The sequence below is a fragment of the Oreochromis aureus genome, linkage group 4 (assembly GCF_013358895.1).
Source record: "Oreochromis aureus strain Israel breed Guangdong linkage group 4, ZZ_aureus, whole genome shotgun sequence".
In the NCBI taxonomy this organism is placed as follows: Eukaryota; Metazoa; Chordata; class Actinopteri; order Cichliformes; family Cichlidae; genus Oreochromis; species Oreochromis aureus.
In genome coordinates, this window is record NC_052945.1 from 5,102,650 (window position 1) to 5,174,738 (window position 72,089).

At 40.3% G+C, this 72,089-nt stretch overlaps 2 protein-coding genes across 3 annotated transcripts in view; both read left to right on the forward strand.

The window, feature by feature from the left end:
• The first annotated feature begins 801 nt into the window (after positions 1–801).
• Positions 802–43,900, forward strand: sstr3 (somatostatin receptor 3). 2 transcript variants are annotated; one of them, XM_039610620.1, is made up of 2 exons: positions 802–909; positions 40,230–43,900. In XM_039610620.1, the coding sequence occupies exon 2, from the start codon at positions 40,272–40,274 to the stop codon at positions 41,721–41,723; it is 1,452 nt and encodes a 483-aa protein (XP_039466554.1). In that variant the 5' UTR covers positions 802–909; positions 40,230–40,271; the 3' UTR covers positions 41,724–43,900. The 2 variants fall into 2 exon arrangements, with proteins under 2 accessions (XP_039466554.1, XP_039466555.1); XM_039610621.1 differs by having other exon boundaries at positions 809–909; positions 40,227–43,900.
• A 19,287-nt stretch (positions 43,901–63,187) lies between these two features.
• eif3d (eukaryotic translation initiation factor 3, subunit D) overlaps positions 63,188–72,089 on the forward strand; it is a 9,793-nt gene continuing 891 nt past the window's right edge. Inside the window, exons 1-15 of the mRNA XM_031732199.2 lie at positions 63,188–63,323; positions 65,014–65,139; positions 65,931–65,976; positions 66,326–66,462; positions 66,553–66,638; positions 66,728–66,800; positions 67,291–67,412; positions 67,494–67,626; positions 67,719–67,866; positions 68,351–68,481; positions 68,591–68,676; positions 68,816–68,945; positions 71,257–71,399; positions 71,589–71,781; positions 71,867–71,960. Coding sequence (XP_031588059.1) covers positions 65,017–65,139; positions 65,931–65,976; positions 66,326–66,462; positions 66,553–66,638; positions 66,728–66,800; positions 67,291–67,412; positions 67,494–67,626; positions 67,719–67,866; positions 68,351–68,481; positions 68,591–68,676; positions 68,816–68,945; positions 71,257–71,399; positions 71,589–71,781; positions 71,867–71,960 — 1,645 coding nt within the window. The 5' untranslated portion in view covers positions 63,188–63,323; positions 65,014–65,016. The remainder of the gene's footprint in view (positions 63,324–65,013; positions 65,140–65,930; positions 65,977–66,325; positions 66,463–66,552; positions 66,639–66,727; positions 66,801–67,290; positions 67,413–67,493; positions 67,627–67,718; positions 67,867–68,350; positions 68,482–68,590; positions 68,677–68,815; positions 68,946–71,256; positions 71,400–71,588; positions 71,782–71,866; positions 71,961–72,089) is intronic.

Below are 72,089 nucleotides of genomic sequence, written 5' to 3' on the forward strand. Positions count from 1 at the left end.
TGAACTAAAGTGGAAAGTCTGCACTTCATTTACATATGGGCTGTTGGAGTTAAAAGCTTTGGTGCTGTACAAAAGTAAACTACAAACGTCTTTGTCCAACCAATTCTGAACCCAGCTGAAGGCTATTTATAGTTTTGTTAGATTATGATGTTTATTCCTCTGGATTTTTGTAATTTTAATCTTTTTACTCTTTTTGATTTTGATTTTTTAAATCCGCTTTTCTGTTTCCCATCATTCTGTTTAGTTTTGTGTTGTACTTGTCATTTTTTTATGTTTTTTTCCTGCCTTCTTTTATGTTCTTTGTGATATTTTTGGGGATGATAAGGCATATCTCCCGTTATGTCATCTTTTCTGTAAGGTCCTCAATTTTCAGAGTGCAGGCTGACTGTTATTTAGAGTAGAGGGAGGTACTTATACATGCCTGCCAGGCAGCTTTCTAACTAAAGTGTTTAATTTAAAGTATCATAGACTACACCTGCGCTCTTTAATGGTTCTTTGGGCTTTGAAAGGATACCTGCGCTGCTACAGTCACATTCACAGACTGTGCACACACGGGGACGACACACACACGCACACACCAAAGGATTTTAACACCTCCTATTTGACTGTGTGCGGCAGCAGAGCTGTTACCTAGTTACAAGCTAGAGACCGTGCGACCTGCGCTGCTGATAATGTTGCGGTGGGGACTCTGAGTGCATCAGTCAGTCCGGAGCAGACGGAGGGAGAAGTGAGACGGAGGCGCACGGAGGAGCGCAGCGGGCTGCTTCTCTGCTGGAGATGACACTGGAACTCATCCCGACGGAAGACCGGCAAAGTGCAGCGGCTCTTCTCGCGTTGTTTCACCGATAAATCCAGCAAAGCCCCGGTAAAGGTCGGGTCCTGAAGGTGCGGAGAAGTCTCAGGTTTAAGGTAAGTTTGGGTATCTGTTGTAAACCTGACCGGTTCATACTAATGGATGTTTGCTGTGAATGAGTGCGGACAGCTGATGATGTCTGTTAGCTCACCTGTACATTCAGAGGATTTATGGTTAACGAGAGTTTCCGTTAAATGCATTTAAATAACCCTCCCAGACATGTTTAGGAACTTCTGAATGTGGAACACGGGCTCAGGAAATGACTTTTAATTGATTTCAAATTAAAGGCACAAATTCTTCACATAACAAACTGCACGTTTTTTAACATTAAGACCATTTTTTCACTGCAATAAATGCCAAATAAGCAACTTTAAAGATTCTACTACAGTCTGAAACCTTTCAATAAATAGCAGCTACAGCAGCCATGGGCAGATTGTGAGACAAAAGCACCCCCTCCGTACACACATGTAAAAGGTCCCCACCCCACTGAGAAGGCTGACCCCCCCAGACTGAATGAGTCACGGAGTGATTGTGAAGGCTGTGGCCATTTTCTTCTTCATCTGATGGGTTTAGTTCTCTTTGGTTTGTGTGTCTCTTTTAGTAATTTTTGCATCTCTTTAATTGTATTTTTGAGCTGTTTGTGAGTTATTTTTGCCTTCTATGATGATGATTTTTTTTTTTTTTTTGGCATTTCTTGTGCTCACTGTGGTATTTCTAGTCACATGCTTGTGGTCACTTTTTGTTTGTGTGGTCCTTATTGTGTTTTTAGTGTTTTATTTTTAGTTATTTTGCTTTTAGTAGTTTTATTTGTTTTTGTGGTCAATTTCTTTGATCCTGCAGTTCTTAATTCTTTTAGTCTCTTTCTGTGCTCTCTGTGGTAGCTTTATTTGTTTTTCTATAGTTTAGGTCATTAGTTTTAGGTTTTTGTGGTTTATTTTGTATTTTTAGCTATTCTGAGTTTTTGTTTGTAGTCTTTTTGTGCATCTTTGTGTCTTTTATGTGCTCAAAGGACTTTCTGCAATAAAGCTTCATTTAAACCTAATTTAAGCGTAGCCTACGCAGCTGACTCTCACCACTGCCAACAGCAACCAGTGAAAAAGTCATTTTTAAAAAAATGGTTTGATCAGGATGTATTTCAGTACACAGTACACAAGTAGTTCTTCCATTGTAGGTGAGATGGAAGAACTACTTGTGAGCGAAGTAGTACTTCACAAATACCTTGCATATTTAAGCTTATTTAGCATCATGAAAAGAAAAAATAGATTCAAATCTCTGTATCTTACAGCGATTCTTGGGATTCTGTGCTTTTCTGAGGTAGATCACATTCAGTGCAAACTGCTCCTCACTGTCAGATATAACTAAAAGGCATCCATATTTTACAATGAAACGAGGCAGAAACATATATTGAGTTACTTATTTCAGGCACTAGTAGCATATTTAGTCCAAAATTCCCTATATTTTACATTTTCTGTTATGGTCAGCTAAAGGTCATTTTCTACATCTAGTTTATCTCATTGAGAGTCCAGTCGTCACCTGTTGGGAGCATTTGGCTGCAGCCATTTCCATGCAATGGTCTTCTCTCCTGCAGGCAAATGCATTTTAATGAGCTACTCATTCTGTTTCCTGGGTTTTTCCATGATTTTGCACAGGTACTGTGTAACAAAAGGGCAGTCGGCTTCTGAATCCTTCAGGCAGCTTTAGTGACTTCTTTCAAAGGCACTTTGTTAGGAAACGCAGCTGTTATGAGAATCTCATCTGCATCTCTTTGCTTGTGCTGTACTCTCATTTACATACATATATTTTAGTCCTGCAGCTTGTGTGTTTTTCTGATTAACCGGCCAGTTATTTATGCTTTTGTTCAGCTAAAAAATAGATTAAAAATACATCACAATATGCATTTCTGTAGTTTAAGGGCAAACACAGAAGTTTTTACTATAATGGAAGAGCAAGAAAAAGGAAAGACAATATTGCATTCAAGAACTTTTTAGCATTTTTGGATTAAAAAAAAACAATAAAGAAAAGCTTGTAACTACTTATCTACACATCTAGTTATACTCACCATCATCTATGTTCCTGTGTGGTTACTGCTTTTAGAAGAACTCTACATAACACAATAACTAAACTCTAAATACAGTACAATAACTAAATGCAGCAGTTGGTATCCAAATGAACTTTTCTTAGACCTTGATGTACACAAGCCAAAAAATATACAATTTCTCCTTTTTTTTTTAATCTTTACAGTCCAGTCATTTTACTGTGTTTCACTCATTTTAATAAATACAATTAACTGTAATTAAAAATTATTATAAACAAGCTTAACAAAAACTCCCTGTTTTATTTTGTTTCAGCCACATTTTGGGAGTTTAGGGCTAAATATGGAGCTCCCATTTATGATATTGGTATCTTTGGTGATATCATTATCAGAGATGTATCTCAGTGAAGTGAAGTTGAGTGTTTGACAAGACGTTTGGGAGAAAACTATTTCCTTTTTTTTCCCTGTAAAAAAAAGTTCCCAACTGTGTTTATGACAGTCTGAGTGTGATTGCCAGCCGACTTGATTTCCGCCATTCATTGCGAAAGAGAAGAAAACACATCACGTCTCCATCATGTGAAACCACTCAAGATGTAAAATGCTTGATCTTTACCTGGCATTTGATTTTTTTCTTTTGCTTAGCATTTCAAATCTAAAGGAGTCAAACACTCATTTTATTGAAAATGTGATCCTTGAAGTTAATTGAGATGCATTTGCAAAATAATAGCAAACTGATGCCATCATCTGCCCACAAATGAGTCAAACACACACACACAGAGTCACCACAGGTGGGAAGCTAACAAGCACAATCCACAGCCTCATTTCAGGCAGAATTGCCTTTTAAGAGGAGAGTAAATTATCTCTGGTAACATTATGATATCGATATCTCACTACATTCAGACAGATTGTGGTGGGTTTTCTTTCCCCTTTCTTGTATTTACAGATAAAATATTTAACATCGCTGATTTACTCCAGACATGAAAAAAGGTTGGCATGGTTATGCATCTTTTAAGTAAAAGTTCAGTCATGAAGAAATATAGTACAATTGTAATGAACATATTTTAAAATAAACTCTTTACATAAGAAAATATAGTTGGACCGACTCTTCCAGGCTCCTTTCCCCCTGCTCCCAACTCTCACTACAGATCACAATGGCATCTGTCAGTCACTCTCCCCAGAGACTTCTGTCTGACCTCATCTGTCAACCTGTCCATCACAACAAGAAGGGGCTCAGAGCTGATACCTGATGTTATCCCACCCCCACCTTGAACCCATCTGTCACTCCTACCACCTACCTCACCGTTGTCTCTATGCCCTTATACATGTCCTTCACCACCCTCACATACTTCTCTGCCACTCCTGACTTCCTCATGCAGCACCACAGTTCCTCTTTTGGCACCTTATCAAATACTTTCTCTGGATCCTCAAAAATTCTCAGAAGGAGAGCCTCTCTCCTTCAACAACTCTTTCCCATATTCTCATGGTATAGCTCATCAGCTTTACTCCTCTGTAGGTACTACAGCTCTGCACTTCAACCCTGTTCTTAAACATCAGTATCATTACACTGATTGTTGTGGTCAAAAGGTCCACTGTCTTCTCTCCTAAACATCTACATATGTCCACAGCCATGTCATCTGGAGAAACCACCTTTCATATCTTCATCCACTCCAGCCCTCACGTCCTCCTTACTTATTGTCTGCACTTCCTGCTTCACTATCTTCATTCATCCTCCTCAGTCTCTTATTCTCTACGATCAGCTCCTCAAAGTACTCCACTTTGTCAGCACACTTTCTTTAGTTGTTAGTACATTTCCATCTCAATCCTTGATCATCCTGACCTGCTGCACATCCTTTCCAGCTTGATGTGTCTGCCTAGTGAATTGATTCAAGTCCTTTTCTCCTTCCTTAGTGTCCAGCTTAAATACAGTTTTGTTCATAAATATTTGGATAGAGGCCATTTTTTCTCATTTTGGTTCTTTACATTACCTAAATTAATGTTGAATGAAAATTCTGTGTTTCCTCCTTTTTAATCCTCTGCCAGGCCTTTACTGCAGCTGCTTTCAGTTGCTGTTTGTTTGTGGGCTTTTCTGTCTGAAGTTTTAGTCTTCAACAAGTGGCTTTCAGCCTCATGTTCAGTTGGGTTAAGATCAGGTGACTGACTTGGCCATTCAAGAATATTCCACTTCTTTGCTTTAATAAGTCCTGGGTTGCTTTGGCTGTATGTTTTGGGTCATTGTCCATCTGTATTAGTAAGTTATTTGCAACCAAATTGTAAGTTATTTGGTTGCTTCTGTCCCGTGTCACATCATCAATAAACAATAGTGTCCCTGTGCCACTGGCAGCGATGTATGTCCAAGCCATCACACTGACTCCGCCATGTTTCACAGATGATGCGGTATTCTTTGGATCATGAGCTGTTCCACACCTTCTCCAGACTTTTTTCTTGCCATCATGGTTGATCTTTTTTTCATCTTTCCAAAGAATGTTTTCCAGAACTATGCAGGCTTTTTTAGATGTTGGGTTTTTGTTCTTGTTGTTGTTGGGTTTTTTTTGTTTTTTAGCAAAGTCCAATCTAGCCTGTCTATTCTTGGGGCTTATTAGTGACTTACAGCATGCATTGAACCCTCCGTATTTATATGCAGTCTTCTCTTTATGGTAGACTTAAATATGGATATGCCTACTGTACATCCTGGAGAATGATGTTCACTGGGTTTGCTGCTGTGAAGGAGTTTGTCATTATCATAGAAATGATTCTGCGATCATCCACCACTGTTGTCTTTTGTGGACTTCCAGGTCTTTTTGCATTCCTCGGTTCACCAGTGGTTTCTTTCTTTCTCAGGATGTACCAAACTGTAAATGTTGCCACTCCAACTATTGTAGCCATTGCTCGGATGCTTTTTTTTCTGTTTTTGCAGCTTAAAGATGTCTTGTTTCACCTGCATGGAGAGCTTTGACTGCATATTGACTGTTCACAGCAAAATCTTCTAAGTGCAAGCATCACACCTGAAATCAAATCCAGGCCTTTTATCTGCATCATTGATAATGAGCCTATAGTCTGCCTATGTTCCTCCTTCTTGAGAGATCTGCTATGTTAGCTTAAACAAGTTAAATGGATTTGTCAAACAATCAGTAAAACATTCAGCTTGTTAAATGATCATCAGTCTCTTAAATAAGCAAACAAATTGTGCGCTTGATCGAAATTCAGGCTTTCATGTTGCACCCTTCCAGTTAATCCATGTGACTGCAAATCCAGACACGAGTCCAAGTTTTTAAATTGCCTCGAAATTTATGTAAAGAAGTACAAGTCTGGAAGCGGCGTCGATCATGTAGGTGAAAGATGTGAAAAACAAAATGTTTTTTTTTTCCTTCGGCTTCTGAGATTGACATCTACCTCATAAACAGGGCCAACACAAGAGAGAAAAAGGTCACCAGAGCATACAGTAAAAGTAAAGCCAGAATTGGCTCTCAGGCTGTGAGTGAATTGACTGAGTTTATTAAGTCCGTCTGACTCCCCGAGCCCTGAGGAGAAGCCTTCATAACCCCTCTTAAGCTTCAGAGAGGCGGCAGCAGCAGCACCCTTAGGGTATCAGACTTCCTACTGAGTTCTAAGGAAAGGAGGTACAAATAAAGATGTTAAATATTCATGTTGAGCCACGAGTCCCTGATTTATTCAAGTAATGTTGATTTCGTTCTGAACAGTGGCAGAAAAAGATTGCCAACACTTCTGATCCTCAGCTTTAAGCCCACACATGAACTGTATGAACAGCTTGAAGTGCACATTACTTTTTTCCCCATATGTCGACCAATGCGTCCCACACAGTTGTATAAGGTCACACTGGCAGACAATTAAAAAAAAACAAACAAAAAAAACGAAAACAAGAAAAAAAACATGTTTTAGTGACAAATGCAGTTGGTTTTACAGGGCTGATAAATATCTTATTTTTAAATAGCAGTAGTTATATTTATAAGAACGTACATGTGTTGTCTGTTCATAACATACACTGAAAATCTTTGAATGGCAGCTCTACTCTGACACAAAGTCTTCAGAGCTGTGAGTAGTAATGGACTTTTTTCATATTTTATGGACAAGATTACTTTCAGTTTAAATGAAAAAATAACTGGAAGATTAATAAAAAAATGGGATCGAATTATCAGACTCATTCCCGATGTTTGCTGGATTTTGCCAGGGCAGGCAGCAGCGGAGGAATGCGGAAGCTGATTTCAGTTTTGGTGATCTCGGGAACTTGTCTCCGTGGATGATTTGGTCCTGTTGTCTTCATTAACCAATGACCTCTATTTCGCTCGGGGCCGTAATAGAAGTCTTAATGGTAAGTGGAAGGGATGACAGAGTGACTGGTGAGAAGTGGGTGGATCATTCGATGTTATTCCTAATTTAGACTTCTGCGGGAAATCAACGCCGTAATTTACGATATAACCTTTTTTATGTTTTAGGAGTGCACGTCAGGTTATGTGGAAGGTTACGGCGTAGCGTTAAAAGGATTTCCAGTTATGCCGTAAGTTACAACGTGGATTTCACCCAGAAATGTAAATCAGGCTTTAAGCCTAGTTTTTTGTTACCACATTGGTTGTTGTGAACAGCAACAGAGACGTCCATTTATACAAGCAATTAAGGTGCACTGAACATTCATCTCCAGAATGATTGGTACTGGTATTGCAGCTCAGAAAAAAGAACTCAGCATCAGCGCTGGTTTACGATTAGAGGTCGTTAAAACAAGAAGCAGAGTTTTGGCTCACACCTCTGTTGATGAGGGGAACAACAACATGTGCGTAAACAGGCAGTTAGCAGTGTTCAAGGATCTTGGAGTCTTGTTCTTGAGTGGGGGCAGAGTGGGGACCGAGAAAGGGATCAGTGTAGTGTCTGCAGTGATGCAGATACTGTACAGGTCTTTTGCAGGTATTTGATTATGACAGCTGATCTGCATCATTACGCTCATCCATGGCAACAAACAGTGTGTAGTGACCAAGAGAAAATATCACAGAAACAAGCAGAGGATTGTACGTCCTCTGAACGGTGTCTGAGATCATCAGAATCAGAATCATGGATAACTGTTTACTATATACATGAGGAGTTGACAGTATAGATATATCACCATTATCAGTATCATTATCACTCTCAAAGGCTGAACCAGATGAGGGGGTTCAGGCATGCCTTTTGGACACTTCTGAGGTCAGGTGATTAAAGCATATGCACCCATGGAGACCCCCAGGGCAGGCCCAGGGCATGAGGAGAGTGAGTTGGAAAGGTTGGTGGTCCCCTTGAATTGCTGGAGGTGGTGGCTGGGGGAGAGGGAGGTCAACAATAGTTCCTCTACAATCTGACCTGATAGCGATAGAAAATGGATGGATGGCTTGATGGATCAATACTTGGATTGAGAATGTAAATACTATAATCAGTCTAACCAAAACCATAATAAAACTGCTAAATCCCAGATGTTCTGAAATGCTGCAGCTCTTCACCAAATCTTGGTATCTCAAAACAACTCTGACCTTTAAACAAAACACAGAATATTTTCTTTATTTTTTCAGCCTGAAGGTTCCTGCGTATTCTTGACCTTCCAGATGTTATTAGATTGAATGAGTCATTATGATTGCACAAAAACCACAGTGAATCCCTGAAGACACTAAAGGCCCTACTAGTGCCTTCTGTGGTCTTAAGAGGAAACTGAACTGCTTTTTTAACTGTAATAAGGAACAATAAGAGAAAATGCAAATACATATTTGCATGTAATTTCAGCCGGTACCGTTTTGTCTCTATAGTTTGACATTTTACAAAAATATTCTTCCTTGCTCTCTTATTGAGACTCAGATCGATACCACTGCAGGGAGCGCTGTCTGTGTTTTTCCTCTGCAGATTCTCTGAAGGCCACATTGCACATTTTGAAAGAAAAGCGAGCCCTTTCAACAAAAGAAAAGCATTTGTGACACTTCTGATCTTCTGAAATGGTGCTCATGATGCTTCTATTGTGACACACTGTGTGAGATTGAATACTACAGTTGTGAAGTAAATGGACAGTGAAATGAAATGACAGGCCTCTATATGGCTTTACGGCTGTGTGGCTGCACAATTCAAATATAGTGTTACTTTGTGTCTAATGGGAATTTCTCTACAGCACTGATACGGTAGAACCATAAAAGAACTGTGGAAACGTTTAAAATTGTATTCATTTTTTAAAAACTATTTAATGCCATCTTTAGTTGTTTAGAAATATACATAATAAATATTCTCCAGAAGTAAGATGCATAAAGCTGTAAACTCAGTTCAAACTGTGTTTATACACAAAAGCTTAGATGCTTTAGTGGTGTCAGAAATAAAGCTTTGTGTGTATGCACGGCCCTATTTTCTAGATCTCATTCACATTTACATGAGCCTGTAATCTTTAAATAGAGAGAGACAACTTTATAAGAAAGGTGCACAGATAAATGAAAAACAGGGCCAGGGTTTCAAACTCCCAAACTAAACGCTTTTCTGATGAAAACATCTTGTACAGTATTTAGCTGCCAACAACATTTCCAAAGTGCTGTGCAAAGTATGACTGTTGAGTTTTAATATATATGGCAAGTAAAATGTGATATTTAAGACACTCGGGAAGCAATCATAAATGTACCTGTAAACAGAGATGGGCAGTAACGTGTTACTTGTAACGCGTTACTGTAATCTGATTACTTTTTTCAAGTAACGAGTAATGTAAGGGATTACTATTGCAAAAACGGTAATTAGATTACCGTTATTTTCACGTAGGAACGCTGCGTTACTGCGTTACTAAAACCGTGATTTTTGCGAGAACGTCTCATGACAGTGACGTAAGCGAGTGCGCGTTCGTGACAACAGCTGTCTGCAGATCATAATATATCGAGTGCGGGACAGAGTGTAGCATGCAGCGTTTAAAGCGTGGAAGTACTGACCTTATTTTGAGTTTGATTCCATAAAAGTGACAAAAATATTAGTGTCCGTTGTGCGTGGGAAGAAAACTTCTTTTACAGCGAAAAAACCCTAAACTTCCAAGCAAGCACCGAGTGTACTACGACGTAATGTGAAATTCACAGAGAAACTCATGGATTCTTCCACTGACCGCTGCGGCACACCTGCACCAGGGTAAACCTCCGCCTACCCCAGTCCTGCTTTACAGGTGAAAATAGAGCAACAGGACCGCTGAGTCTTTGATTTTATTTATTTTCTGCTGTGTTTTACTTGCATCTATTTGAAAGAGTGAGTGTAAACACAAATAAATATTTTATTTTATGTGCTGGAATGTGCAGAAAATAGGTTTAAATGTTAAACAAATTTCTTCCAGTCAGAGAATGTTGCATATAATTTAATTTTTGCTTGATGCATAAAGTTAAAAGATTAAAACTAATAAAACAAGTTTTAAAAAGAGACTTTTCCATTTGATTACATTTTGTATGATGAATTATGCAGAAATAGTAGAATTGGGCTGAAAGATCTATCGCTTTATCACCTATTCAGGTTGTAAATCGTGTTTTTAAAAAGTAACTAAGTAACTAAGTAATTAATTACTTTTGAAAATAAGTAATCAGTAAAGTAACGGGATTACTTTTGGGGGGAAGTAATCAGTAATTAGTAACTGATTACTTTTTTCAAGTAACTTGACCAACACTGCCTGTAAAATGTTTCCTATGAATTGGTATATAAATATTAAATGAATGTTTTTTTATAAATGGATTTTCAAGGATTATATTTGGCTGGCGTAAAAACAGAAATGGAATCCTTTACAATAAAATATAACAAGGCCTCATTCAATTTAAATCAGCAAACACTAAAACCATAAGAAAAAGCCTGAACAGGACTGTCACATATTTAACAGGCAGAAAAATGAATAACAAATAAAGGCCCTCCATTCAGACAAGTGCCTTTTAAAGTTAATAGTTTCTTTTGGACTTCTTGCTTCAGACTGACAATCTGAAACATTTGCATGTGTTAAAACAAATGACAAATGTTCCCTACAGTTAACCAAGTATATCCATCCATTTCAACTCCTTATCAGAGTCTGGTTCACAGGGGCAGCACTTTAAGCTAAAATGCCTTCATCTCTATCTCTAAGGCCCCCACCTCCAGCTCCTTGAGAGGTGATGACATCAAGGCATTTCCAAGTCAGTTGAGATACAAAATCTCTTCAGTACGTCTGGAGTCTAGAAACACTTCATATAGGAAGCTTAGCAGCAGCTCTACTCTGAGACACCATGAATGACCAAACTGATGCTTATTTCTCCAGCCTGAATTCCTTTTCTTTTACCCACAGGTCGTGCCATGGGTGAATGTAGGATTGGTGATTAACTAGCAAATTAACAACTTTTCTTCATGCTTCGGCCACTCTGGTTTCTAATCAAAAAATCCAAACAACTACTGTTGGTTGCAGTGCATTTCAAACTAACAAATTTCTGTAATAATACTGTGTCTTTCAGTTACTGCACTACATTCAGTAATTACTTTGGAGTTGCAACTATGTTGTTACTTGCGTTGCAAAGTTTTTTCGGTTAACTGTATGATGGGTGGATAAAGAGGAAAAAAAACCCATCACCCATGCTTTTTTCTTTCATACATGTGCTACAATCAGCTGATTCTGGTCCATGTGCAGGAAAGAGGAAAAAGATGGAGTGGTTTACAACTTTTCAGGAATGCCGATATGGACATTTTCTGTAGGACAAAAGGACAAGAGCATATTGGTAACGTGCAAACCACAAAGAACCCAGAGTGACGTTAAAGCCAAACAACAAATAAATATTCCTCATTGACTAAGGTTTAGATTGTTGGTAACCATGTCTCATTTACACATTCATTCAATCACTTTTCTCTATATCTAGTGCTTAATATGCACGCTTAGATGAATTTATAGGGAGCAACTTGGGTTTCAGTATGTTGCTCAAGGAAAGTTGGATTGAAGCACCAACTTTCTGATTCCTAGATTACCTGCCCTACCTGTTACAGCTACCCCACAATGCATTTCAGTTTATGTTATGGAGTAAAGTGAAAATGATTTAATGAGTAGTGAACCAGTGAATGAACCCAAAGAAAAACTAAATCCAAAAACAGTGTGCATCTCTGTGATGCAAACAGTTTCTTGCAAACCTGCATGAGAACACGTTAACCAGTGAAACCTGTGAAATGTCCAGTATCACAATATCCCATCAAATCTACCCTTAAGTCTATTTGAACTGAGATTACATGTTGAATGCAAAACTGTGGGAATAGTTTCTAACCTGAGAGTCATACATGACCCTTATGGGGGGTGGTGGTGGTGGGTGTCAGTGTGCAGTTGAATATCAGCCGCTGGAGATGAAGCTTTTTATAGCCAGGGACGAACCTTGAACCTTTAGCTGCTGTGCTTTTAATGTGCTGTGCAAAGCTTTTGTAATGTTGCTATGGTTACCTCTTGATTAAGTTACCTTTCACATATATTAAAACTGTCATTCAACCCGATGACTCAAATTAGATGTACAGATATGTGATATTAAAGACTTTGTGTTTCTAAATACACCAACATTATGTTACAGGCTATGAAAACAGATATGGTAAATATCTTATTATAGCATCCAGCTTTTGATTATAATACAGTCTTTCTGTACTCTTCCCTACTGGGCAACTGATTGGTTCACTGCTTGGCAAGCTGCTCAAAGGTTCAGTCTGGGCTTTCAAGAGAAAAAAACAAAACAAAAGAAAACAAAGCAAATACACTCTTTAAACATGTCCTTAATGGTGTCCCCGAGCTGCTGCTCAGACCATAGCTGGACTGGCCATGCCCGGTATGCCCGATGGTGATTTTTCGTTTTTATGGGCCGACATTTTTTTTTGTTTGTTTGTTTTTTTGTAACGGTATAAACAATGAAAGGTGGTGGATTGGTCATGATCGACTCTGGGCTGGACCAATTACAGCCGATGAGGTCGAACTTTAGAGTTCCGTATTTAGGTGTAAAGGAACGCGATTTGTCCCGAACTTCAGCAAAAATTAAAAAAAAAAAAAAAAAAAGGCACAAAGCTGGAGTTATTCTGTGTCTTTACGCTGCATAGCTGCCTCTTCTTCTCTCATTCTCTCCCCCTCCATCTCCTGTTGCTACTTCAATCATGAAATTGATCAATGATCAGCTGATCGGCTTTGCTGTCCTAAGTCCCGTCTCATTTGTTTATCCCCCACTTTGCGCCAGAAAGACGAAACCAGCGGATGTCGCACACGTTTAAGCTTGATAAGCTGTTGTTATAATTTATTTAATATTACTTTCGAGTATCAGCTGCCGTTTGCTGGATACACACCCGTAAAGGTGCTGGTCAACACACAGTCAACACACAGTTTCCCTCTCACCAGATATCCAAACCGATATCTGGTGAGAGGGAAACCAGGAGATGTCCTTACTGAATCATCAGAGTTGAACAGGTGATGGAGAAACAGGTTTACCTTTTAGTTGACATGAATGAGTGGAAGGGAAGTTATTAACTGTTTCTGAGAGACAAATAACACCAGGATCCTCTTCTACGTAGCTGACAGCTGGTAACTGTGCAGGGGCGGATCTAGCAAAGTTTTGCCAGGGGACCAGGTAGGGCATTAACAATATTTACTATATTGTATATAGTAAATATTAAGTCTAGTATATGCCCTAATAAGCTATAGTACTTTTTCCTATGGGAAGGTTCCATGTGTGCAGTCTGCAATTCTGTTGCAGAAAGATGTTGAATCTATTTAATTACTGTAGAAAAATAATTGGTTTCTGTGCATTTGTTTTACCCTGGCAATAAATTTAAGTCGATTAAGCATTGTGAGGCGGAGGGTGGGGGGTGGTTTCCTATTTTTTTGCTGGGAGTTGGCAACCCTGCTAGTTAGGTATATGTAATTATTGATTAGGTTGTTTGATATTTCCAGTAAGTACTGTTTAAAATACCAGAATAGGGAGGATGGTGTAGGTTTAAGTTTATTAGATTGATACATATATACCAACAAGACAGTGTACATCACTGTCACAACAGCAATTGTTTTCATTCAAAGGCTTTATGGCTTTTCCTACAACACCTGGTGGGCCGTTCTCTAGTCAAAATGCCCGGGACGACTTTTTTTGTCCCAGTCCAGTCCTGGCTCAGACCTGAACCTTTCATGGCTTTGTGGAGACTAGAAGGCTCCGGGAGACTAACTTTGGACAAGAGTTTAACACCTTGACTGCTCTTTCACAGACCTCCCATATGCACTTCAGATAAGCAATAAAAAAGTGTTCTTACAGTAATTGACTTCGTTATACAGATTTAAACCGTAAATGGTCGGTTCTTCTGTTACCACCAACAATCAGACATGCAGCACTCAGTTGTTGTCAACATTTCAGAGCAGCCGCATGATTTAATTTCACTTTTATATAAAGTCTGGTGAAAAGAAACCACATGCTGAGGAATCAGAGGGAGACTGAAACACTGCAAATGAATCAAAGGGTTTTTCTTTTTCTCTTTTCCTAATAACAGGATCAGTTATCATTTCAACAGTAATATTTGTAAAAGTAGCTTCACTGATTACTTGAATGGCAAAAACTGAAGTGACCATTGTTACGACCCCCTCTGCTAGGCGACAGGTGGGGAGAAACATACACACGCCCTCTCACAAAATCAGAGTAAATAAGGGGATTTATTACAAACGTTAAACTGAAAACCGACGGGGCTGTTCAACAGACCACCGGGGAAACAATTAATACACAAAGAAAAGAACAGACAAGAATAAAAACTAAGGGTTAACTAAGGCAAGCCAGCATCACAAAACTCTAATGAAACTAAGTTCAGCTGTATACCAGGTTTAACAAACAAAGAACAACACAGTGAACAGGTTTAACAAACAAAGTTCAAATGCGCCACAGAAGAGGAGGCCACTGCATGTCCACTTCTGAACAGAAATCCCCATAGTGTGAAGACTCTTCAGCCTTTTTATACTCCCAGGTGCAGACAATCAGCCAGTCAATTGGTCTTAGAGTGTCATGGGAGCTCCAGGCAGCCAATCGTCCGCATGGTCTGGCACACTTGGATCTGCATAAAAGAAGGCTGGCACAGGACTCCCAGCAGCCAGTCATCCACGAGTCCTAGCACACTTGGATTTGCATAAACACAAAAGGGTAGTCTCACTCTCTCCAAGGCCCAGGGCCGTAACACCATTTAACTCATTTCTATGAAAAAGAACTCTGCCAAACACTAATATGACCGCTGTGGCTCCACCCACCTGCTGTTTAGTTTAGTTTATTTGGAAATTATATATAATGTTCATAAAGATTACATAGAAAATAAAGGTAAATAACAATGGCTGACCCATGGCAGCAACAGAAACAGATACTGACTTTTTCTACAGACTTTTTAAAAAGTAAAATTAAACAGTAATGAATTAAATATTGATTATAGTGATGTAGGTAAAGAGATGGCCCTCTGGATGTAAGTGTGTTTTGGTTAAGGGAGGCATGAAAAAAAGTGAAAACTGAAGTCTTAAAAATGTCTTGTGAAATGTGAGTTAATCCTGACCACTGGGACCACTGTTACCTTCACCCTCCACATCCTCTCGAGCTCTTCTCTGAGCCCTTGGTACTTCTGCAGCTTCTCGTGTTCCTTCTTCCTGATATTGCTGTCATTCGGAACCGCTACATTGATCACTACAGCCGTCTTCTTCTGTTTGTCTATCACCACGATGTCCGGTTGGTTAGCCACCACCATTTTGTCCATCTGTATCTGGAAGTCCCACAGGATCTTAGCTCGGTCATTCTCCACCACCCTTGGGGGCATCTCCCATTTTGACCTCGGGACTTCCAGGCCATACTCGGCACAGGTGTTTCTGTATACTACTAACTATGGTTATGGCGTTCCATGTATGCCCTGCCTGCTAGCATCTTGCACCCTGCTGTTATGTGCGGGATTGTCTCAGGGGCATCTTTACACAGGAGGTCTTGCCTGGTGTGATAGACCCCAACCTCTATGGATCTTGTGCTCAGAGCTTGTTCCTGTGCTGCCATGATTAGTGCGTCTGTGCTGTCTTTCAGTCCAGCTTTGTCCAGCCACTGGTAGGACTTCTGGATGTCAGCCACCTCCTGTATCTGCTGGTGGTACATACTGTGTACTGTACTTTCTTGGGTTTCTGCTGCCTGAGGTATTCACTGACTACACACTCGGCTGGGGCCATCTTCCTGATGTATTCGTGGGTGTTCGTTGTCTCATCCTGGGCTGTGGTACTGCCTGCACCCTGAGGTACCAGACTCAGGGTGCTGGACTTGGGGTGAAACTCTCCATGCATGGCCAGGAGCTTCTGGTCTTAATGCCAGTGGCTTCTATCTCCTCCTTTGGCCAGCTTATTATACCAGTAGGTTACCTGATCATGGGCAGGGTGTAGGTGTTGATAGCCCGGATCTTGTTTTTACCATTCAGCTGACTCCTCAGGACTTGCCTGACCCTCTGCAGGTACTTGGTAGTTGCAGCTTTCCTAGCGGCCTCTTCATGGTTCCCATTTGCTTGTGGGGTTTTGTCTCAACATTTAGCTCAATAAAATACTATTGAGCTAAGGGAGGCAAGTGACTGTCCATACAGTATAACAATAGATTATCTAATGATAAATTAACCTGCAATAAAACATTAAAATAAAAGATTTATTAATAAACAAAATACCAAAATCAAATCAAATCAAATCACTTTTATTGTCACGTCACATGTGCAGGTACACTGGTACAGTACATGCGAGTGAAATTCTTGTGTGCGAGCTTCTCAAGCAACAGAGTTGTGCAAAAATACAATAACGTAAAACAAGCAAAAATATAAAATGGCTAATCTAAAAAGTAATAAATATGTGTACAATATATAAAGGTATATACATTACTGAACGTGTGTACTAAATATGTTTTTCTACGTGTGTGTGTGTGTATATAGTGTGTATATACATGTTTTACAAATGAAATAAAGTAAACAATAAAATAAGATATATAAATATACAGAGGTTGGTATGTGCAAAACAGTGGCATTAATGTACAGTATGGAGTGCATAATGTTGAAGTTCCAGTAGTGAGGGTGAGGTGTCTATGACGTGTTCAGCAGTCTGATGGCTTGGTGGAAAAAGCTGTCTCTCAGTCTGCTGGTTCGGGACCGGATGCTGCAGAACCTCCTTCCTGATGGAAGTAGTCTGAACAGTTTGTGGCTGGGGTGACTGGAGTCCTTGATGATCCTCCCCGCTTTCCTCAGGCACCGCTTCCTGTAGATGTCTTGGAGGGAGGGAAGCTCACCTCCAATTATCCGTTCAGCACACCGCACTACTCTCTGGAGAGCTTTGCGGTTGTAGGCGGTGCTGTTGCCATACCAGGTGGTGATGCATCCAGTGAGGATGCTCTCAATGGCACAGCGATAGAAGGTCCTGAGGATGCGGGGCTCATGCCGAATCTTTTCAGTCTCCTGAGAAAGAAGAGGCGCTGCTGCGCCTTCTTCACTGTTTTGTCTATGTGTACTGACCACGTAAGATCCTCAGCCAGATGTACACCAAGGAAGCGGAAGCTGCTCACTCTCTCCACAGCGGCGCCGTTGATGGTGATGGGGGTGTGTACTCCTCTGCACCTCCGGAAGTCCACTATCAACTCCTTTGTCTTTGCGACGTTGAGGGTGAGATGGTTGTCTTGACACCAGTGGGTCAGGGCGCTGACCTCCTCCCTGTAGGCCGTCTCATCACCGTTGGTGATAAGACCCACCACTGTAGTGTCGTCCGCAAACTTCACAATGATGTTGGAGTTGTTAGTGGCCGTGCAGTCGTAGGTGTAGAGTGAGTACAGGAGAGGGCTCAGTACACACCCCTGTGGAGCACCAGTGTTCAGTGTGAGTACACAGCTGACCGTCTTCATACTCATATATACAAAATCAGTGCTTCCAAATGATGTTTTTTATCCACCATCACACCTAAGAATTAGATGTAATGAACTTTTGTCAATTTTTCATTTGCATATGTTTTTACCTTCAGCAAATCAGCAATGTAAATGAAACAAAGGGGATAAACTTGGTTTGAAGGGAGACTGTAGGCTGCGTTTCAGACTGTGCATGAGCTGAGAGGCAAAGCATGCAAAGCTTTTCTGGAAGAGTCCACGTTCTGCTGAAAATGAGCAGAACAAATTCAGTTTAATAAGAGAACCGTGGGTAATGGCTTAAATAAAGAAGACACTGGTGCCTCTAAAATTTTAAAAATACATTTCTTAATTATTTCAGTTATAAGTAGGACACTATACAGTCATATTTATTTAAAAACATTGGTTTGCTTCAATATTCTAAAATATAAATAATGAAACTCTCTATATCCTGGTTTCCACTCTTATTGTCTGCAAGTGACAGTGTAAAGATACACTATACACTTGATGATACTGACTTATGGTCTTATATTTGCATCTTAAATGTTACTAGAAGAACTTAAGAGCTGCATTGGCACAGTATTGTCAGGGTTCCTGGGTCGGTGACCCAGTGTTTTCAGTTTTGTCACATTTAGGTTATGTTGCCACATCAACGTTCTCATTTCCTGCTTTTCCTGTGTCAGCTCGTCTCTTGTGTTATTAGCCAGATTATGTTCAGCTGTGTACTCACCGGTCTCTCATTATCATCCTCATCAGTCTGTGTATTTAAGTCCTCTGTTTCCACTCGTTCACTGTCGTGTCATTGATGTTATGTTGTCGTTTCCCCCTGCGTTCAGTTCAGCCAGCCATTCAGTCTTTCAGCCAGCCAGTCCTTTCGTTCCTGCCCTGTTCATCCACGCTTCATAATGAACCATCTTCAGTTCTTCACTATCCACGAGTCCCGCGTTTGGGTCACTTCCTCGCCTCCACACGACACAAATCCTGACAAGTATAGGTTTGATTTTCCTGCAAACAAACTGTAGATGCAGGTGTCCCCACCACATGACACTGCAGAAATTGCACATACCTGATACAATATTTTAATTGTGTATTAGAATTTCTAATTATAGTAGTCAAGGATAAACAACATAATTCATGTTTCTGGCAAACAAAACTCAGAAATGATTTCCTGCTGTCATCTGGCTCTCACTCCACACAAATACAGATTTACTTGGTCTTAAAAGCATTCCCTTTCCCTGAGCTACACCTTTATGATTATTGATTTAGTTACACGTATAAAATGATTCAACAACAGTTCGCAGGTGGTGGCTTCAGAGTTTAAATGTCGATCTATATGATCGATTAGGTTTCACTTGGTAGGTTAATCTATAACCATATTTTCTTGTTTTTTTTAAATGCTCTTAAATGCATTTTGAACTGCAGTAAGAGTAGAAGTATGACATCATCAAAAGTAAAGTATAAGGGCATCTCATTGGCCTCTGTGGTGATCACCTGGTGATCTGTACTGCTACTCACCTGTCAGGATAACAAAGCTCCTCCCTGAAATGCTCCAAACCTTTAAAGCTGTGCGGCTGTCGGAGACTCTGACCTTTGCGATGAATGCTCGGCTCAGCCCAGCAGGTGCAGCAGCGTTTGACAGCTAAGATGTTGGCATTTCTGCTCCCACAGCGAGTTAAACCTGCCGCTGCAGTGAGATATGAAAAGAAAAACCCAAACTCTGCCAACTGTGTTTACCTTAAGTTCTGTAATGAGATCACTGTGCTGCTGTTGTGTAATGTGAATAAATTTAGTCATCTTGATCCCGTACCAAAAGAAGCCATTCCCAATGGTACAGTGCAAGAAAACAATCTATTTTAGACATCTTTTTTCTGAAATACCTTATTTATGACTGATCTTGAAGATAAAGAAAATTCAAACCAAATGAGATCTGATTGAAATTTGATTTCGTGTGGGGAGCTCGATGTTGAGCCTGTGCTCATTTGCATTAAAGGAGCCAGCTGAGATGGTCATGCTCATTAGGATTCCTTCTGAATGCCTTCCCTTTAGGTTTTTCAAGGCATGCCCCACTCGGACGAGACTTTCAGGTAGAACCAGAGCTTACTGCAGAGATTATGCATCTCGTCTGGTCTCAGAATGAGAACGTCCTGGGACAAAGGATCTCCGGATGCTGTGCTTAACCCACTGCCATCATGATATTAGCAGAAGAAAATGGATGATTTTGCAAAGTGAGGCATTCACTTTGGCTCAAACTGTGGACAAATGCATTATAAAATACTTACAGTCAAGTGCTTGACTACTATATGTAAGTAACAAAGCAACATGGGGCCAGCAGTGGCCTCCTCGTCACTGTGATATCAAATCATGTTGATTGTTTCAAATATTAAGTCAGTAGTTTGTCCAGAAGAACCAGTTCAATGGAGAGTCAGTGGTACTGGGCAGAAATTATTCAGAGAACTCCACAGGCTGAGCTATCGGCTCCATGGTATCCCATGTTTTAATGTCATTCATTCACCAAATAATAAATGTGCTGCAGCCTGGCGTTCCTCCCAGGGGATGCTGCGGAGCTCTCTTAACAAACCAGAAAGTAATGCCACCCTGCCTGCATGCTGCACTCATCCTTTTTTCCTTCTCATCCCTGTCTCACATTGTTGGATCAGTAAAGTTGCGACTGCAGTACTTAAGCATCTAGCTAGCTCTGCGGGGAGCAAGCAAACAGAGTTACTTTGTTTGAACTGACAGTCTTGCTAGCTGAAGTGAGTTAGGTGGAAAAAGTTTGATAACTTCACTCTCAGAGAAAGATGTAAGGAAAATTAGTTTTTCAAGTGTAAGTACTGCTCAGCAAGAGAGATCTTAAACACATATGTAACATCCTCATTTGTAGATGTATTTAATTCAGAGAGTAGATTTGTTCAGGATGTGTGGACGCTTTTTCTAGAAGGTACATTTCCGGAAGATCGGAAAATTTAATCTTAAAAATGGTTGGAACTGTATAAAATCCTGGATGTCAGACGATTTTATCCACTCGAATGGGAATGAAACTGAGATTATTATTTGTGCTTGGTCCCTCAGATTGTTGGAAATTTGTTTTCACTCTTCTCATTTTATGTTAATGAAACTATTAGAGACCTGGGTGTGACTTTTGATAAGGAATTGTCATTGGATTTGGAAGTTAAGGATCTGGTTAGTTATTTTATTAATCGGTTGAGGAATATCAGTAAATGTTGTCCTAATATATGTAAATCTGAGAATGAAATACTTTTTCATCTCGTCTGGACTGGATGCATTGTCTAAAGCTTGTAGAAAATGCTGCTGAAAACCATTTTAGCAAATCCTCCAAGTGCTCTCACATCACACCTCTGCTGATGTCACTGTACTGTCTCACCGTTAAACTAAGAATTCTGGCTTTCATCTCCAGGGTAGTGCATGCCGAAACACCTTCAATTCAGTTTAAATCAGTTTTATTTAAATATCACCAAGTCACAACAACATTTGCCTTAAGGCGCTTTATACTGTATGATAAAGACCCTAGAATAATGCAAAGAAACAGAAAAAAGTCCAACACTCATATGACCCCTATGAGCAATCAGTATGGCGACAGTGGGAAGGAAAAACTTCCTCTAACAGTAAAAGAGTTCCAGTAGAACCCGGCTCAGACAGGAGCGGCCATCTACCACGACCGGTTGGGGTGATTGGAGGAAGACGGGACGAAGACACGCTGTAGAAAAGAGCCAACAGTGGCAGATCTTTGCAGTCATGTGTCACCAGCACGACCCTTAAGACTTCTGATAGGCCTTGTGATCCATCCCTAAATCTAGACTAATAACATAACTAAAGATGACAGAGCCTTTGCAATCATAGTTCCCACTCCTTGGAGCTCTCTGGCCTCCAGTCTGTGATCAATGAGCTCAGGAGACTTTAAACTGGCATTCAGGTAGCTTTTTATTATTTGCCTTTTGAGGGTTTCATTTGATGTGAAGTACATGTGGGCACCTTTGTATCTTGAAAACCACTAGATAAATAAATTTGCTTCCTTCAGAAAAGCAGTTGGAAAGACATTTTGATAGCTTGCAAACCGTGTATATATTACAGAATACTACTGAGTAAATCAGTGTAAAGCAATAACCTTCAGAGCCTGCTACAGCACAGGTCAGCTGATCATGTCTGTCCACAAGAAAAGCAATCTGTTGGAGGTTTTCCCCACCTGGAAAATCTCACTTTGACCCCTGAGTATCCTGACTCATGCCTCCACAACTGCAGCATTTTTAAATGAAGTCTTAATGATGAATGAATGAAGATGACATTCAGAAATGGGCTCTGTGAAATCCTAGGTTTACGATTATTGTGGACATGCCCACAACTGCAAAATCCACAGAGAAGAAAGATGGTTAGGAATACAGAAACAAGTTCAGGAGGAGAAAACTGACAGGGGCAGATGGAAAGAGAAGGCTGAGCTGCCAAAACTGTCACTTTCTTTAAAAAAAACAACAGTGACGAGATGGCAGCATCAGTCTGTAGCAGCAGCAGAAGGCAAAGACAGACACTGGTGCTAATGTACCTCCAGCATCTTTCTGGAGATGGCAGAAGTGATTTACTAATATTGACCTGCACTTTTCTGGTTTTAATGCCTTTTGTATAGACGTGAAAAATGTTGTTAACACACGGATATCCATGTTATTTTGTACTGTTACTAATTATACTGTCATCTGTTATCCATTATGATGCTCTGACATTAGAGTTAGTCAGCTACAACCATACAGCCTGTTTCAAATATCAGCTCAGTCGTTTTAGTGCTGTACATTTCACCGTGGCTGGTTGTTTGAACGGTCTGAAATGATTTCTTTGAATGAGAGATTGAGAAGCTGCTGACCGCACAGGCCAGCCGGTGGCTAATCTGGCTTTAATCAGCACCTATCTCGAGAACCATTCATTTAATTTACTCTAGAGTTGGCAGTTGCAGTCTCGTGGATTGGAGTGAACCCAATGCTGCGCCACATAGCTGCTGTACAGTCCAGTGAAGTCACGCTACACACATTTAGAAGCCACTCTATTAGTTACGCCTTTTCAACTGCTTGTTAATGCAAATATCTGATTAGCCAATCACGTGTCAGCAAGCATTTAGGCATGTGGACATGGTGAAGGCAATGTCCTGAAATTCAAACCTGAATGGGGAAGAAAGGAGACTCATGCAACAACTGTGTGATGCTATCACGTCAATATGGTGAAGAGGGGGTCTGACCTGGTAGTAGCAAGGTGTGCCTAATAAAGTGGTTGATGAGTGTATGTATAGTATATGCTTATGTGTACTTAGCAGTCCCACAACACCTTGACACAAGTGTGTGTCTTTCTATGTTTTTCAACTAAACCTCTCCTGAGAATGTGTTTATATCTGCTTTCAACTGAAGAGCAGTTTCACGGCTACCACTGACAGTGTGTTACTGGCCTTGGTCTTTCATGCATATTTGAAAAATGCTTGAAGTCATTTGACTGAAAACACTAATGCGATGGTGGATGGTATTCAGAGGCGTGAGAGATCCAGAAGTCTGACTGACAAAAGTACAAATGGTTTTGAGTTGTGAGATTCAGATGAGAAGTGCATCAACACAATAGCAAATATCTATAGTAGTGAAGTATGTGTAGAAACCACAGCAGTGTGCACAGAAACAATGAGAAAGGCTAATGTAGGGGGGGGGAATGCATTACTGATTTCAGAACTGAATTAAGAGTATTGAGAATTATTTTTCTGTTGTGAGAAAAACTTTAAATACATTCTCACATTTAACCTTCCCTAGGTACAAAAGTAACTAAACCATCCCTTAACCAAAGGCTATTTTGAATTTAACCCTGAAAGAGGCATTTGAAGGGTGTGAGAAAGTAAAAGAAGGACAGAAAGTTCTTACTTTGATAAAATTGTATCTCTCTGGTGCTCTGAAAGTCAAAGTACTCACAGAGTCAAACAGAAACAGTCACTCATGTTGTTTGGATGAGCGGTTCCTGAGAAGGCTGCAACCCACAATCACACCCACACTCTCAGCAAGCCTCTCTTTTCAGCTGTAACTGTATGACTGCCTGCATGTGATGCGTTTAAGGAACTTCTGTAAATTCTATCTAACAAAACATCTCTGCAGTAGTGCGGAGGGCTCTGCATATACTGAGGGCTCAGTGGGGAATGACACAAAGCAGGAAGAAAATAGAAGTGGGACAGACATGAAAGTAATTACACGCAAGTGAAAACAATCAGGCCAATGCAGAAAGAAATGAACATGATAACGGAGAAGGTACAAGCACTAAGACAAGACAGAGGAAAGATGGAGAGGGAAACAGCGAGGAAAGTAAAAATACAAAAACAAGAAATAAAAGAAACTTCACCACTAAAAGTAAAAGTAAACCAAAGAGGCACCAACTAAAAAACAACTCTACAACCACGACAATGGCATAAGATACTAATTTACACCAAATAATTTATGTCTTTGTTAATATCAATCACTTTTATCTGACTTTGGCTGAAAGAAAATACCAGCGTATGGTCTCACATGGTGGTTAAAGCACATGGTGGTTCCTCTGTGGATTATTAAAACCATCTGCCAGAGGTCAGCAGATTGACCCAAAACTATCGATAATATTTATACCAACGCTGGTTTTGGTATCGGCTCGATAATAATGTGATAGGATCGATACCTCGTTTCTATCCTCAGTGTTCAGTGAGTAGACCACAAATAAATCTCATCAGCCGAAATAAATACATTTTTTGGAAATGAAAAAATGTACCTTACACATACTCTATGAAAAATGAAGCTTTTTTTGCATCTTACATCTATTTTGCTTTTTAAACAACAGAAGCTGACCCAAAGTGCTTTAGAGACAGTTCATTTCAATTCAGTTTTATTTATGTAAATTGAATTGAAATCACAACAATAATTGCCTCATGACACTTTATATTGTAAGGTAAAGACCCTACAATCGCACAAAGACCGGTACATTAACATTCCAGGTCTCCAAAAAAATGGTACCACAAATGCTACACTGTTTCTTCGGTCTATATCTCGATTGTGAGAAAGTATTTCACAGACTTCACATGTTCTGAAAAAAACAAAACTCAAAGGGTTTGTTTAAACAGTGAACCACTCTGTTGTTTGCATGATTTTCCAACAAAACCACAGCTCACAATAAAAACAACTACTTCCCATTCACAGTAATTGTAAGTTGTCCACTCACTTCCATAAAACCACAAATAGCAGTTGGACCTTCATGTCTGAGATAAGGCAGCTTTCACCTCCAGCAGCTCTGATAGCTGCAGGTTTGTTCAGCCACACAAAGGCACTTCTGCAACAAAAGCCACTTGTTCAAAGATTGTTTGAATAAACACGCTGGGGTGATTTTAAGACTGCTCAACATATATTAAAGCGGTCGGTTACCTTTAATACCGTTACATGTAAAATGTAACACTAAAACAGTGTGTTAGCTTGAACCATCAGAGCATGTGCAGACCTTTTTGATGCTGAAACTCCTGAAGTCTGTTATCTTTGTAACAGCCATCGGGGAAAAGGGCATTTATTACAGTTATGTAAGTGCGGGTGTGAAGCTGCAAGGGTTCATATCTGGGTGAAAGGCCAGTGAATTTCATAGTACGAATGGTGGCCACAAGGCTGTGAGATAACATCAGCCTGCCCTGTACATTTTTTGTTTTTGCGCTATAGAAAAAAGGCAACTATACTTTCAGGATGACTCCATGGAAACTTTTAAAAAATCTAATAAGCATTTCTCTGTAGTGTCCTCAAGGAGATATAAACTTAATTTTAAATTTAACCCTAAAATCAAGTCTTTACCCACAAGGGGTTAAAAGGAGAGCTGGACAAGAAGCTCTAACATTTAGAGATTTCATCAGAGATGGTCTAAAAATCAATCAAAGATTGCTGGACAGATTTTTTATTCGAACTTTTAGTCGTTTTGATGAGCGTTTCTTGAGAAAGTTTCACCCCACAACAGCCGACTCTGCCCAATCAGACACACTCACATTCAGTCAGTCTATGCTTAAACCTGTCCTCTTTTCAGGACAGCATCTTTTGTGACGCATTTAGGAGACATCTGCAAATTGTAGCCTGGTTTACACCACTGTATTAGATAAATAAATCTGTAAATCTGTCCGGAATGACTCAGTGAGACAACCAAAAATAAAGAAAAAATAAATGTGTCACCAGTGATCACAAGAGATGAGTTCCTGATACATCTCTAACCATCATCCAGTCAAAGGCTGCTGACATCAAACGGCTTAAATATAAATCATATTTTATTTTAGTCAGGTGTGCTGTTTTTTCCAAGTAATCTTCTTTTGCTATATGAAAGGTGCAGAATTGTAGTGACAGTAGAAAGCTGGTGAACAATAATCTAAAGAAAGCAAAGATGATGTTTGGGTCACAGGTTTGAAAACGTTCTTGTTTGGCAACTTTCGAAAGGCGTGAAGATTAATGAGACTGAATGGAACATTGCGAATAAAATGCAGTTAAAAGACAAGCGTCGAGGTGTTACAGACGTAGACAGAGAGCTTGATAAATTAATTCTGTGAGCCTCGTAAAAAAAATTAAATTGGTGTTATGGATGCACAGCAGAGTTTATTTTAAGATGAAGCTGCTAATTGTGTAATATTTGAACTTTCCTGCGGCTCATGAATATTTTCAGCAGGCGACAAAATGTTGGAAATCTATGAAAATATGCCATTCTCAACTCACAGAGCCCAAATTGACATATTTAAATGGCTTGTTTTATCCAAAAAACAACTTTATTCAGTTTATCTTCACACATGACAAAGAAAGCAGCAAATATTTGAGTTTTTTGGTCGAAAAAAGACCTGAATTTGTTGTGAAATACAAGCGACGGTATGCGCACAATGCCATACATGTAATTCAGCTGACAAACATATATTTAGCTGTTTAATAGTTTTTAAATTAGCTCACATAAGACACACAAATCAAGCTGCTCATGGCTCAAGCCAAGACAAATTAAATGAAATTTTTATGACCTGTTTAAATGACTTCTGTTTTTTTTGCAGCAAAAATCTGAAAAGAGTCACTAAAATTCACATTTATTGTCACAAGCCAGGCTTCCATAGAAAATTTAAATGAAGTTTCAGAAGAAATGTAAGCACTGGTCCTTGACTGTTATGTGAATGTTTGGAGGTACATCATTTAACCGATATCTTCCGATGTGGTGCCGAGGGGCCAATTTAAAACCATTAACTGCTAAGTCCAATATCAGAACCACTAACAGAACTAGATAGGAGGCCAGTATTTGGTGCCCTGAATTATCTGAACTTCTGCTTGTAGCAGTAGTTATGTGGCTTTCTTCCACAGACATGCAGTTAGTGGGTTTAGGTTATTTGGTGGTTCTAAATTGGCCGTAGACGTGAGTATGAATGGTTGTTTTCTCTCTGTTTGAGCCTTGCAATAAACTGGTGATCTGTGTACCCCGCCCTCTCAGTCTATAGCAGGCTCCTGCTCTCTTGTGAATTGGATAAGTGGAAGAAAATGGGTGGATGAAGAATCAGGTTAAAAAACGAATCAGTGAAAAGACAAACAAAGTTGTTGTTTTCCACTTCTGTGATGATCACAGTTATGGTGTTGATTATACGTTCCACCTGAGAGTCCTCTAGGGTCCTCTTGGGCCTGAGTTATATAAAGTTTGTCTGATTGTGAGGGGATCTGTGCAGATGTCAGGTCTGCCAGCTTTTTGGGGAACTTGGACCTCACATTGCAATGCACCATCTATGCATGCGCCCAGGTTGTGGAGTTTTCGTTGTCATCTCGTTGTCATCTCGTTGTCATCTCGTTGATGACTATGACGTCATCAACGAGAGACTGGTGACCAGCTTCGCGGAGCATGACGTCCGAGCGGCATTGAGGAGAGTGAACACAAGGAAAGCGGCGGGGCCAGACGGCATCACCGGCCGTCTGCTGCGCTGCTATGCTGACCAGCTAGCAGGTGTGTTCACTTACATCTTCAACGAGTCCCTGGCGAAGTCTGTGGTCCCCACATGCTTCAAAAGATCCACCATCATCCCGGTGCCCAAGAACAGCAAACCCTCATCCCTGAACGATTACCGGCTAGTTGCGCTGACCTCGGTAGTCATGAAGGTGTTTGAGAGGCTGCTGAAGAACATCATCTCCGCCTCCATCCCAGACTCCACAGATCCGCTCCAGTTCGCCTACCGACCCAACAGATCCACTGAAGACGCCATCGCCCATGTCCTGCACACCACCCTCAGCCACGTGGACAAGAAACAGGGTAACTATGTGAGAATGCTGTTTGTTGATTACAGTTCAGCGTTTAACACAATAGTGCCCAGCAGACTGTTCACAAAGCTGAGGGACCTGGGACTCAACAGCCGTCTGTGTGCATGGGTGTTGGACTTCCTCACCGGCAGAACTCAGGTGGTGAGGGTGGGTGGGTGTGTCTCCGACAGCATCACCATCAACACAGGAGCACCACAGGGTGTGTCCTCTCGCCACTGCTCTACTCCTCTACACTTCAGACTGTGTGGCCACCCACGGCTCCAACACCATTGTGAAGTTTGCTGACGACACAGTGGTGTTGGGTGCCATCTCCAACAGTGATGAGGCGGCCTACATGGACGAAGTGAAGAATTTGGCATCATGGTGCCAGGACAACCACCTCCAGCTGAACGTCAGCAAGACCAAGGAGCTGGTGGTGGACTTCAGAAGGAGTCAGCACAGAGACTACAAGCCCATTTTCATCAATGGAGCTCCAGTGGAGAGGGTGCAGTCCTTCAAATATCTTGGTGTCCACATCTCCTCAGACCTGACATGAGCTGCCCACATTCAGGTCCAGACCAAGAAGGCTAGGCAGCGCCAGTATCACCTCCGACAACTAAGGAAGTTCAGGGTCTCTCCAAAGATCCTCAGGATCTTCTATACAGGTGCTGTGGAGAGCATCCTCACACAGAACATGACAGCGTGGTTCGGGAACAGCTGTGTGAAGGACCAAAAAGCTCTCCAGAGAGTGATCCGTACAGCAGAACGCTGCTGCAGGATTGCTCTCCCCCACTTCAGGACACCTACACCAGGAGATGCCGGACTAGAGCAGCGCGCAGATACTGAAGGACCCGTCCCATCCTGGCAACAAACTGTTCCAACTTCTACAATCTGGTAGAAGGTTCCGCATCATCCGGCAAGGACAGAGAGACTCAAGAAGAGCTTCTATCCTCAAGCCATCCGGACCCTAAACCAACACCCCCCCCCCCCCCCACACACACACACACACACACACTATAATTGACTGAGACTCTCCTCCAGACACTCAATTCCTTTAACTTCCTTTAACTTTAAATATGTTTATAGTGTCCATTCTGTAAAATAGTCAGATGTCTATTCATATTAATGTACAGAATTCACCTGCTGCTGCTTCTACTGCACATTCACCCAATGTATATACTATATATATATATATATATATTTATAATGTTATTCCTCTACCCCCCACCCCATGTTTTTGCACATGTCGAGGATCGTGTCAGGATACATTTCACTGTGTGTTATACTTGTATAACTATGCATGTGACAAATAAAGAACCTTGAACTTGAACTTCAGTGTAAGTATAACAGGAACGACTACTCGACCATCTGCACATGTGTCGTAAAAAATAAAAGTCACCAGACTTTCTAAGTTGTTGTTATATATTCATGCAGGTTTGGCTATCCTGGTGACAAGTGAAACTGAAGTTGTAGCTTTCTTATTATTCATTCAAAGCACAGCACGGAAGAAATGTCAAATGATAGAAAGCCATTAGACACTAAAGAAGTTTTTCCTCAGTGACTTCAGTGAGAGTCGTCTCTGTTTACATCACAGTCATTATACTGAACTAAACTAAACAAATTAGAGCAGGTGCAAAAGATTTTTTAAGTGAAATAAACAATAAAATTAGAAAAAAAAAAGGAAAAAAGAAACAAAGTAACTGAAACTATTTTGTGTGCCTACAGAATAAAACACATTTTTCCTGTTAGTTAAATCCTGAACTTTCACTGAAACTAAGACAACAAACTGTCATCTTTTCCTAAACATAACCAAGCATTTTTTTTTCTGCCAACTTATTTTGATGGAAAATACAAGTCCCACTAAGGTCCATTAAAATAATAATTTCACATTAACTTTTGGTTCCTCGTGGGACACCAAACCTTCTTTTCATCCGCTATGACCTCATTTTCCTTTGGACGTTTTTTTTGCTCCAGCTCTGCAGTGATGGCTCTGGATCAACATTCATATGATGCTCGATGAGTATGTGAGCCAGATTAAAAGAAAAACAAGTTAAATAATGGATGAAAACGCAGCAGAGCTCCACTTTCAAAAATATATCAGGGTTGTTGATGGCTGATTTGAGCTGATTATGACCTCGGAATGATTTCGACAGTCTGACACAGACCGAGCTTTTAATTTCTGATTTATTTATTTTGCATGGAAAAAAAAAGTTTTAGGACTACTGTTGCTGTAAAGTCTGAAGACTTCTTGAGTGACAGAAAAATCCTCACCCCTACAGTTCAACCAGGGATCACATCACCGTTAAAACGCCTCTGTGCTCCTTCTACACCATCAGGGCGCCAATTCCGGCAGCGTCCTAAATCTCCTGCTGAGGTGCTTTGAAGAAACCAATTATAATTCTCTCTTTTGAATTCTTCTTGGATCCATTTAAACTTTTTTGTGATATGTGATCACTTTCCTATCTAAGTGCAAATTAGGTCACGTGAACTCTTCTTTATGGCTTTGTTCCTCAGGACAACATAAGTGCTGCAGAAATAAAAGGCTCTTTGTTCCTTGTGGCTTTTGAATAGAGCTAATGGTTTAAATGGCACTAATTTATTTTTTTTTAAGAGTAATACCCATTTTGGTGACACAGAAAAATCAAAAAGTAAATGAATTGTATTGTATATTTGATATATATTGTTTAACTGCAGTCAGGAAAAATCGACTAAAAACAACAACTTAACAAATATTGAACTGGTTCTCTTTGTGAGTTCAGATTAGTTTTCAAATGTATAAAACTGCTATTCCTGGAGTCTCTTTCTAGGTAAAAAACAGACAGTTTTGCTGTTGGTAGGAGCGAGGCGAATGGCGGCTAAAATGCCACAACAGTCACAGAGGAGGAGGGGAGCCGAATCCAGACGAACAGGAGGCAGAAGTAAAAGTCCAAAATCAAAGGCGAGCAGTGGAAGCAAACAAGCCCGGCCAGACAGTAGCTGTCCACTCAGCTTCACCTCCGCTGAACTGTGCACTGTGTTTGTTGTGTTGCTTCTGGCTGGAGCATTTTTAATGCCATTATCTGAAAACTAATAGGGCTTGCTGTGCGGTCAGTTTGCAGTCCAAGAAGTTTGTGCTTGAGTTTTGATGAGTGAAATTCTAGTATTTTCTGAATTTTGTACTAAACTCAAATTATCTGGCTTTGTGGGAGAGTAAAGGTGGTCATATCAAACAGACTTTCTGGCTCGTTAGAATTGTTTTGGCCTCGTATAACATGTTTGAACATTGTTTTTAAAAAAACCCCTCCACCTATTTCTTATTTTGGTTGCAAAGTATACTTTGGCACAGTACCATATGTGCCACAGTCAAATTAAAGAAGGGACGGTACAAGTAAAAATGGATAGATGGATGGCTCATTTAAAGACACAAAACTGGCCTGACAGTCAGACATATACCGGGTTACTTTTTATTAACTCTTTTTGTTTCTTTTTCTAAATAAATAACCAGTCAAAGACAAATCAGGACGGAAGTTATCCATTTGTGTAAATTCAGCAGAGTAAATAATCAGAAACTCTGGGAATATGAATCTGAAAATGATGCAGCATTTCTAAAGTTTTCTGATAGAGGACCCGTCACTCAGTGCTCAAACCAAACCTGCTCCCATGCATGCCATTGTCTTTGGTATCAAAGCTGATAAGAAGAACAGTTACATGGCGATAACATCAGGACACTTAGCCCTTTATATACTTTATACTATATTTGTTAACCCAACCAACTCCTATTGTCGTATTGTATTAAGGTTTCATTACAATTCTCTTTCCCAGGGAATAAATTAAAGAGCACTTATTTACAAAGCTTCTCAGTACTATGAAGTGTTTCTAGTGATAAAAGAAAATTCTAAGAAAACTGATAAGTGTTCAAATGTTCCCTTCATTATGATGTTTTCTGAGAAATCCGGCTTAGAGTTGAGACATATCACGAAAAAGAATGATCTTCACAAAGCATCGAGCCCTTAGAAGAGCTCCTCAGGTGAAAAACTATTAGGAGTGGAGGGGACTTTAAGAGGCTTAGGAGTATCTTAACGAGGGGAAGAAATGGAGGAAAGGCACTTCCCTATGACAAGTGGAAAACCTTAAAATCTATTGGTTATTGGTTATACCTGCAGTCTCAGCTGATGTCACAGCAAAGTGTGAAATTACCACGAAAAAACAATCTATATTTGTATACACAGGCACAAAACAAAAAGCGTGACTGTAATCAGTTTATTTCAGTAATTAGTGTCTTCAGCATGCATTGTGACAAAACTAGAGATGTGTTGCCATGGCAACCAAGAAGCCAAAGCTTTAAAAAACTGGTAACAGCTGCTGCAAATGTGATATTATCTTCAACCTAACCCTGTAGTTTAAAAACAAATCAGATGATAATAATAACAGATGAATAATTGAAATTAAGAGTAAAAATCCATCATGGTGTCTCTGGTGTGATAAGTAATTTGCTCCTCCACCAACTCCTCCAACTTACAGATGTGTCCCTTTTTTCTGCTGTTTTAAACTGGAAATCATGAATGTTGTGTACACAGACACAGAAGAGTACATGTGAGAGTAGACAGATGAAAAATCATGTGCAAGAACACAAAAAATAGTAAAATTATGTTTAGAAATGGGAATGGACAGATTAGAGATTGAGCGTCATGTAAGAAAATCTCCACTTTGTGCAGGGTTCACAGTACATCATTTGTCTCTGTTTGCATACTGTTTGGCTATGTAGAGTGAAGGATTCTGGGTATGCAACCTATGCAGATTTGCTTCAGTGGAGTCTATCATAGATGACACACATTAAACACATTAAAGATAGAATAAGAGGCATAGAAAGAACAGACCATGGCTGCATTGAAAAGCTTTCATTGTTTTTAACACTTTGTAGAATTCTGCTCTTCTCTGAAAAACCAACATCAGCGTATGCACATGACGGTAAACAGCTATGACACGTAGATGACGTAGATGTAGATGACGTAGATGTAGATGACGTAGATGTAGATGACGGCCTGTGAAGGTGTGTATAGGCTCTGCGTAGGTCCACCACAGCTGAGTCACATTATCTAGCTGGGTTGTGCACTAAAATGAATTTTCTTCTCTGCAGTCTGTGGAGTGACTGATGGAAACAAGTCATAAAGTGAAGTGTGTTGACGTTATGGGCCATTCACGCACTCTAAGGTTTGTGATTGTGTGCTTATAGTTGACAGCATAAGACCAGATTCCCTAACTGTAGCAGTGAACCACATGTACATGTCACTGAAGAAACACAAAGCAGACCTCCAAGATGGAGTGTTTTCTAAACACTGAATGGCAGAATTGTAATTGAACGCTGCAGGTTTGATGCTGCTGAGATGGGGGTTTTGTGGTGCATAATTGGATCCCTGACCTAACACCATATCACGCCCAGCAGGAATGAAAGCGATCATGACAACGTTGAGTATGGAAATCCTGGAGAAATGCCACAGTGATGACTGGGATGTGTCTAACCACAGCAGTGATCACACAAACAATTACAGCTCTTTCACAGCATCCTGTTGTGATGCAGTTTACATGATTTTTCACATCTAACAGCCAAACGAAAACCAGCAGTCGTCAGTGTTTAGCTGGTGTAATTTAAATATATATAATATATCTGTCTATTCAGATGATGGCTGTGGAATCTGTTCTTTAGTCAAAGCTTCTGGTGACTCAGAAATATCTACAAGAAATATGCACAAGGTGTCCTTTAGCATTTGTCCCATGATTCATATCTTAGCAGTGAGACTTGTAACTCGTCATATTAAAAAACAAACAGCAGCTGAAAGTAAACAAGTATTCTGTGATTTTATGTTTTTTGGTCTTGAAGTTATCCCACCCCCGCCCAGTCATTAAACATACTTCACTATTCCCTGTTGTTGTTGTCAGTTGCCATCTTCACGTTGCTTCCTCTAGTGAAGCTTTCTGTGTGTTTGCTCAGGTTTGCTCTTTGCTTCGTGTTCTTCTAGTTTACTTTGTGTATGACCTTTTCCAGGGTTTCCTTTGCCCTTTGCCAGCTCCTTGTGGAAGTTGTCTGCTTCGCTCACTGACCTCCTGCGTACGACCTCAGCCTTTTCATTAATGATTTAGATTTTTTTGTTTTTGTTTTGTACTCTGCCTTCTTTTGTCCTGCGGTCAAGTCCTCCCCTCTTCAGTGAATAAAACAGTGAAATTCTGACTACAGTGCCCAGGTTCACATCTACACCAGTGCCATCCCAACCGCTAACTCATATACGCTTTAAAATTTCTGTGTTAGTTTATAACAGACATCCAAATGATATTTATAGAAGCACTACAGATTTATTCTCATTTAGAAAGGGTTGGATGGTCGAACATCCTAAGCCTAAGGAGAACGAATGTTCTTAGGCTTAGACAAACATTTGTCTAACTCTAACTATAAAGTCACCTAGTGTATATGTAAAGTATAAATAATGTATTTGTAATACATATATAGTTAGCTGTTGTCTCATAAGAGTCTAATGTTGCTATTTGCCAGTTTAATCATTTAGAAGGAAATTTAAAAAGCTATAAAAAAATATACATTATAATGTAACATTTTAAAATGAAGGAATTTCGGCATTAAATTTATATGGATCTTCTGTATTTTTTAGCCAAAGATTGAATTTTAACACACACACACACACACACACACACACACACACACACACACACACACACACACACACACACACACACACACACACACACACACACACAAATACATAATGATGTGAGATGACTGATAAAGTCATAACAGCTGGATCAAGCTGAGAAAAACGTCTCTGGTTTCTATAATGGCATGAAATGTTTGAGGCATGGGCTTCACTTGATGAAGTCTTTCTCAAATAGCAGTGGACAGCTCAGATTTGCAGAGTGGAAGGTGTTAAAGCTGGTTTCTGCATGTGAATCTCTTCTTATTCAAGGAGCTTTTTAATCATTTTTTCACATACATTGTCTTATACTTTTGCTAATTTCCTTATGTTGTACTTTTTTATGTTTCTATTGAAGACATAGTGCTTTTCACAGTGTCCATCTGCCTGTACGCTTTCCTGTCATAACTATCCCATTTTGCTTGTACTAGCTCCATATTTTCATTAGACACAGCTGACTGAGAAACCAACGTCTTTTCCTACTCTCTGTGTGTGAAGGAGTTGTATAATTCCTCGCATTGTTTCAACTGAAAGATCTCTTGCTGCGATGCTTCCTTTCAATCAGCCAGGTGCAACAGCTCATTAAGGTCTGCAAACACTCTTTTAACTGCAGACTGTTGTTTCATATTTAGGTTTGTGCATATCTTTGTTTTAGAAATGCAAATTACAGGTGATTACATGTTTTTTCACCAACACTGAGTGATTGGATATTTTTTCCTTATACCTAAAAATACACCATTATGTTTTCTTTCTGAGGGACTGTTATTATGAAGTGTTACTCTTTCTAGAAAGACATTTGCTATCAACACGTTATGGACATACGGGCAAATCCAAACCAGTGTAGCAATATTAAAACTGTGTATCTTTCTCATTGGATAATGATAATCTAATGACTGCAGCTGATTTGGTAAACATGTTGACAGCTAACGAGACAACAGGGACACATTTAAACATAACCAGAGGACATAATTGTATTTGTTTTTTACAGTTTCTCTGTTATTTAATTGAAGAGCGATATGAATTCAGGCAGTGCAAAGCCACCATGTGCACAGGCCTTTATCAGCAGTACGACACACCAGGCCCAACTTGCTGGTATTTGTAATTTGTCCTTGTTCCTCGCCAAAGAAAAACGGTGTGTACTCGTTTTTTTCCTCTCTTTCAAACACTTCACCTCGAGAAGAGAAAAAAACTCATTCTTCTTTTATTTGGTTCAGTTTGATTTACGACCCTGATCTCTGGGCTTTGTCTCCCCCCTGTTTCCATGGTGCCCAAATTTAGGGAATGTAATGTGAAATGTGCGTAATCACGAGGAATTGGAGATATTGAAAAATGATTAATGTGACAAAACCAAGAAACTACTCGGCCTCATAAAGAGGTAAACAGAAGGCTGTTTTTGTTTTCATGTTTTGCACTTTGCATTTTTCCTCACGTGTCTTAAATTAAACTAAAGAGACTGAAATCCTTTTTTATTGAGTCTGCAGCTGCTGCCTTGGCACAACAATAAGCTTTCAGTCAGTTTGTTAGATGAACTCTTGGATGAGCTCAGGGCGCATCTCTGCTGTTCACACTGTAGATGCTCTGTAAGTAAAAAAAAGAACAAAGCAATTTTTGAGAAGGCTTTCTGTAAAATTCATCCTTTTATTCTGACACAGTATGACACTGACTACACTGAATAGGCTGTACTGCTGTGTACGTATTGAAGACTTAACTTAAAGTCTTTGTAGGTGAGCTACGTCATCTCCATTAGTCTACAGGATAGTGTTAAAAAATGTTACAAATATAAACTACCGTTTTCAATCATTTCAGAACAGAGGAAAAGCACGGAGTTTTTTAAATGGACTAACAATGAGGTGGAGTTGTTGCTGCAAGTAACACAAAAGTACAAAAGCGATTGAGAATTAAAGAATTTGAAGAAAAGACAAGCTGGAGCTTGTACAGACTGATATTAATCTTTAATAGGGCTGTGAAAATTGAGAGCAAACGAAACAACTGCTGTATGCCCTCCGCTATCTTAGTTTGATTGGTCACATGACTGCATCATATGACTAAAATGCGTCATCATTTTAAAAAGTCTCCTTTTACACAGTCTACACTGCGCCGCGAAAATGGCGTTTTCAAATATATCCACTTTGGAGAGCATTTTCAAAACGCTCCGTTTTCCTTGACCAAAAACACCGTTTCAGTGTCGACAGAAGGCTAAAACGGAGAGAAAAAGATGTGTTTTCAAATGAAAACATATTAGTGTAGACATGGCCTAAGACAGCTGGTTGATAGGCTCCAGCTCCGGGACCCTGACAAGGATAAGTGGAAGAGAATGGATGGATGTTTTAATGGCTTTCAAATAGCCCATGTTTTGGACAAAATTTATTTAATTTAGCAGGACACAGCTAGCCAGGCCAGGAAATCATCCAGGATAATGATGTGTCTATTTTACACATAGACTGTGGATTCAACATGACCAAATTCCAGTCTGCACACTCCACTATACACACTTTTCAAGGCAACTAACCCTAAGTGGAAGTGGGCTAAAAAGGTCATTCAAGACACAAAAATGAGGTCTGTGTGGTTATTTCAGAATAAAATGAAATGGCTTTCATTAAAACTTATACATGTTTTTGAAAAATTGCTTTTATTTTTGATGTTATAAATGCTAATAGCAAAAAAACCCCAAAAAAAACAATAAAATCCTGTTTCTGTCAATGACAGGCAAAGGCTGGAAATCCCTCATAAATACTAGCTATGACTTTTGTGACCCTCAAAACTTTTGAAGCCCAGTAAGGTTGTTTTCCACAGGTTTTTCTGTATTTGTTATTCCCACTTATCAGTTATTTTAGTAGACGAAAAATATTCTTCAGCCTTCTGTTTGTTGGTTTGTTACAGCTTAAAACAAAAGTTATCACTAAATACAGATTTTGTGTTGGTTTTTGCTGTGAGCGATCTCTAATTTCTAACTCTGATCAGGGTTTCTGCAGGTTTTTAAAAAGCCTTAATGTTTAAAAATCCTGTGATCTGAAGCTCAGGCGTAACATTAACACTAAAAGAAAATTAGGACTGTTATTTGTTTTCAAGTTAAAGCCGTTATTATTCACCATAACATGTACCATAAACTGTATATAAAAAATGTAGCTGAAAAGTGACACCAATGCGGTTGTACCTTAAATTGCTGTATTTATTTGCCACCAGGGGGCGATGTTTATGTTTACTATTGAAATCGTAGTGTTAAACTCTTTAGGAAAACGGACCTTTTCTTGCTCTGGCACCTCAGTACAGCTATCCTAGTTTCAGGTCACACTGAAAACAACAGAATGCTTCAACTGTTAACAGAAAAACGTCTTCTCAGTCTACAACTTGTACCACATTTTTGACAATATATCATTTCAGTTTGGACAGCAGTGACCAATAAGCAGAACAACACGACCTTCTCTAGCATCCCAGATACTCATTCTTTCCTTCATGCTTCATTTATAAATGAAAGAGATTGTGTGGGTGAGCGTAGCAGCTGTTATTTCCCTTCAGTGTTTGGTCAGCATGACACAGTCTCACCTCCCCAACGTCTTCCAGTCTGCTCTCCTCCATGCGTGTTCCCAGTTCACATTAACCAGAGTGCTGCTGGGTTGCTAATGAAATCTCAATTATCTGCTTTTTCCGCGTGTGAGAACATCCTGTGTTTAATTTACCTGCTTTATCAAAAGAACCAAATATAGATGGCATGGTGAAATCATGCTGCAAACAAGCATCTTTATCTGTTTGCTGTGTGAGTCATTATCTCATATCCATTTCTGTCCCATTTTCGTTATTTTATCTGCAGCCTTTCCTTTTTGCAGCTCACCCTCTGAGAAACATCTCTGCTAACTCTTCATGTAACAACCCAGCTCATTATGGCTAACAACACTTTTTGGGACTGAAAAAGTGACTTGCAAAGCTTGCATCTATAAAATACCCCAACTCTTAATTTACAAATGCATTGTAATACTATATCTAATAATCTGTGCTCAGAATACAGACACTTCATCTTACCACAAGTTTTATAATTACAGATAGATGTTTCCTAAATATGTTTTATTTCTCATTAGCAAAATTACAACATAACTACTATTTAAATGTATTGGAGAACTAAATTTGGGAGACTTTTTGTTGTAGACTTGAAAACCTTACAAGGATTGGGAAATTTGCTGGGTCGCTATTTTGCAAGACTATACCAAGATTTCTTCTTCTGAGATTATTTCTCACCATACTCCTGGTGGAGAGCTGCAAGAAAAACAAACAAACTAGTAGGTACACCTTAAAATTTTAAAACCCAAGGTGATTTTCTGGAAGCTTGACTTCTTACCTTGACCTTGAGTTCAAGGTCACTGAGATTCAAAGTCGTCCAAGATGTTTAGTAGCTGCACCAATGGTTTGAATTTTAAAATTCTAACTTCCTGACTTCCTTCTTGAGCTATCACATTCACAAGACTTTAAGAAAGACTTAGAGGTGAAGGAGTTTCAAACTTGACACAGATTTTTAATTGCACCTGTGGTATGAATTTCAATATCCTACAACACCTCGTTCCCAAGTTAGTCACAAACTTGGGTGTCCACACTAACCACCCACCCACCCACCTTTTATAGCTGAGGGGTTAAACCTGTTGAACAGGAGCTTTGGGCCACAGCTGCCTTTGTGTATGCAAAAGAAAAGCAATAAACCTAAATGAATAAGATAAGGCACCACAGACTGTGCACATGTCAGCACATAACACATTCACACTAAAGAAATTCATCATTTACAAGTTGAGACATAACACTATAACATTAAGACAAGAAAAAGATGGGTTTAAACAGCTCTGCTGGAGTCCCAGAAGGGTCCCATGAGCATCAGGCAATCGAGATGACAAAAGCGGAAAACAATGGAAAACCCAATGATTTTATTCGAAGACTGGATGGATTTTATTGCATCTGTGAAATCGAAAAGTCACTCAGTGTAAGGCCAGCTTTAGGTTATTAAACCTGCAAATAGCAAAAATAATGTTTAGTTGATTGAATAGCAGCAAACTAGTTGGTGACAGACCAGAAATGTAAGAGTTATAACAAGAAAATCAAATACTGTCTTGATGTGGTTAATGTGTGTTTTACATGCAAAGAATCCCCTGTTTTAAACCATCAGATGGGCATCCGATGGTTTATGCCTCTAAATCCAACCTCGGAACCTCGGCTTCGGAAAATAAGGGAGTTGCTGAAAGTACAGTTATAGCAGTATTTTAAAAAGAATAAAAAAATATAGAGAGAGATTTATAATATTAAGTATGATTTATACAAACTTTATACAAAGTTAGACATTTATTGACTTTAACCACTTCAACCATCATAGTAAATCATGGTAAATATATATTCAGGTTAATATTTCTTATTATTTATGACTTCTTAGAGTCTGAAGAACTTTAATATTAAAGTAAAACTACTGTTACCCTTTGTCATGTCCTTGAAAAACAGTTTTTCATGTTTTCTGAAAGACATAAACTTGAAAAATGTCAGCTATGAAGTTCAGTGACTTGATTTTATTTTCCTTTGCTTCAGCAGAGCAGATGGGTGGGAGCTGAGATCACAGAAGGACAAAGCAACATGGGTGACGCGTCATATTCCGGCCTGGAGATGACGGCTGAGACGTGGGAGAACGGCAGCTTTGCGAGCCCCTCGCCGGGTCTCCCACTGTTTCCGCTCATGTTCAATGACAGCGATCTGAACGACACGCTGTTTAACTCCACCAACTCCACCGCCCCTGATGCCTTCTCGGGTCCCAGCGTGGCAGGGGTCCTCATCCCACTCATTTACATAATCGTTTGCATCATCGGCCTGGGCGGCAACACTTTAGTGATTCACATTGTTTTGCACTACTCAAAGATAGAGTCCGTGACAAACATCTATATTCTCAACCTGGCCATCGCCGACGAACTCTTCATGCTCGGCCTGCCTTTCCTGGCGGTGCAGAACACACTCCAGTCATGGCCCTTCGGCTCCTTCATGTGCCGACTGGTCATGACTGTCGACTCCATCAACCAGTTCACCAGCATCTTCTGCCTGACCGTAATGAGCATCGATCGCTACCTCGCCGTGGTCCACCCCATTCGGTCTTCTAAGTGGCGACGCCCTCAGGTGGCCAAAGTGGTGAATGGCACAGTGTGGGCACTGTCATTCCTTGTTGTTCTGCCAGTGGTCATCTTTGCTAACATCCAGAAAGCAGGAGGCACCTGTAACATCGCCTGGCCCCAGCCGGCTAACATCTGGAGGGCTGCTTTCATCATTTACACCTCCACCGTTGGATTCTTCTGCCCTCTTCTCATCATCTGCCTTTGCTACCTGCTCATCGTCTTCAAGATCCGCAGCTCGGGGAAGAAAGTCCACGCCACCTCAACCAAGCGGAGGAAGTCGGAGCGGAAAGTGACACGCATGGTTGTGATTGTTGTTGCTGTGTTTGTTTTCTGCTGGTTACCTTTCTATGCCCTCAACATCATCAACTTGCTGGTGGCTCTGCCACCAGAGTACCAGGGCCTTTACTATTTTGTCGTAGTGCTCGGTTATGCTAACAGCTGCGCCAACCCTATCGTCTACGGCTTCCTGTCAGACAACTTCAAGAGGGGTTTCCGGAAAGCCCTCTGCCGCTCCACAAGGAAGGTGGAGAACCACGAGCCCCTGGAGCACCAGCAGCAGGACGAGGGCAGGAGGGCGCTCATGCCCAGAGAGAGCCTGAGACGAGCAATCAGGGACGAAGAGGACGATGATGAAGAGGTGGTTTCAGAAATGACTGAGATATACAGAATCGCCCAGAATGGAAACAGCAGCTACCAGCTGCAGAGCTCGCAGCCGTTATTCTTAGAGAAAGGAGCGACGCCTGGAGTCACAGAGCTGGCGTCCCCAGATAGGAGGGATAACACGGGGGATGCGAAAGGGAAAGATGCCAATGGGGCCACCCTCACTGTCCCACTGCTTCTCAACGGAACCAAGAGTGGGAGCACTAAAACGCTACCAGAGGAAAACTTGGAACCAAGTGCCTCATTGGAGATAAGTTACCTATAGTGTAAAATATGAACTTTAAGTTTATGGGACCGATGTGGACTGAGTATAATACAGGGTGGCCTGCTTCTAAGCCAAAAAAAAAACAAAAACATAACAACCCATTAATGAACACTTGGGTGGATCTTAACATTTTTTCATCAGTGTGCACATTAAAAAGCATGTTTATAATGTAAATTCTGTTTATATGCATGCCTGTATGTACAAATATGTGCCTTTAATTGGTTTGATCACCACTTTTTCTGCTCTTTTAAGCTGTTATATTCCATAATGTGAAAATCATTTGCTCAGGTTTGGCTGTATTTAAGCTTCAGTCACCATCTAGGTTGATGACATGGGTGTTGTTACTGTAACTATTATAAAACCAAATGCCTGCAGCTCCAGCTCTTAGAAATCCTAGTTTAGTCTGTTAGTTTCATTTTGCTGCCGGGATCATGCTTTGTGTTTTCTATAGAGAGTCAAACAGGTAAAGAGGTGGTCGGGGTGGATGGTGGATGAACAACATGCAAAAAAATAATGTCTCTGATTGGGTTGGGACAAAAGCACTCATTTTCACACTCAGCGAATCCAGAAAAAGTCAATGTATTACATATTCATATATTTTTGAACATATTCAAAAATATATGAATATACATATTCATATATTTTTGAACATAACCACCAGCTGCCAGCTCCTAAACATACTCAGCGTCTCATTAATAGTGTCATATTTTATCTTTAAATACTTATTTAACACCTTGGATGCATGGTGCACTGTTAAAATAATCCTTATACATTTTATACTGGAACCTGTGCAAGGCATAGTTAAGGTTATGAGAACTGTGGATCTATGATATAAACTATCTATATACTATATAATTTGTGGAAAACTGTTTTCTCTTACTTACATTATTAGTATGTTATTATTTTCAAAGCCTGCTGCACTTTTTCAAATTCCAGGTACCCATTATGTTCATTTCCTTGTCTCATATTTTCATTCTTTGCCTCTACTAGAGTAACTTTACACAATTAACAGTTCAGATGAATCCTTATTTAGCTTCCACTGGGGCTTCGTACAGCCCCTCAGTTTATCCTCCATCTAAAACAAGTTTCTCTGTCTCTCTGTTCAAGACAACTTTTGATTGGCTGGCCCGCACATACAGAAATGTTAAACTCATGACCAAATGTTTTGGCACTGGCACACATTTTGTGTTTTGTACACTTTGTCACTTCAGTTTTTACTTGGATTATTTTCAGCATAAGCATTTCATTAGTTTGCTTTTTTTTTTTTACTGGTGAATAAAGCAGTTATCAGTTCTGGCCCAAGTCCTGATTGATGGTAATCCATTTCTGTGCTATCAGTGCTTCAAGTCGATCACCCTTTGTGGGCTTCAGGTTATCTGCTTGGTTTTTAAGGACTGATCATGCGAAAAACATCCTCAAAGATCAGCTTCTTCCAATGGTCCAAGAGCAATGGGGTGATAATCTGTGCATTTTCCAGGATGATGGAGCACCACGTCAGAAATCAAAGCGATAACTAAGTAGCTCAAAGGTCAAATCAGCATTTTGAATCAACGGCCAGGAATCTCCTCAGATCTAGATCTTAATCCCACCGAGATTTAATCTTAGAAATGTGCGTGAACAATCAGCATTGCCATCATTCAGGATTTGGCCCAGAGGCTGATATCCACCATGCCACAAATAACGTTTGTATGAAACAAAAGATTTGTGCCTTTGCCAAAACTTCTGACCTCACTGTAGAAGCTTTGGCCATAGTAAATAATAAATGCTTCTTAGATATAAAAGATGAACATATCCACGCTCATGCTGTAAAATTGAAATTTTCACGTAGAGCTTCCAGCCCTGCTTTTAGAAATCAAACACTTTACCAGTTTTAGATCCAGCATAATTACAAAATCTTATTATCCAGCTGCCGCCAGTGTGTCATCAGAGCAGCAGTTGTGCACGTAAAATAATTTGAAAAAGCCGCCTCATAAAACCAAAGTGCTTTATAATAGCGGCTGGATTGATGTGACAGTCAAAGAGATATTAGAGAATCCATTAATCTGTCAGTGCTGAACCGATACCTGTGTGAAAGCCCTGAGGCTGCTGTCAGAATGAGAGTGCTTCTAATAACTGCTGGCATATAGAAGTTGCTGTTCTAAAACATGGCAACAAAAAAGGAAAAGTTAATAGGAAAACCATTTTTCATTTAAATATTCTATATTTTTTTTCATTAATTTCAGTGCCCCATTTAAACTCAGTATTATCTCTGAACTAATGAAGATCAAGGTCCTGTGGGCACTCGCCAACTCCATTAGCTTCATCCAGGTTTCCCTCACTTGCATCATTTGTCCGTGTCGTAGTTCCTCACCGTGAAGATGTGAGCGTGATGCAGGACCGAGTTCTTTCATCCAGAGCGTCTTGCGCGCTTCTGATGACGACACGTCGGCTCACACCAGTCAACCCGCATTTTCATGTAGCGTTCAGCTTTATTTATATTCCTATAGATACAGATCATATATATATATATATATATATATATAGAGAGAGAGAGAGAGAGAGAGAGAGAGAGAGAGAATTTAAAATTTAAACAAGCAAACTGAAACAAATGAAACTTGTTTCTACCTCACACACAGCTTATAGGAGAAAAAAGCCCCTCCCATTTCTGATATATAATCATATTGAAGGCTTATATAGTGTCATTGCAGTTTCTTGAGTGAAGGCAGGTATCCAATGATTTCAAGCCAAAGGGTGAATGTAACAAATTCTCTTAAATTTCTTGTACCTGCTGCTCAGGTAGCGGGCCAAATGTTTACTCATTATTTTGATAAGACTTAAAACCACAGACAGAATGATCCAGCCTTAAAGCTGTTTCATTTTAAGCCAGAAATAAAAATTCAAGGTGCTGGAAAACACACATTCCCTTTTCTCCTTATGCTGCAGAAACGCTTGAATATTTAACCAGTGACCTTGAAATCAGTTTAAAATGCTTCATAAATTTTCTGCCGGATATTGTCATTCTTCTTAGATTTTTTCTAATCATATCTTTCAAGCTATTGTCTGCAAATAACATATTCAGATTTTACATAATATGCTTTTTTGCAGCATAAGGGTTTTTAAGGTAATATCAGATGTGGGTGGCCGATCTCAGCAGTTTCATCTATAGAAATAGTACGTCCACAGTTCACACAGACACTGCTTTTTAAATGACAGGTTTTCTTTTTCCATGCATGGCAACATTTTCCCACAAGAAAGAAACAAAAATGTAATAGTAAAGAAGGAATTAGGGAATATACTATGAGAGTGCATCATTAGTTCTTTAAATTGATGTAAAAAGTATCTGTTCATTCAGTAATGTAGCTTGACGCAGGGAAGTATGTTGGTAAGGTTGTAATCATAGGGTTGCAATTATTGCTGGTTTAAAATACTGATTTTTGTGGTTCGCTTATTGCCCTACTATTAAAATTATTTGCTATGCACAGGTTGCTAAAATAATTTTATTACATCTGCATATAGACAAAGAAACCCATGTTTTCTTCTAATTTAGCAAACTACATATTTCTTTGATGTCTAAATTCAACTAAAACAATACTTGCATCCTAGTTTTTCACACGTGGAAGCCAAATTCACCCATAAAACTCTAGTGCTCTCCCAACACATGCTGAATGCTCCACAAAACAGTTAAACCACACCAGAAACTTTGACGTGCGTATTTTAGTAAATTAGATATTTGCTGTCTCGGGCCCTCGTATTGAAAATATGATCAAGCTAAGCGAAAAGAGAAGAGAGAACATCGGCTCTATGCCCGGAAACATTATTTTTTTGGCTCTAGCTGCCATTTTGACTTGCAAGGCATCCTTTTGATATACAAGGCCAGACAAGTGGGACTCCACTATTTAGAACAGGGATATTAGACATACAGCCTGGGCCAGAACCAGGATGGCAAAGGTAATGTGTGGCCCAGTGGAGAGCAGATATATTTTAGCAGTTTCAAGCCGTTAAAACGACACGTTACTATTCAAGGAAACTGCAACTTTCTCCAGGCTAGAAGTCTAAACCATCATCAGTTTTGCAGAAATGTTACAGACAGTGTGCCAGCAGGTTTGATTTATGGCAAAGATATTAAAATTGCACCAATTCTGCATCAGACATTCAGGCCTGTGCATATTTTTTTGTTTCTATGTAATGATTTTTATTTAGTTTTAAGATCAGAAGTTCAAGATTTAGAAGTTCTTTGGTAACTAACATGCAACACTAAAGATCAATACAGCTGTCAGACTGTGTGGAACTCTTTAAAAATAAAGTCAATGAAAGTGAAGACAAGAGCAAACACTGCCAGGCAAAGCTGTCACGTCCCAGTCGCTTAGAACAGGTGCAAGGAGACAAGCTTTGAAGAACACTTGAATAGTTCTCAGTGAATATCAGGTAGGTTATTTGTTCGAATTGCCCATCCTTATGTGCAGCGAGTGTTCTGTATTATATTCTATTGATATAAAAGAAATCAAGCTGCATTCGGTTTCCATGAAAACGTGTTTGCTGTAGCAGGAATGGTTCATGGGGACAATTTCTAAGAGGCAGAGTTGCATGGCTTTTTATGTTACAGCATTCTCACTGATTCTATACAAATAATGTAGATAATTATCTGATTACATGGGTGTACTTTGAAATTAATCTGTGTCGCTGCTCAGATTGTGACCTTAGCGAAAGAGCTAATTTGTCTGTGTTGTTTCCTGAAAGCTGAACACTGAGCCATCATGCCGAGGCTCGCTGATTAATTATACACGTGCTGCCTGAGGTGTGTAGGTCAGGGTGGATCCAGAAATATTTGAGCAGTCGCAACAATACTGTTTTTATGGTCCACATCAATTTGAATCAGTACAGCTGTGATTAAACATGTAATTCTGAAGGATCTGCAGCTTCATTCTCCGTTATGGTCTGTGTAACTGCAACACTGAAAAAGATTTTAAAAAGTTAATAAGTTACTATTTTCTTATCTGAAGTTATGTCTTTGTGGTGTACTGAGCTGCTTCGGGAATGTGAGTTATCATGTAAAACAAACTTGGTCACACTGGCTTTGTGTTGGTGTACATACTTGGTCATTTTGTGTGTTTTAATTGTCATAAAGTAAAGCTATGTGCCAGACAGGCGTCCTTTCTTTATCAGACTCCGGTACATGTGAATGGACTCCTGTACACATCGTACTGACTGTATGGAGGTGCACTTTGGTGTGATTACACACAGACTTTTTTTCACATAACTGTAAAAATGATTTTGTTCATTACTCACAAACAGTGTCAAGTTGCCTCTATTGAGCATTCAAAGGTTTATTGGGGCTCATGAAAGAGGATCTCCATTAAATGCCAAATATTGCTTAAAATTTACTACCGACCTGCCTTTCTTCTTTTTGCTGCCCTAAAATTATAATAATATATAATTATAATAATAATTAAAGTGGATTTACTAACAACAAGTTCACAGCTGCTGGCAAAGCAATAAAGTAAAGTTCTGCATGCAAAACATATTTGTACAAACCCCTTTACAGAAGCACAGATCCCTGCTTCTCCACAGCACCTTGCATTTAAATGACGGCTCATTTAAACTGACAATGGAAATATGTTTTGTTTACATGTAGTCATCATTTATGCATGAAACACATTAAAACATTATGGCATAAGAACCCCAGAACGAACTTACTTTATGCTTTAATCATGGCACCAGTATCGGGGGAGTGATTATTCATCAAATTTATGGGTCTGTGCAAAAACCCTGAGCCACTGCTCATTTTACTTCCAAGGAGTCAGACTTGCTTGTAATTTTTAAAGTGGTCTTGAGCAATAGTTTCACATGTTCAGAAGTTCTTTTAGTGTTTTTCTTTGGCTGCTTTTTCCATTTGTTTTCAGTTGGTTGTGAAACATCTGTCTCACTAAAAACACTGCATCCAGATAACCTGAATCACCTTTCTAACATTTGTCACGTGGATTATTGAACATGTATCAGGATATTAGCTGAAACCATACCATATACAGGTATTGTGTGCGCCATCTTCCTTAAAAATTTAAGGAAACAGGACAAATGGAGGACCAAGGAAGAAGAAGCCAGTCTAAAAAATCTTCCCACTGTGTCTGGAAGTCATATTGATAATAAACAAATCTAAGTCTAAAGGTATAAAAAACATTTTTAAAGTATCTATGATATGTACATGTAAGAATATAATAGACATATACATTATTATTTGTGGGGAAAACTGTACAGAATATTAGGAAATGAATATTTAGAAATCCAGTATACACCTGGGTCTGGGCGCAGTTTCCCCCTCCAGGGGCAGGGGTACCTAGACCTGGGGCTTAGAGTACGCTTGGGGAGTGTGATTGTGTGTACAGTGTCTCTCTATGTCTGTCTCCACGTTGGGTGAGTGTTGAGTAATTGTATATGAGAGCATGAGGGTGGGAATAGATGTTTGTATCTGTGTGTGCCTGTTTGTCTGTGTCTATATGTCAGGTTGGGTATCAGACGCCACCTCTCTGGGGACATCTCAGGCCCTCCAAGGTTTGAGGCCCATCTCCCCACCACTCCCCTGCCGGTGGCAGACGCCCTCAGACATCGGTGCGTTGGTGGTTCTTTGTGTCCGGGGTGGGCGCCCAGGTACCCACCGGCTCACTCCTTGGCGGCTGCTTATCGGGGCATGGAGCCTGGGGCTCGCTCGGGCCACTTCGGGATGGGGTGCCCTTGGCCTCTCAGCCCGGGGCTCGGTCACCAGGCACAGCTGGCTGCCGGCGGAGCTCACGGGCACGTCACTGCAGCCCCCTGGCTTCTGCTCCGCGGCTGCTGAGTGACCCCTCATCTGGGACTCTCCTCAGCTCTTTCTGGGATAGTGGCGCTGCTGCCCTCTGTTGGTCTTCCTTGGTCTCTTGTGTTCTGGGGGCCTCTGGATGTCTGGAGTTTTGATCTCCTCCATACCTGCTTCATGCCCTGGAGGACGGGGCAGTGCCCCCCCCACACCCTTTAGCAGATCATTACATGAAGGAACCTTTTAAAACAAGCGTTCATGCTCACAGGTGCACACACGGGTGATCACACACACAAACCACACCTTTTTGGCTCCTACCTCAAAGCACACACTGCGCTGTCGATCTCACGTGCTGCACAATAATGTTTAATATTTAGTATTTACTGTCATATTCCATAGATCATTGTGATCTTGTTTATTACTCTCGTTTTCTTCTGCTTGCTTTCTTTTTTTCTTTCTCAACAGGTGATCCAGGTGATCGATATATGTATTTTTTGTCTGCTTATTCTGTTGGTTTTGTTTTTGCCCTTTTCCCCGTCCCTCTTCTCAGGTTTTTTTTTTTTTCCTTTCCTCTTTCTTTCTCCCTTTCTTTCCACCAGTCAAGTCTGTCCCGTATTCAGCAAGTGAAAATAAAATAAACAATAAAGGTGAATCAAATGGACCATTACGGCAAGGCTGGGATGGTCCATTTGGTAAAGTAAACCGTTGGGCATCTTTCTTCGCCTTTAGACAATAATTCTGATGGCAAAAGAACCAAACGGGACAGGTTAAAAAAAAAAAAAAAAAAAAAAAAAAATCCAGTATACATTCACCATTCCAGGCATGAAATTGCCACATATAAAGCTATTGCAGAACCTGGACCTGATGCTGCAAAACCTCTTTCCAGTTGGCAGGAGGGGGAATGGCTGGTACATGGTGACTGTGGGCAGAGTCTTTGATGCTGTTATGGGCTCCGCTGAGACAGCGTCTGTGCACAGCATCCTCGGTGGAAGAAGTCACGATGATCTTGATGGCTGGTCAGGACACTCCCTATGGTGCCCCCTGGTGGTGAGGACAGGAGCGGGAAAGGTGTGGTCTCCTCCTCCGGCACAGGAAGTGCAGTTGCTGAGCCCATTTAACCCGTAATAATGTATTAGGTGACCAGTCAAGACTATCGGTTATCTGCACCACTGAAACTTGATGCTATTGACTTCCTCCACTCCACTGTCAGTGATGAATGGGGAATGCCTGGGCTGGCTTGTGCTGAAGTCAATGATCATTTCATCTCATCTGTCTTCTTAACGTTCAAGATCAGATTGTTGACAGTGCATCAGTCCACCAATCACTTCACCTGCTCTTGATAGGACAGGTCCTTGTTTTCCCTAATGAGACCCACCCTGTTGTGTTATCTGCGTACTTGATGATATGATTAGAAGCAGGACATATCCCTGAGGGGAGCTGATGGAGAGGTAGATGCAGTTGGAGGGGGTGTTTCTGTGTCTACCTTCTGTCTGACCTCAGTAAACACTTTCCTGATAAGTTCACACTTTCATTCACTAGTTTCAGTTCTTATTTGGTACAACTTATTCTCTCAATTACAGTAAAAAGGAGGTTAAAGTTGTCACTGTCCACCTGTCCTCACCTCTTGACTCACAACTTTCTATCTGAACCGATCTACCTCTACTATGTTCTTTGTGTGCATATTTGTGTGAGTGTGCGTATGTATATGTGTGGTTTAGTTTTCGCGCAGAAACTCTGCCTGAATTCCTGCCTTCTGCCTCCACACACCTGAAACAATCACGCACCTGATCCTGATGTCCTCGCTCGTTGCCACTACATAAGGCAGTGGCAGATTTTCAGTCTTCGCTGGATCGTTACATTGTGACAGTTAGTAAAGCCCAGTGTTCTGGGAATCCATCCTACCTCACAAACCATCCTACCGTTGCGCATGACTAAACCGTCTTACTTTTATGAATATGAGCTAGAACCATACTTTGACAGGTAAAATTCAGTGGCAAACCGTCCTGCCTTTATGAATATGAGTTAGAATCATACTCTGATGGGTAAAGTTAAATGGCAAACCGTCCTACCTACTTAAATTTATGCTGGAAACATTCTGTGACAGCAGAAATGTGCATAAACTACTCACGGTAGAATGGTTTGCCAAAGTAGGATGGTTAGTCAGAACACTGGCGCCTTCTTGTGTTAAAGTACCTGTCAGAATGATTCTGTTGTCCTCCTCAATAACCCTACGTTGGTGAGCGTTGCAGAAACGGTGGATCTGAGGATATTCTTGCCTGTGCAAACTGGGACCATCACAGCTGCTGATCTTTTGTATAGACCATTATCTCACTGTAAATAAATGCACGGAACTTGGGTTGGGGCACCTACTAGGGTACCTCAACCACCTACTTGCCAGGTGGTTGAGTTCTACCTGGCTAGTAATCTCTGGCAAAACTAGGGTATTCTTTATTCTGTAGCTGACAACTTGCTTACTTATTACTTTCAATGTCCCTCGATTTCTGAGTCAGATCTTCTCCTTGCTAATCACAGCCATCTTTAGCCCCTTTTCCATGGTACCAGGTACCAGGTACTTGTTTAGTACCTGCTCAGCTGGGGTTCCAAGCGATCCAAACACGTATTAGAAGACACATACCTTTAGTACCTACTGCCAGTAGCATTACTCAATGAGTCATGAGAGCATCTCATTCACGAAAATCAAAACCGCCATTTATGAAACTTGGCAACGAAAGAAATGACTACAAAAAACACCGCCATGTTCCCCCGAGTGTGACAAAAAGCTACAGACCAAGTATATATTCACCTCCACCTTTGTTGTACCATTCTTGCCGCATATTAATTGAGTCACCGGACACGCAGACATGTTGCAAACAAGGTACTTCCGGGTTGTAATGGAAAACCAGCTTATTCCGAGTCGAGTCGTGTCGCTCTATGGCGAGTTGACACCAGTAGTTACTAATGAAAAACACCAAGATGGTGATGGTGAAAACTCTCACCTCAAGGTTTCCCACTAGTACCTCAATAACTAATGTATGGTATCAGACATGTACACTATATTAACAAAAGTATTCACTCGTCTGCCTTCACATACATATGAAGTTGAGTGACATCCCATTCTTAATCCATAGGGTTTAATATGATGTGGCCCACCTTTTGCAGTTATAAGACCTTCAGCTCTTCTGGAAAGGTTAGGGTTCTGTCGTGTTGAGGTGCAGGCCAGTCAAGTTCTTCCACACCAAACTCTCTCATCAGTGTCTTTATCGACCAACTGTTCCCACAGAGTTGGGAGCATGAATTTGTCCAAAATGTCTTGATATGCTGAAGCATTAAAAGTTCCTTTCACTGGAGCTAGGGGGCAGAGCCCAGTCCATAATCCTCCCTCCACCAAACTTTACATGACAGCGTACCACGCAGTCTGCATGCCTACGTGCTTGATTTATACACCTGTGGCCATGGAAGTGATTGATACACCAGAAGTCAAAGATTTGGGTGGGTAAGTGGACGCGTGGTGCTCAAAAATTGAAGTAAAAAATGTATTTTATGTCAATTACAGTTCATATTTTCCACCACCTAAAAAAACCCTGCAGGTGACACAATAATTTTGTCACTAAATGTGATAACAACTCTGTATCTTTGATGGAAACCTAACATCCCCTGGCTCATTCATGAGTGTAAACACGCCTCACACCATGTTTTATTTATCCAGCTGTAAATACAATGAAACAATGCTTCTGTTCAGTTTTATCGAGTTGCCGCTGCTCACTGGTCTTCAGCCCACGCACAGCCTTCTGCAATGATCCTCAGAGGAGCATAAAACCGTCATTAAAGACACATTAAAACTGGGTTTGCTTGGCACATACTTTATATTGCCCAGCCCCTGTGGCTTGCAGTTTGATGAGAGTGGAGGTTTGGTGTGGCTGAGCAGAGCTCTTGTTTACTACAGTTTGTTGGACTATAAATATAGTGTGACCCCCCCTCCTCCAGCGGCGCTTACTGTACATGGAGAGGTGATAGTCAGTTGATGGGTCTGTTGGTGGCATCACTATGACTCACTCTGATTCTCTGCCTACAGGCTGTCACCCACGTATAATATGGACCAAGACTGAAGTTAACTCTAATAGGCTATTATTCACTTTTTTGGCAGGAGAAACTATGGAAACTCAGAGTGAACACTGTCATCAGCTCAAGAGGACGAGCACAGCAAGGTCCACACATGATCCTAATGAACACATTACATAACTGCAACTGATTCTGCAGCACATTTAAAATAACAGCAACATGTACAATAATGCAAGCATTTTAATCACTGAAGGCTTTTGAAACACAGCTAACGCAAATGAGGGGGAGTCTTTATTTTCAGAAATCAACCCTTACCTGAAGTGTTGAGACACTTACTGCTGCTTCGGTGCATAGCAGCAGTATGTGTCTCATGTTTTATATTTTCTCTCGTCAGACTGTCTGACTCGACTCAAACCATCAGGGACAAATGAGCCTCACAGTTCTCCTGGATGCCGGTTTGAGCAGAGTTTCTATTTGTTGTCGTTTTATTTTATTTTTCTAGCAGTGCTGCTGCAGTTCCAGTGTTTGGATTTATGACTCAGTCAGTTATTCAGACTCTAGCATGAAGAATCTAAACACATTAATATGCATAACTACAGATTCCAGAGACAGATCCAAGTATTAACAACACAGGTGTTTGTCCTCCCTGTTAAAAATCAGGAAAACCTGCTAAAAAACCCACTAATTTTAGTCATATTATTAGTCTTTTCCATTTCAGTCATGGGTCTTTTATTTGATAATGAGCTCTTTCCAGGCCATTATTTACAGTCGATGTCAACCATAAGAAATAGAACTAAATTAATCACAGAAAATAAATTAATTAAATGGAAAGAGCCAAATATTCTGTGGCCTTTGGCACCTAACGCTTTTTACAGAAAGTAAATATACACTCACCAGCCAATTTATTAGGTACACCTATTCAACTCCTTGTTAAAGTAAATATCTAATCAACCTAAATACTTTTTGTCTTTCATTTGGAGGAAGTATTAAACTTGGGTACAAAAGTCCACCGCCTCATAAGTCAACTGTTCATGAAAGGGTGACACATGCATGTTTGAGCAGGTTATTTCCTCATACAGAAGACTCAGAAGGAGCCTGTCAGAAATGTCAGCTCATTAAACTCATCTCAGAAACAAAGCAAACAAAAGGGAGGACAGAAGAGTCTTATCTGTGTGTTGACTCAGAAAGCAATAAAGAATACATTATATTCCAGTAAATGTTGAGCTTCATGCTGGTGCCTGATTTTTGTATTTTTCTTGCATAAATAAGGTTTCCACCACAAATTGATTTCTGAAAATGGCATAAATTGATGCATTTAAAATAAATGAATTAGAAAAAAACAGAATCCAGGAAATGAATTTCCTGGGAAAGTAATCAGACCTTCCTGCCTAATGTGTCCCCTAATTTTTAAATGTAACATACTGTGCAAATAAGTCTTCAATTATGACCTTTAAATTTAGATATTATTCCCCAAAGTCTCAAATAAGATGTAGGTCTAGGTAGGTTTGTAAAGCTTTTGTATTGGACTCCTTATAAAAATGCTGCGTTCAAAATTAAAGTGCGATGTACCATTCCAGAGATGCTAAAGTGTTGTATCTTGAGGATGGATGCTGATGAAAAAGAGGATGACCATGTGACTTCTGTTTCAAACGATTACATGCATTTTTCCCAAGGGTAAAGCACCTGCGCGGAATCTTCGGCCTTGATCTTTTTTGAGAACCATCCCACGACTCAGCGGGTTTGTCAAATGAATATTAAGCACTGTTAACATTTGGGGTAGCTTCAGTTTGGAGGAAAATCAGAGTGGCCAGCATCTGCAAAATGTGAATTTTAGAGGCAACTCCTCCCACTGCCACTAATTCTAACATTGACCAAATGCATGAAGAAAGATGCAAAATGACTTAAAAGATTCAAACTAACCATGAAAAACTCAAAGTAATCAGAACAATGTGACCACAAAGAAACTCAGATGACTGAAAACAGCAGCTGCAGAGCACAAACACAAAATCGCACCATCAAGAAACAAAAGGACCAGTGAATGGACACTCACTGCAGAGTGATGCAAAGCACCCATAAAGAGGCCAAAATGATCCAAAAGAGACAAGAAACAATGAAAGAAAAGTAATAAGTAAAAAAAAAATGTACAGTGGGGGAAATAATTATTTGATCCCCTGCTCAATCATGTAAGTTGCATTTTAATGGAGAGAGACAGAATATCAACATCAAAATACAGAAAAAACACATAAAATTGTAAACCTGCACAAGGCTGGAATGGGCTATAAGACCATCAGCAAGAAGCTGGTGACAAGGTGATAACTGTTGGGTGAGATTATTCGGAAATGGAAGCAATATCAATATATGGGGTGAGGATGAACACAAGAAAGATGATGGATTAGCCCAAAACTTGACCAGAGGAGCACAGTCACCAAAAATACAATTTGTAACATGCTGTGCAGTAATGTTTTGGAATCTTGTAGCACCCACCAAGTCCCTCTGCTTAAGAAGGCACATGTACAGCCTGAGCTAAAGGTACAACAGAGCTTCACCAAATCAAGGGGCCAATGGATGGGGCCATGTACTGCAAAATCATGGATGAGCTTCCCCTTCACTAAGCCAGAATGATAAAGATGGGTCTCCCAGCATGACACTGAACCAAAAAATACCACCAAGCCAACAAAGGAGTGGCTAAAGTCTATAGACCTTAATCATATAGAAAATCTGTGGAGGGAGATGAAGTTTTGAGTTGCCAAGCAGCAGCCAAGAAACCTTAAAGACTTAGAGAGTTTCTGTAAAGAGGAGCGGGACAACACGGCTCCTGATATGTGTGCAAACCCGGTGATTAGCAGTGCTTCCCAACAAGGGTTTCTCCACCAAGTACTTGGGGATCAAATACTTATTCCAATCAGAGACATGCAAATCAATTCATAACTTTTCTGTAAAGGGTTTTTTTCAATTTCTTTTTCAAATAATTATTTCTCCGACTGTATGAATGAAAAAGTAATACAAACTAAACAATCCACAGGTTTGTTTAGTTTATGTGTGTTGATGCTCTTATGCATTTTATGGTAGATATAAATCTAATAAATCAACTACTGTAGTTAAGATTAGCGTAAAAATTGTAAACAGCAAACTTGGCTCTGTCTCAGCACCATCCTCAGCACCATGTGTTTCTCTTGGAGCTTTTCACTAAGTCTTCAGCGGGCCCATGTGATCATTTTAAGTCTCCTTGTAGCTCATTTGCGGTTCCCTGGTTTTTGAGGTTGTTTTCGTGGTCATCTGGCATCCTTTGTTGGGCATTCTGCATATCTTTGTGATAATTTTGTGTCACTATGTAGTTGTTTGTTCTGTTTCATCTCTTTGTAGCCCTTTGATTATCCTCAGATTTCCCAGCTCGGGCCCTGGCTTGTGCCCGGCATCTTCAGTAATCTCTCCATGCAGCTGCCGCTCTGCTTTTGAACACAAATGAAATGTGCCCCAAAGACAATATTAATGACTGTTACAAAGCAGTGTAAGAAGTGTATTAACTTTGAGGGATGGTTGGTTTAATGCAGTACCGGACTTTGAACCAAGCTGTTTTCTGCCAGAAGAAATCACAGCTATAAGATGAGCCTAGTTTTCAAAGCCAGGTAACAAGGGGACCTTTTATATGATCTAACTTGGAGCAGCCACCTATCCCAAATTTTTAAATTACCCTTGAAATTTTTCGCAAAATGCACTTCAGTTTTCCCCCTTGCAAATTATGAGAAAGGAAATAAAATATTGAGGATAGCAACGCTTGATTCTCTTCCTCTGCATCACTTTACATTTTCATAATGAAACTGTAGTACAGCGTTTGATGCAATGCTCTGGGTTTGTTACAGAAATGACAAATCAGCTTTAGATCATAACACTTGGAGTGCAAGTAAGTCTGATTTGATGAAAAAAGTTCTGTTTTCACAGTATGCAGGTAAGATTTTACATTTCTTTATTAAATATGTAATATGTTATTGTGCAAAACATGGGCTGATGTTGTTTTTGTTTTTTTATTAATTCATTGACCAAATCTGTGTTCATTCAGTAATAATTTCAAGTTTCTTCAATTCAATTTAGTTTTATTTGTAAATCGGTGCTTTACATTGTAAAGTAAAAACCCTACAATAATTCTTATTTCTAACATGTGAATCTCCACATCATCATCAGCTTGTTTAACTCTTGATATCTGTTTAACAAACATCAGTGCTGACTATGTGCAGGAGTTCATTCCTGCTGCACATCATTATTCACTGTGTTACAATGGATAACATCTGAGAACAAAATCATTTTCTGCTGCTGAACTTCAACCAGAAACAAACTGTAAAACAGTACAAATGTGTTACCTCAGGGTCGTTTTCATACAGGATTTGCTTTGATGGTCCCATTTTAACCCCTGCAGTGTAAGCAAAGCCCATCAGATGGACGACTTCAAACAGAATAAATAATCTTTAAAAACAAATGTTCGGTCAGGTTGGGCATTTTAGAATTTTACATGTTGTTTTACTGTGAGAAAGAGATGTTATTGAAATTATCACAGCCCAAACATTAGTACAGATCAATGATTACTATGATCTGTACTAATGACAACGAAGGTCATGTGATTGATTCTTTTCTTTTTTTTTAATCTCAAAGGTTAGGCCAATCTGATTTTCCAATCATTTTCAGGTAGTTCTGAGCTCAGTGAATATCCTCACTTTGTACAAACAGTCTTTCCTCCTCTCCATCAAAGACCTCAGGACTGTAAGGACTTGTTTTAGTTCATGCAAGTTAACGTCATTTTACAAAAGCCTGTTGGAGGTTAAAATGGGCGGATCAAAGACTTGTTGTGTGATACAGTGCAGGAAAAACCGAGAACAGACAGTCCTCCAGCTACAAGGCCTTTTATTACCATTTTTGAGTGTCTGGCTTTAGTTTGACTTTGAATAAAGGAGTCACGGGTCTCCTGCAGGCTAACATGTAATTGTCTTTTGCTGTCTATAATAATAAAAAATTATTTATAATTGTAAAAGACCACAAAGCCAAAAGCTGTGAAGATTTTTGTGGAATTTTTAAGAAAAGTCCAATAAATGTAATCCATTGTGTGAGGTGTGCTGCATGTGACTTTTGTGTCTTAAATATCAGATAAATGGTAAAATAAATGTTAGGGTTTGTTTTTAGAGATGGAAGTCTTACATAAAGATGTTGAATAACCATAAATTCTGTGTAATGTTGAAAAAATATTACATTTGAGAATAGCTCAAACTTCAAGGACATGCTTTTTCAAATGTGTAGTACCTCGTGTACGTCTACTACCAAACAGCTTTTGTCTGTAACACAGTGGACAATATAATGATAATAAATAATGTTTACACTTTTTGGTTGATATGAAATGTAATTCTGATTATAGACTCACTCTGGGATGAAAAATAGAGTGCTAAGTTCAGCTAAGGCTAGCTGTCACACTCAAAGTGAATATGCGAAACACAAAGAATCAGATTCTTCTGCTTATTGAAGCAACAGAATAATGAAATATTAGAATTTAACTCAGCACAGCTGAAGCACGGGTTTCTGAGATGTTCTGTCCTGCACAGGGAGCCACATTATTTTTGGAAACGCTCAGTGGAGAGTTCATGATCAGTGACTCTAAGCAGCAGAGGTGAGTCAGCACACTTGCCAATCAAAGTAGGCCATGCCCCTAACTCCAGCATCTAGATGGATGAGTTATAAAGAATCAGGATTTATGAAGAGGTCAAAACCATAAATATGGTATAAAAATGCCTTTTAATTCTGTAAAGTTTGGCATTTGTTTTAAATCCTGTCCTGTCTGACAGCTTTTGCAATCAGATTTGTGATCTGAGTGCACGGTGGTGCCAAACACATTTTGCTTTCCTAAGAACAGCTATATAAAATCTGCTTGTTCGGGTGTTTCTTTCTTTTATTTATTCATTTTTATTCATGTTATTTCAGTTATTACATTATCTGTGGGATGATATGATGATGTCTAAGGCAGGACATTAGAAGATGTTTTTGTACTCTGTTTTCCAGTTGCTTGGTCCAAACCTGTAAAACGGGCTCAGCAAGACTTGTAGATATTTTCAAGAAAGAAAGTTAAAGATTTACTTTTTCGCTTTTAAATTTTCAGGATGTTTAGTTTTATAATTGTCTCGTACTTTCTGCAGCTGTGAAGCAGCTCGGTGTGAGGTGGATGTCAGTATCAAGTGGAGTTGCTGAGCTGGCTCCTCTCACTGGGTCCAGCTTGATTTATTAATCAAGTGCTGGAGGTTGCAGCAGATCGTCATTACTATTGTGATGAACATTGTGCTGTTACCTGTTGTTTGCAATCATCTGCCTGTAGTGATCCCGTCTCTCCTCACCTCTCCCGGTTTCCTGCTCCCAGCTGTCTTGGAAACTGCCCTCCTTCGGAAACACACTCGGCTGCTGCCTGTGGAGCAAACTTGCCCACTTCATCACTTGTTCTCTGTAACCTGTCAAAGAAAGGAATCACCTGCTCCCCAGCCTGCCCACGCTCTGCCTGTTCTCCTTACTAACTTCTGATTTGCCTCCAGCCACCCACAGACCCCCCTCCACGACTCCATTCTCCAACAACACAAATAAGACTGACACAGTTTATCAAACTCAGCTCTACAAACAATATTCCTCATCTGCAGCTCCGTTAGCTCCCTGTCTCACTCGGGCAGACCTCCTGTGTTTTGACACTTATGTTGCACAATGTTGACACCTCCAGCCTGCTAGTTTTTTTCACTATTCATTTTTTACCAATAAATGTCTTAAACTTGATAACTTGTAACAGCTGTATGGCAGCTTTCTTGAGAAACTGGAATACGTTCTTTTCTATCCATCCATCAATCATCATCTTCGGGTCATGATGGCAGCAGGCTTAACAAGGTTTCCCAGATATCCTTCTTCTCAGCAACGCTTTCCAGTTCCCCTTGAAGGATCCTGAGGCCTTCCACAGGCCATTCAACACATATCATTTCTCCTGGGTTCTCCTTCCAGTTGGTCATGGCTGGAAAACCTCCAGAGGGAAGCATCCTGGAAACATCCTAATCAAACGCCTGAGCCAATGCAGCACGCTCCCTTTGACGGGAAGGACCAGCAACTCTTCTCTGAGCTCCCTCCAGATGTTTGACCTTCTCACCGTGACCTTGCGCTTTCAGTCACTACCCAAAGCTCGGGAGCATAGGTGAGGGTTGGAACATAGATCTAAAATTGAAAGCTTTGCCTTCCTCACACTCCAGTTTCCCATTCTTTTGTGAACAAAATCCGAAGAGTTTTAAACTCTCTTCCTTGGTGCAACTTTTCCCTGATCTGGGGGAGCGGTCCAGCTGCTTTACATGTTTAAATTCTACTTGAAAAAACTGAGAAACAAGCATTTTTCATTAAACTGAAGTTGCCAGTAAACTGTATATGCCTGGCACTTGATTTTCCTGCGGTAGCCCTTGGTAAAACTGAGTCTGACACCGTGGGTTTAGAACAAAGTGGTGTGACAGATGTTGCTGCTACTGTAGAATTGCAAAGAAACATCAAGTCTGACAAAAATACACCTCTGCGTCCTTTCCACCTGCTAGCAAAACACCCTCTGCGTGAGAGTGTAAAAGATATTCTTTTTGGTTTACAGAAATAATTCATACATCCATCAAGATACATAATAAAATCACTTAGTACACTCTGTGCTGACCATCTGTTGTCAGCGCCGCTCCAGAAATCCCGGAAGGACGACTGTGGGCATGTTTGATATGACTCACCGCCCAGCTGCCGGGAGATAATCAACACACAAAACAAGGAAAATGGCAGAGTTCACTGTGGTGCTGTGTCTGTTGTCTACACAGTGAGAATCTGTGGTTTTGCTCAAGCTCGACTAAACGACAGGGACGAGAATGCAGATGTGGAGAAAGACTTGCAGATATGCAAAGATGGCAGCATTATTCATCACCCAACTGATCCCTGAGCAGCAGGAAGGGCTGACGCTGCTGCAGGAGAATTCATTTTCTCTCTGCCAAATTGACAACAGTCACGCACACAGACTCCTTTTTGTGTTTTAATCAGATTTCCTGACCTTTGCGCCGCATGAGTAACATCTTAATTGGATCGGGGATTCGTTTAGAAGCCCCTCTCGAGGCCTCTGAGGTGATGTGCGTCTGATTTACATTTCCAAAGCAGTTTTGACAGAACGTGTATGAGATTAAGCTCTAATTACTTGCATAAAGCAGCATTAAAAAGACAAAATGAAACACGGTGGACTGACAATAAATGGAGCCTGTATGAATCTTGTATCTGCTGAGAAAACAAGGAGAGACAAAAGAAAAAGAAACATGCTCAGAAAGCAAACCTGTTTTCCTCTAAGGTGAACTTTGCTCCAGTTACTACAGTTGAGTCCATACAGTCCAACACGGTGAGCTACACCCTCACAGGCCATCTCAGAAATGGCAAAAAGAAGAGGAGACAACACACAAAAAGGAAAGAAAACAACCACTTACACATGGCAAGGTTCAGTAACCAGCACTTTATATGGAAAGCAACAGCAAGAGCTTGGATGAGGGACACTTTCTGCAGAATGGGGAAACCCAATAATGTGTCCAGGTGTTACTCATGCAGATTAACAAATCCTCCAGTCCAGCCTGCAACACACAACACGCACACACCTGTAGTTCTCAGGTGGCAAACAGTGTTGTTTTTGTCTTACATAGTTCACATTTCTGTATAACTGTATATCTCAGATTTCTGTATAGTTTTTATTTCATATTTATATCCTGTTCATAGCCTGTACATAGCTTGTACTCACTAGAGCCTGTACATACTTATAGTTATAGAATACTCATAACATACTTCACACTGTGTACATTATAACATACCATAATAGACCCATTTCTGTAATATACTTACACATCTCTATTATTGCTAATATATATTGTAATATATCTATATCACGGCTAAAGCACTTTCTGGATGGATGCAAACTGCATTTCGTTGCCCTGTACCTGTGACATGTGCAATGACAATAAAGTTGAATTCTATTCTATTCTGTTCTATTCTATTTTTGCTGCAGGTTCACGTGCAGCTCCCAACAAATGTGACTGCACAGCGTGGTGATGCATACTGCTCCGGAGTAATCTGTAAACATGACATATTGATCTGCAGAACGATTTTGAATCCTCTGAATGATTTTTCTAAGGTGGCTGTCTGCTGTTCTTTTGCTGCAAAGCTCTGACGGGCATCTATCTCCTTTGTGACTTTCAGGAATTTCAGTAGTAGTAACTGTTGGCTGACGTTAATCAGCTCCAGTTGTGCTCATTTTTAGTCGTCGCTGGTTCAGTTGCACAAAGAACTTCGACAAAAAGGCTGAGAAACACCAAGGCTCAATTTATATTCAAACACAGGAGTTTATTTAAATCACGTCAAAAAATGTAATTTAATCTGCAAGCTATCAGATAAGTGCAATGCAGTACATGTGCATGCAGTGATGTATAAACTGGCATAAAATGCAAATAAAAGAACCTCAAAACCGAGTTTGTTGTCCCAGTAACCAAACCCTATGACACCCTCAGGATGGATGGATGGATGGATGACTGGATGGGTTTACCAGGATTCTGCCACTGACTGAACAAAAATTAACATACAAAAAAATTATCAGATAAAAATGACCACTTTCCTGTTTAAACGGCTTAACATAATTAATTATTTAATACTCATTCTATGCTTTTTAGAAAGTATAGGTGTTTTAGGTTGTGAATATTGGATGTAATTTGTAGTTTCAAACGTATTTCTACACATCGACTTAAGAAAACATAATAGTCACCTCATTTAATTTGTTTGGTTTTTTGTTTTTTGATATTTTCACGGCTGTTTAAATGTTTTATTTTGAAAAATGTGCCCGGAGCTGTAAATATATTTTGGACGTTTGTGGAGACCATGGGCGATCACAATGTAAAGCATTCACTGCCCTCCTGTTGTCAAAGTGTGGAATTGCAGCACGGTTTTGACAAGAAAAGTTGTTAACTAGTTGTTAAAATCAAAATTTCTGAGTGATTGTTGTTGTGATTATTGAAAAACACGGCCACTGTTGACAAACCGCAGTATTTAAGTCTTTTTTGGAAACATGTTTTGATTGTGTCGTTGACCGTTAACAGGAACACATGTACCATCGCTTGAAGTTGCTACCCTCTAGCGGTGACATCGCCGAACTGCACCACATAACAGCTGCCAAGTTAGAAGTGATAAAATAGCCTCACATCCGATGCGTTCTTTCAAAACAAAAAGACATGTAACTAGCGCAAAGGGATTTAAAAAAAAATCTGGCTAAAAATAGGCTAAAAAATATAGTGATATGCAAAATTATACAACATACAAAGATCTACAGTATATCTGTATGACTGATTGTTGCATTTCTCTGTAACAATATAGAAAAATAAACTTAATAGGGTAGAATTTGAAAATAGCATTTCAAAAGACCATTCAGCCTTTCATTTGCTCTTTGGCCTAATTTTTAATATTTTTAATTATTAAAATTACACACATTAACTTGTATATTTTTAAATCTTTTTCATGTAATCTGAAAATAGCAGTGATTTTATTTTTTTATGGAACGCTCATTTCAGACGACGGTAAAAACTGACGTACTACGCCGGCTGCTGCTGTAACACAGCAGGAAACACTGCGCTTTACGACACTTCGCACTTCCTTTCATACCGGCGCTGTGTTGGGGCAGAGCAGCGTCAGAGCAACGACTGGATTAAAAGACTCCATATACTGACACAGAATTTACGGTAAGAGCAGAGAAAGCACGCACAGACGTGTGAAAAGCGCCTGTTTTTAGCAACGTTTTCAGTCAAAAATCAGAGATTTGTGTTTACGCGCGTGACGCCCTCCACCCGGTTAGCTTAGCATTGCTAGCATGACCACCTGGCGGTGCCTAGGGTTAGCATTAGCCACGATGAGCTAACGGTGCAGAAAAAGCGTTTCAGTGCTGCTCTATTTCTTTTAAATAATTACACTGGCTGATCTCAAGTTAGCAACTGTATGTTTAGTCTCAGTATATCTAGTTTTTAATCAGCGATTGTTACCAATTGGCTGCAAAAAGCCCGTAAAGAACCCATTTATTCGTTTTTATTATCACAAATCTAAAAGATCAAATCAAACGATAGATAATGTTCTTGGACGTCATAATGGTTGAAATCTTAGAATCGTAAATGTACCAGCAGTGAGGACCGATCATTACTTTATGTTACAAACTTTAATGCAGCATCACTGGATGATGAAATGATCCACGTCAGGCCTACTGCGCACTCAATCTGCTTTGGAGATTGTCTTGATTGGTCTTTGTTCGTCGGTCTTAAAAGACACCGAGTTAGTAGGGGATGTTTTATTTTATCCACAGAGCGGTTCTTTGTTGGTGGGAGCATGCCAGATGTTATCGTGAAGGGCGTTCCCTCAACATAGAACCGGTTCCTTTACTCTGGTTTTTGAACTGTACCACTTAAACCTTACAAAGTAATATTTGACCCAGTTGTGGCCCACATTTAGGCTTGACCCTAGATAAGTATGTTTACATGAATGCAACCTCAGATCCATCTAAAATGGCCCAGATGTCCCACATGTGGGTCACTCATCATTTAAACCAGGAAAATACTGGCTTTGTGGCCTGTGGTTCATGTCTGGGGGTATGCAGCATTTGCTGTGTTGTAACTAAGCCTTGAGTGTCAAAAGTAGACCAGATTTCTACAGGTCAACCTGACCTGCACTAAAATAATTTGGGGTGCATCCACACGCATTCATTTTTGGTTAAAAGCCCTTCTGTTTCGATTTTGTTTTATTGTAATCACAAATCCGGCACCGCAGTATAGAAAGCCCACGCCCCCCTGCTGATTTAATTATAGAGTAACACAGACACCCTCCACCCACGTTAATAGCTGACAAAGGTGTTGGTTACATGCTTAGGCAACAGCTTAGACCATAGGATCCCAAGCGGTGTACCGCAGGATCCTATGTTGATCATACAGCTGTAATGACTGATTCACGAGCTATGTCAGTACTTTTTAGGCACTCATGTACCGTATTCTCTTTCTGTTTTTGTCAAAGGGATCCAAAATCTCTTTGTTGATAGATGGTAGGAAATATTACAGCGTGACACATTAAAAGCACTGAAACCACATTTTAACAATCAGTGGAAGCCAAGATTGTAACTAAAACTAAATTTTGTTTAACTGAAGAATCCCGTCACTGTTTAAATATGTTGTATTACAGCCATAAATCATAGAGTTGACTTTCAGGGGTCAGTGATGACTAGCCCACTGCGCAAGCTGATCAATGCCTGTTTCTTTTAGTGCATTGCTGAAGAAATCAGTGCTGCTCATTGCCTGAGACCCTGTATGTGTAATATCAGTCAGCTAGACCCAGAGAGTTTTTAATGTTTGGTCTCAGGTCTGATGTCTTTTTCCCTTTTCCCTCTGTCTTTAGGCCATGGCGAAGTTCCACGCCCCTGTGATCCAGGATAACCCGTCCGGCTGGGGTCCTTGTGCGGTCCCAGAGAAATTCAAAGACATGCCCTACCAGCCGTTCAGCAAAGGAGATCGTCTGGGAAAGGTTTGTGTTCAGTTCTGCTCGGAAAAAGGGAAAAAAAGTTTTCCTGAGTTTAGTGCTGTGCAATATGACCAAAATCTCATATCCTGATATAAGAATTTTATCGTCCCGATAACGATAAAAATCACAAAAATGTAACATTTTCTGTAAATTCTGTGAATCTCGGGCAGCTCGACTTGTGTGAAGTGTTTCCAGCTGGGCGTCGTGTACCTGGAGTCGAGTGTTTTAACTGATGCATGAAACGATACATTTTTAGACATAAGTTGTAACAGCCGCCGTTTTCTTTGTATTTATTACACAGCGTGCTGCTGGGAAAAGCCTGTTCTAACGTTTGAGTCTAAGGTTTATTTTTTAGCATCTGACGGCTCTTTTTGCTTCTCATCCGTAAACTCTCTGCATACCCTTTCACGTGATTCAGTTTATTTTGAAAAGTCTCAACAGGATCTTGAGCTTTATTGTGAAAGGTTTATGTGGAAATAAACAAGCGGACACGCAATGGTTTTACCATCGTTGTTGCTAACGACTACGCATAAAAACAGGCGCTTGTCCGTCCGTAGTGTGGTTATATTAAATATAAAAGAAAGAGAACTTTAAGAAATTAATATAGCCACTACAGTGACCATCAAAACGATGAAACAATATTGCCGTAAATAGTTTATTTTGCGACACCACGAAATAAACGATAGCGTAAAATGAAACGATAGACGTTTTTATATCGTCATCCGATATCTATCGTTACATCAAACAGCTCTACCTGAGTTTGTTTTTTACTTTGTGTGTTTTGGGTCTGACAGGTTGCAGACTGGACTGGAGCTACTTACCAAGACAAGAGATACACAAGTAAGTCACAGCTGTACAAAATCTGCCTCATTTTACATTTTATTTGGCTGATTTTCTTTCAGATTTCCTTACATTTAAAATAAAGTTTTTAGATGAAAATAGACTTGAATAAAGCTGGTTTACGAGCGAATCTGTTATACCTAAATTATGTGGAAAAGTTTTGTCTTGTGTTTAATTAGGAAGTCAGCAGGATTAGAACACAACATCTCTTTTATTTATATGAGATCAGAGTTTCTTCTCTTTTATTTTGGGATTTACTTTTCTGTTTGCACAAGCATTTCAAACATCATAAAATAAAATCTCCTCAATTTGCTGATTTCTTAATTGTTTATGTTTATTTTGTCCTCAGATAAGTATTCATCTCAGTTTGGAGGCGGCAGTCAGTACGCCTACTTTCACGAGGAGGATGAGACGAGCTTCCAGCTGGTGGACACCGCCAAGACCCAGAAGACGGCTTACCAGAGGAACCGCATGAGGTTTGCTCAGGTACGACAGATCATTGTCGAGTGGGTGATTTTTAAATGTTTTTAATTAAATTTCTAGGACTTTGGTAACAGGATGTTTTTGTTTTCACAGAGGAACCTGCGCAGGGACAAAGACCGCAGGAACATGACGCAGTTCAACATGCAGACGCTCCCGAAGAGCGCTAAGCAGAAAGAGAGGTGAGAGGAGAGCACATCTGAACGCTTTTGGTCACAGGCGGTGAAATCTTCACATCTTGAAGTTTGATCTCATGTTTTTGTCTTTTCAGAGAGCGAATGCGGCTGCAGAAGAAGTTCCAAAAGCAGTTTGGTGTTCGTCAGAAATGGGACCAAAAATCCCAGGTGTTTATTTACTGTTGAAATATAAATTCAATTTTTTGTGATGTGATAATGGGAAGGTTCATGTGTTTTTGCTTCAGGTTGTTTTGGATTCTTTCATTTTATGACGTAAACAATTAATCAAGAAAATAACTGGAAGGTAATCTGATACTGGAAGTCCAGAAAGAATATTGGCCCCAGCGTAAATTTAAGTTTCACACTCTGGCTGTTTCACAAATAAGCTTAAGAAGTAAATAAATCCCAGTGAGCCTGACCTCGTATCATTTAATATCGGCTAGTTTTGTAGTGCATCTTAGTCAAAGTAATGTCAGCATATGCTGCTTTAAATCTCAGCCCTCACCAACAGTAAGAATTACATTTTTTCTGGTATGATTGCTTTTGTGGCTCAGATCATGTTTAAACCTATTTTTAAAGATAATGTGATCTCAAGATTTTAAGATGGACTCAAAGGTGTGTTTGTACCCTGGTGTGTAATTGCCTTCTGTTCATGAAGGCTCAGCTGAAGCCCAGAGACTCCTCTGTGGAGGTGAGGAGTGACTGGGAGGTGAAGGAGGAGATGGACTTCCCCAGACTGATGAAGATGAGATATATGGAGGTGTCTGACCCTCTTGACATGTAGGTGAACCTGAGCCTCTAATAGATTATTAGAGGGGGAAATACAGGTGATGATGAGGTTTCACTTCTCATTTCCTGCAGCGAGTGCTGTGGTGCTTTGGAGTACTACGATAAGGCCTTCGATCGAATCACCACCCGCAACGAGAAGCAGCTGAAGAGCATCAAAAGGATCTTCCACACTGTTACTACCACCGACGACCCCGTCATCCGCAAGGTACAAAAGAAATTGCCTGAAAATGCATTGCTGTCTGAAGTCTGTGTTTGGCAGTTTTCTTACATGTTAATTTATTTATTTCCTCCCTCCAGCTGGCTAAGACTCAGGGTAACGTGTTTGCCACTGATGCCATCTTGGCCACCTTGATGTGCTGCACGCGCTCAGTCAACTCCTGGGACATCATCGTGCAGAGAGTGGGGAACAAGCTGTTCTTCGACAAGAGAGATAATTCAGACTTCGGTGAGCGACCTGCAGTCACCAGCAGCTGGTTTCACTCTGATGTTTTACACTTAGTTTTGCTTTGAGATGCAAGTTTAACTAAAGTTAAAGCCTGAGAGAACAGCTCATGACCCAGGTGTTTTTCTGCAGAGGAGAAAATTTGAAGGATTTTAATGATAATTCTTAACCCACTGTTTTATTTAACCGGGATTTTGTTTACTTGAATGTAACATATATTTTTGTACAGAAAATGGCATAAATGTCAGTTAAGCAACATAACACTTTGCTTTATCTGTATGTGGCTCCATTATATTTTATGGTGGGGAAATCCAACTACTTAAAGGAAAACAAAATCTCCTAGTGAGTGACAGCATTGACCCTGCTGTTAACAACCCTGAAAGACGTTCTCATTGTGGGGGAAAAAATGCCCCAAAACATTCAGGAGTGAACATGACTGAGTTCTATCAGACATACTGATGATCTGATCTCCAACTGTTCCCCTCAGATCTGCTAACTGTGAGCGAGACTGCCAACGAGCCTCCCCAGGATGAGGGCAACTCCTTCAACTCTCCTCGCAACCTGGCGATGGAGGCCACGTACATCAACCACAACTTCAGCCAGCAGTGTTTACGCATGGTACGAAGTCACATGATTGGAAGCCCCAACGCCTTTCTGTGCTAGGCTAAGCTAGCCTTACACAAAATTGGCTCATGAAAGTGAGTTGTCTTTGTTTTCTTTCTTTCAGGGTGGAGAGCGTCACAAGTTTCCTAACCCCAACCCATTTGTGGAGGAGGATATGGACAAGAGTGAGGTGGCATCTGTGGCTTACCGGTATGTTCAATAGCTTCAAACCAATTTGTAATTTCTCATCTTTCCAGTAGAACAGGAGGCTGATGTAACTGCAGTAGTAAATATTCCTGGATGTAATTCCTGCTTCCTCTCCAGCTGATAGTTTGTATTTGTGTTACAGGTACCGTCACTGGAAGCTCGGAGAAGACATCGATCTGATCGTCCGCTGTGAGCACGATGGCGTGATGACTGGAGCCAGCGGAGAAGTGTCCTTCATTAACGTCAAGACTCTCAATGAGTGGGACTCCAGGGTGAGATGGGAAACGGGTTTAATGAAGTAGAGCTTAGTCAGTCAGGCTCATCTGTCTGTTAGTCGAGGAAATGGCCTGAAATAATTAAAGCCCTTGCTAGGTGTGGCGTCTTCATGTGCTCAGCTTAAAATGTATTAGATATATCTCCTTGACAGTTTTTATAAAAACTTAGAAAAATAAGGAAAGAAGATTGTGATCTGGAGAAAACGAAAACGCCTAAACGGCAATTCCAAAAGAACAGAAATGTGTTTTTCTCAGCCTTTTTCATGTGTTTCTAAAAACTGCTGCATTCTGTACTTCACGTGTTTGACCACTAGATGTCAGCAAAAGGAAGTAGGACTGCTTCAGTGCTTCTGACCCTATGGTCAGAAGGGTTGAGTCTATTGTTTGTGGGTTGAGTCTACAGGGAGTGCAGAATTATTAGGCAAGTTGTATTTTTGAGGAATAATTTTATTATTGAACAACAACCATGTTCTCAATGAACCCAAAAACTCATTAATATCAAAGCTGAATGTTTTGGAAGTAGTTTTAGTTTGTTTTAGTTTTAGCTATTTTAGGGGGATATCTGTGTGTGCAGGTGACTATTACTGTGCATAATTATTAGGCAACTTAACAAAAACAAATATATACCCATTTCAATTATTTATTTTTACCAGTGAAACCAATATAACATCTCCACATTCACAAATATACATTTCTGACATTCAAAAACAAAACAAAAACAAATCAGCGACCAATATAGCCACCTTTCTTTGCAAGGACACTCAAAAGCCTGCCATCCATGGATTCTGTCAGTGTTTTGATCTGTTCACCATCAACATTGCGTGCAGCAGCAACCACAGCCTCCCAGACACTGTTCAGAGAGGTGTACTGTTTTCCCTCCTTGTAAATCTCACATTTGATGATGGACCACAGGTTCTCAATGGGGTTCAGATCAGGTGAACAAGGAGGCCATGTCATTAGTTTTTCTTCTTTATACCCTTTCTTGCCAGCCACGCTGTGGAGTACTTGGACGCCGCGTGTGCTGGAGCATTGTCCTGCATGAAAATCATGTTTTTCTTGAAGAATGCAGACTTCTTCCTGTACCACTGCTTGAAGAAGGTGTCTTCCAGAAACTGGCAGTAGGACTGGGAGTTGAGCTTGACTCCATCCTCAACCCGAAAAAGGCCCCACAAGCTCATCTTTGATGATACCAGCCCAAACCAGTACTCCACCTCCACCTTGCTGGCGCCTGAGTCGGACTGGAGCTCTCTGCCCTTTACCAATCCAGCCACGGGCCCATCCATCTGGCCCATCAAGACTCACTCTCATTTCATCAGTCCATAAAACCTTAGAAAAATCAGTCTTGAGATATTTCTTGGCCCAGTCTTGACGTTTCAGCTTGTGTGTCTTGTTCAGTGGTGGTCGTCTTTCAGCCTTTCTTACCTTGGCCATGTCTCTGAGTATTGCACACCTTGTGCTTTTGGGCACTCCAGTGATGTTGCAGCTCTGAAATATGGCCAAACTGGTGGCAAGTGGCATCTTGGCAGCTGCACGCTTGACTTTTCTCAGTTCATGGGCAGTTATTTTGCGCCTTGGTTTTTCCACACACGCTTCTTGCGACCCTGTTGACTATTTTGAATGAAACGCTTGATTGTTCGATGATCACGCTTCAGAAGCTTTGCAATTTTAAGACTGCTGCATCCCTCTGCAAGATATCTCACTATTTTTGACTTTTCTGAGCCTGTCAAGTCCTTCTTTTGACCCATTTTGCCAAAGGAAAGGAAGTTGCCTAATAATTATGCACACCTGATATAGGGTGTTGATGTCATTAGACCACACCCCTTCTCATTACAGAGATGCACATCACCTAATATGCTTAATTGGTAGTAGGCTTTCGAGCCTATACAGCTTGGAGTAAGACAACATGCATGAAGAGGATGATGTGGACAAAATACTCATTTGCCTAATAATTCTGCACTCCCTGTATTGTTGGCGACCAAGCTCTCCTACAGACACAGGTCCTTCCAGATGTTTCACCCCACACAGAATAGTCTATGCTGTGTTAAAAATAACCATGGTTGTACCTCTCAGCTGCATCTGTCTGATGTGTATTTTCAGTGAGTAAAAATCAGAGAAGTGGTGACAGATCTCCAGATTCAGACTCTGTGAAATACTGCTGTAATGAAGCAGTTTTGTTATTCCAGTTGCTTTTAAGGCATCCGCTACTAGAGCCACTCCTCTGTTCACAGGTTGTTAACCTCCAACTTTAGCTCAGTATTTGCTGTTCTGTTTATAAGCTTTGGTGCCTCTGATTTGTCTTGTCCTGTAGTATTGTAATGGTGTGGACTGGCGTCAGAAGCTGGACTCTCAGAGAGGAGCCGTCTTGGCCACCGAGCTGAAGAATAACAGCTACAAATTGGCGCGCTGGACCTGCTGCGCCATGCTGGCTGGATCAGAGTACCTGAAACTGGGGTGAGGAGCGAGATTCCGATTGTGTGTGTAAAAGAAGACGAGGCTAATTTAAATATTAAGATGCAGAAAAAGGTTTTTCTGTGACCGTTCAGTGATTGTGAGGAGCAATCCAGTTCCTTTTTGCAGTGCTCATAGGCCAAGACAGTAAGCTGGACTCACTGTCTCTGCATCACTCTGTGGTTTCTCCAGGTACGTTTCTCGGTACCACGTGAAGGACTCCGCTCGCCACGTCATCCTGGGCACCCAGCAGTTCAAACCCAATGAATTCGCCAGCCAGATCAACCTGAGCATGGAGAACGCCTGGGGAATCCTGCGCTGCGTCATCGACATCTGCCTCAAGCTGGACGAGGGCAAGTACCTGATCCTGAAGGACCCGAACAAGGTGAGTCGGCGCAGAGAGCAGAAGAACTGAAAGGCAGCTGGGAGGTGTGTGAGCTCACAAGCTATCCTGTGTTTCTCATCTACAGCAAGTGATCCGTGTGTACAGCCTGCCTGATGGGACCTTCAGCTCTGATGAAGATGAGGAAGAGGAGGAGGATGAAGAAGACGAGGAGGAAGAAGGTATGGTTTAGCTCCTATTTTAAATAGAGGTTGAACTAAAGCTTGTGTGGGAAGCACAGGATGTTCCAGTTTAACATGTTGGTGCTGGTGGGAAAATGGTTTCTGTCACTGGTGTGTTAGCGGTGAATA

Coding starts and splice junctions, on each gene's coding strand:
- sstr3 (XM_039610620.1), top strand. CDS start 40,272: ATGGGTGACGCGTCATATTCCGGCCTGGAGATGACGGCTGAGACGTGG.